Raw genomic sequence first — 50,808 nt, 5'->3', positions numbered from 1 at the left:
AACTGTCTAACATAGGTGATAGGTATAGGAAAATTATTTTAAATAAAATATACGTAGTTCTTAGTATAAAAAACTAACACCACCCCAAGGGCGGTCAGTGTGCCATGGACCAACTGCCAGACAGACCTCAGCGGGTCAGAGAAAAAATGTCATAGATAAGGAAAAATAAACAACCTTGAAAAGCAGAACCAACACATCTCGGCTTCTTCTTTGGTCTCGGGGCTGGGAAAAAGAGACTTTCTAACACCTCGGGGTCACCTCGACCTCAGAGACCCCGACAGGTGTTGTGGTGCTCATGGGTCAAGCTAAGGGCAAGCGAAAGAACCAGAGTCAAGAAGCTTTTTCTGTGCCATTTTACTTTGGAAATGTTTTAGCAGTAAGAATGTAACTGCATTAGATTTCAGTTTTCAGTTCCTAACTGTTTTCCATTGGTACTTGCAGTTATGGACTTCACATTCTGTTGGTAACCCAGTGTCACTGGAAATGAATAAATAAGAGAGAATGTTTTGTAGGTGAGGTGAATATGTGAGGTTTCTCTGAAAATAGGAAGACAGGAGCAACTAGTTTTTTCTACACTGCTGAAGTGTAAACCAGAGAATTTCTTAAACCTGATGAAGTTTTGGCTGGCAGGCTTAGGCTTATACTGTAACCTCATTATCAGAACCGAGATAAGAGAGATTGATAAATTACCTCCTGTTCCTTGCCATATAAATAGCAAATAAATAAAATGTTATGATGTTGTGATGAATAAAATGTTTGCTTTCCCAAAGCAACAGAGTAATAAAAATTAACTTTTATATGTTCAGAAGTTTGGGCAAACATTTCAGACCTAGAATACTTTGAAGGGTTTGTCTGAGAGTTTTGAATCATGTTGTCTGAAGATCAAGGCAACAAATGTGGTTTTCATGGAGCTGCTGAGCTAAACCAAGTGAAATCTGGTACAAAAATGCCTTTTTTCAAGAAAAAGGATTCTCATGTGTAAAAATTTGCTTTCAGATAATCTAACCTAAACCTGGAAATGTGAGGAAACCTTTCACAACCGATGTGTATTTGGAACTGATAAAAGCTTCTTCACAAATGTGTACAAGTACTGAAATTTTTAGAGATGGGAAAAAAGTAATTACAATCAAGGCTGCCATGTGATTTTTCCAGCCCACACAGTGAGCTACAGAATTAACCACTTTCTAGTGATCTAAGGAATACAAATAATCAGAAAAAATATGGCAAAGGATTTTTTTTTGTTTTTATTCTTTGTAGCAAATGGTATCTTTGAAGATTTTATTAAGTTTGAAAGGTCATTTAAATTGGATTTTAAAAATATTTTTCTGCTTTTCTACATAAGAATGATTTTCTTCTGAAAACTCAAAAATTGGTAAGCCCAGCATTGATATTAAATTGTAAAAAAACCCCAAAAAGGCATCCATTCGTTGTTCTTTGCAAACCATAGCTTAGAAAGTTAAAAGTAGCTATTTTCATGTGGAGAACACTCAGAACTTACTGATTAGTTTTGCTTCCCTCCCACAAGTGTATTATATGATTTAAACGTCTGTCACAGTTACAATATGAATTGAATGTATGGGAGTTTGCAAAGTCAGTGCTGAGGTCTGTAACTGTAACTTTGCATATAAGGATTCTCTAAAAGCTCTATTAAATCTAGAAATATTAAGTGATTAAATATTTCTGGTTTGTTCAAGAAACTCTTAGAGAAGGTATCTGTTAAAATATTTCTGTAATTTAAAGTGTTGTGCATATTGTGCTACGCACTAAGGAAAAAGTAGACCCTGAAAACAAGTTAAAGAGTGGATCTCCAAACAAGCAAATTATCTGAAGTTAGATATAATCAGTATTCTACTTTTTTCTTAGGTTTCCAAAATAAATTTCCTAAGTTTCTAAAATTAAGTTTTTCTGTTGCTTTAACTGGAAAAATCATCAAAAGTTTCCTGATCTAAAGTGAAAATTTCAATGGATATTTTGACATCTATGGCATCTTTCTTTCTTCCTAGTTATATTTTGTGATATTTTATTTTTCTATAACTTTTAGGAGTGCTTACAATGCAATCTGTATTTTATGAATCTTGAGTTCCAAAAGGAACTCTTCTTTTACGGCACCTTCAGGTACTTCTCTAATGACTTGTGCCATGGGATTTTACATGCTTTGGAACTTCTCATAAATAAATCATTATTTGGCTTCTATATATTTTCTAGCAAAAAAAAAGTGCCATATGTGACCATATCTGACAATTAAATAAGTAAAATTCTCCCCAAAAGTGGCTCTACTGATGAGGTTCATTGAAAGCATCCCTTCACAAAGAAGGAAGATGCACAGTGGGAGGTGGAAAGTCTGAAGCCATGAAGGTGCTGGGGAGATGGGTCCCTAGCAGCAACCTCTGACTGAAGGAAACAAGGATGCTTCTGAGGGAAGGACAACAGAGGGAAGCACATTTATTGCCATTAGGTTTAAGTTGACTGGTGACAGAACAGCACTCCCAAGCAGAAAACCCCTCAGGGAAATGACTTTGTTGCTTGCTGCAGTGTTGCTCCTCTAGCTTCTGTTCTCTGGTCCTACACTGGGGAGTCAAGGTGGCAGATGTCCTGCGGGAGAGTCCAACAGAGACAAACAGTGGCCAGGATTTTGGAGCAAATCTCACTTGTGAGGGGGCTGTCCTGAGAGATGACATGGCAAGTTTTTAACATTTTCCTGTGCCGGAGATTTTCTTTGTTGCTCAAAATTGCCTGGCTAAAGCTAGGATTCAGTTTCAGTAAACAGAAAGGCTTTAGCTCCAAACCAAATGGATAACTTCACTTCTTTACTGAAGAGCAAGTATTCTCACTGTAAGCAATATTTCCTACATAAGGGTTGGGTTTTTTTTTTTATGAAGGACTATTGTTGGGAAAAAAAAAAAAGTGATTTTTCATATTGTGGTTCAATCTGTTGCCTGGCATTAGCATGGGCATATCAGCTGAGAGATTCAATGCCAGTCTTCCAGCCCAGCTCCCAGGTGGTGTAACACATAGAGCTGTATGGGCAGCCTGTGCTGACATTGCCAGGATGCTCAGGAATGTCCTGGGTTAAGAGAACAGAGGGGAAAAAGAACCTCTAAAATTTTTTTAAAAAGGAAGAAAGAATGAAGGTTAAAAAAGATCATGGGAAGAGAGAAAACTGAAAAAAATGGTGCACAAAAGTAGAAGGAGGACAAGCTTTCCAGGATAAGACTTATGCCATGCAAACTGACACACTTCTACCAACCTAGCAGCTGTGGACATCCTCCTCCCCCAGAACCAGACTCAGGTTTCCATGAGGTTGGCTTTTTCCTTTTGTAATTTTAGTACAACCTTTTATTAATGCCGTGATGACATTACAAGAGGAAGCAGGTCACAGACTTTTGAACACTCCTGTCTGTCACAAGAGAAAACAAGGAGTTGGAGTGTGGATTAGCCACCTCCGCACGTGGGAAGGCTGAGCTGTTATTGCCGAGCACATCTGTATACTCTGCAGAAATACTGCTGTGCAGGGATTTCCTAGTGTGAGTTTTGTGGTAGCAAACAAATGTTTTCTAAAGAGTCTGGGGATTGAATCACTGTTGCTAAATGAGATCTCTTGTCTGGTTGATGGGAACGGTGCTCAAACATTTTTTCATATCTCTTTCTTTCATAATGTCTATTCTCAAATGTAAGACTATGTGCGTGTGACTAGTAAAGCCTATATACAGAAAGGTTTTATATAAAATTAAACTCCTTGTCCAACCAGAAGGTGATTACTAATTTTTAACTACATAACTGGACATTTGAGATGTATCTTGAGTTACTCAGATAGCACTGAGCATTCTTCTGAAGCAGTTGGTCATAAAAACTGCTACTGCTTAGAAAACTTTCTTTTTATTTGTTGTCTATTTCTGTGCAGAAATGCAAAATTTTAGTTCTAGTACCTTGGTGCTTTTAAAATGCATGCTGAGTATACTCTGTAATCTGTCTCTGAAAAGACTGAATGTACTGAACCTTCCAATCAGATTTCTGAAGTAAAACTAGCTTGACAGATAATTGTCAGCCATCTGTCACCAAACTGAAACACTGAAGCAGGCCAGTGGCACAGGGAGATCCACCACTTGAACCAGTCCTGAGAATGACAGAGAACTGACATCATGTTTTATTGCAATTTACATTTGAAGCTTACTCAGAAGTTGTTATACATAAAGTGCAAAGGAGAGCAAATGCAGGAAAAATGTAATTATGTTTGGGGCTGTTTTGTTTTGGGTTGATTTGGTTTAGTTTGTCTTATTCATCTGCGTTTGAGTCTGATTCCTGTATTACTAAATACCTAAATTTTTTTTATGAGGCGTAAGGCATAGAGTGGAAAACTTCTGAGAGAATTGGATTTATGGAGATGGTGGTGAAGTGCCACAGAATAATTAAGGGACTGAAGCATCTTTTGTCTGAGGGGATGCAGAGAGAGTTGGGACTGTTCAGCTTGGGGAAGAGTCAAGGAGATCTCACCAATGTGCACAAATGCCTGAAAAGAGGAAGCAAAGAAGAGAGCCAGGGTCCTCTCAGTGGTGCCCAGTGACAGGACAAGAGGCAATAGGAAAAAATTAAAATCCCTGAAATTCCACCAGAACATAAGACAGTTATGTGACCTAAAATTTGCACAGGTTGACCAGAGAGGTTGCGAAGTCTCATCTTCAGAGATATTCAAAACCTGATTAAAGACAGTCCCAGACAAGCAGCTATAGGTGGCCCTTCTTGAGCAGGAGTGTTGGACAAGATGACTTCCCAAGGTCACTTCTGACTTAAATCTTTGTTGCTCCTTGGCAAAGGCAGTTGAAGGGCATCCAGACAGGCACCATGAAAAGCGGGTGAACAAATGTAGGGATTCTGTGTGTAAGGATGAGAAAAGCACCAGGCTGACATCCAGTCCTGGACATCCAGTGACTTTCATCTTTGCACTGTCCTAATTTCATTAATGCTGTTTTTTTTCCTAACCAGAGCAGTGTGTGTATAATATGTAAGCTGTAGCTGCTGGTACCATCTCTTTGTGCTATTCTGTTGTTCCCCTGATGTTTATGACTACTGAGGCTACTGGTAGTGGATCACTGGGTGCCTATGTGCTGAATTTGTGTGGGTAATGTAGGTACCCTTGTCTGAAAAATTGGCTCATAATAGTTCTGTAAACTTGTACAAAATCTATAGCAGCTCCAAGGCTTCCTATTATACTAATAGAAAGTCGCAAGAAACAGTTTAACTCTGCTGGGTATTCAGGGCTTACCTGTGTGTTCATTACAACCATTTTTAGAAAATTACAGACTCAGTATTGGATGCCAGGAGCTTCTTTTCTCCAAACTACTCTCTCCAAGAGAGGTACTAGGGTATCTCAATTTTTTATGTCCTAACAGTAGTGTTGTCACTCTCAGTTTTTGTAAAATATCTCTAAACTTCTTTGTTGTTTATCGAATCATGTTTCTAGAACAAGTACGGCACCTCTTCATGAAGACCTCTTATTTTTCAGAAGCCCAAAGTGAATCAAACAGGATAAGGAAACAAAAAAAATAGTAGAGAATAGTCCTAAGAGAAAGCATAGCATTAGCAGCAGTTAAGCAAATATGAGTAATGTTCATAGGAAGTATGCGACATTGAATTCTAGTTATACTAACAGGAAATGAAATAAACAGAAATTGTGAAAATAAGAAGATTCCTAAGTAAGAAACTAGACAAGGGTTTTTGTGGATGGAGATCAAAAAGCCATTTAAGCTGCAAAACAGGCAGTGCATATGATTGTTACCTTAAATGGACTAACAGAATTTTGCAGCAGTGCTAGCTGTATGTGTTTGTTCTCCACAGATCAAGAGGATTTAATGTTAATAATATCTAATATGCTCATGTAGATCAAGACAATTCTGTGGCTCACAATAAGGCAGGGAAGAAAGGATCTTCATCAGGCTGTTATTTTCATGCACTCACATGGATCATAGGTCATACACAGCTTGCTTTGAAACTTAGTCCCTACACAGGGTAAATCAGGCAAGATTTTCTCATCTAATAAGCTGACTATTCTGCTGGCTTTTCTTACACTTTTTTCTTAGTTATTTTCTTTCTTGTTCATTCTCATGGTCATAAGCTTTATAAATTCTGTATAGATGTAACACATGAGCTTCACTTGTGTTATCAGAATTGTATTGTTCCTGAAGTATTTGCTGAGAGTGTACATCTTTCCATTAGAGAGAGAGCCCATTCCCTCTAGGGCAGGGTCCTTGACCTTCTCCAATTTCCAGGCTACTCGTGGAAGCCAACATGCTTTGTGGTCTGCTCTGTTGTCCTCAGACTATCTCGGGATACATCAGTTCCATTGCTCATACAAAGCTTTGCAGGTATTTTCTGACTTCATTGCTAAAAGGGCTGGTCCCTGAATTTGTTTTTTGTTCTGCCTCTTATAATTTTAAAATACTGAGTAATACTGGTTCTTTGGTATTATATATTATTTATACCATAGTTATGGTATAAATGAGTGCCGAAGTGGCACTAAAATACAAAGTGCTACTTTGAAAGAAAGAAAAGGCCATCTTTGTTCTCAACAAGTAACACAAAAAAGTTGAAGAATATTGGCTATTTTTTTTACTAGAAATCAAATCATGGTATCAAAAATTGTGGAAATGTAATTGATTTTATAGAACTGGTTATTAAATAGTAGCCCCCATTCTTTTATGAAAGGAGTGATAGGAATGTCTTATTTTTATTTATTTTTAAAGTATGGCTACCTTGCACTTGCATCTACCTTCATCCTTTTGCACCACCCAGGTGAAAAGTTAGTCAATTCAGTAAGACATTTACTGATTCACATCCAGAGGTGTCTAGAGCCCAATGAAAAGGTGTCACTTACAGCCCTGAAAGTACAGTGATAGAAGTTCACAGAAGAGACAAAATGAAACTTGTGGGCTCAAGGGTTTTCCAGCAACATTAGAAGTTTCAGAGATGTTGAAAATTATTGATTTTCTTATGAAAAGCCACTACAGACTGGCTACATGACCCATTTATTCCATTTAGAGGAAAGCTGTTGACCAGGGAGTACCACACCAAGGCAGTTTTGCATTCTGACTGTATTGCTTTCACCCAAGATCCTCTTCTAGGAACAAACTAGCAATAGGAGGCTAATCTGCTGTCCACTCGTCATGTGTGCTGAGGTTCAGTGCACCTCATCTGGCAAGCCTGACCAGCATTTAGAGTGTTTAAACAGAGACCACAGTTCACATGAACACTAAAATGCACATAAAGCCATCATCATCTCCACTTTCCAAAGTCTAAGATCTCCTCCCCTTGTTGGTTGTTTTTGTCCCTGGACCCCATCAGCACTTCAGCGCTGGTTAAGCAACTGTGATGTGTAGATGGTTCTGTGGAAAAATGCATTTCCCAGAGCTGTTCTCCATGGGATGCTTTAAGAACCCTGTTTGTCCTGTAGGCTGCATGCATGCTTGTCTATGCAAATGGTCAGTGGGATTGAGGCTGGAGTGAATTAATTACCCAGCTTGTCTCACCTTTCTTCCTCCCAGAGCTGATACATGTCCTGGGCACAGGCCCACTTGTGGCACCGTAAAGGGACAAACAGCTCTGCCGCTGGATCTATCAGATCATGGTCACTTTGAGTCATTTCAGCTGCAGTTTAAACCATTTTATCTGATCTGCTTAAAGTTTTCTATGTTGCTTTTGAAACATTAAACAAGTCAAATGCCTGTCCTTTTTGAATATTTCAAGGGCTTCCTTTTATATCTAACAAAAATGGTGTCAAGGAAATTTTGTTCTAGACCAAAACCTGCTTTCCTTGGCTTTTTGCAAACACCTCAGCCAGCTTTCTCACCCAGGATCTTGACATTTGACTTAAAACCCTCCTTGGCTTAACAGCCTCACATGGCTGGCATTACTTCACAATTTCCAAGTCTATTCTTGGAGTGATGTTCTTGCCTGTCTGTTGTGGTACCTAAGAAACCCTCCTCACTTGGCTGTGCTGGAAACAGACCAGTGACAGAGATTGCCCAATCTCTGACCACCTTTGTAAAAGAGTGATCAACTGATTCTACTGTTTTACTTTTACCACCTCTGTGAAGGATATGCTGTGGTCTTGCACATTATTTCCCAGGGCCCACGACTCTCAGTGGGCTTTTAAAGTGACTTGATAGCCAAGGATGTCCTGCTCCTTCCACAGAGCCCTCCCTGGAGCCCTCTCTTTCACACTAAGCAGTCTACTGCTCCTACTGGGGCAAAGTCTGCCCTGGAAAAAGACTACAGAATTTAAAATAGACAGCAAACACCTGATAGATGCTATACCCTAGAAAAAATACCCATCTCAAAAACTGAACAGGGAAGTTCTAAATGCCATGCAGTCCAGCTTCCTTATAGATAAGAGATTTTCTAATCCTTTTCAGGGTAAATTAGGAAAGTTTTTTTCCTTTCTGGGCCATTACCTTTCAGAAAATTGCTGCCATAAGGTTTTGTGGAAAAATTAAAAAACCCCAAAACTCATTTGCCATACTTTGTTGTGAAACTAAACTAACGCTCAACTACCTTTTCCTCACTTGACCACCACTTAAGTGAAAGAAGACTTCTCATATGATAGGGAAATTCTTCTTTCTTGGAAATCTTGACCCTGTTGCCAGTAAATATGGAGGTATCGTTTAGAAAAACGTCACAGATGATTGTGGTCAAATTTGTTGAAAGTGGAGCAAGACATATAAAAAAGCACAGCAAAAATACCGATCAGCCACCACATGAGCAATATGTTATCTACGCGAGCATCTCGGGGAAGAAGCTACTTTGAGGGTTAACAAAATTAGGTTAACCTCTGTCATCTAACCAGTCTGGCTACATCACACATGCTGCTGTGACTGTAGAGGCTTGAAGATTTGGGAGCGAAGATGAAAGGATGTTCTATTTTCAGGTCTGGGCATTTTTTATTTCTGCTTTGTCTTTTTGCTGTGGAAGGCAAAAAGTCACCTACAGGAAAACACACCTGCCGAAAAGGACTCCTCTCCCAGGTGACAGAGAACCTGTATGTCAAGGCAACTAGTTTAAAATCATCTGTTCCTGTAAGTTGATCCCACTAATTGAAAAAGTTTATTTTATTTATTGATGCCTCTTGATTAGTTTAATTACTGAGCTTCTGGAAACTTTAATAAGTTGAATGATCTCTACAGTCCTGAGAGACAGGGTAATGCAGCTACTTCTTTTGTAAAGGTGGGAAAAAATGATGCATAGAAGATGCATAGAGAGGCTGGATGAGTTTTCCATGAAAGAAATTTGCTGTTAGGCTAGGATTGGAATACATATTTACTGGGTCCTCACCCTACATCTGAAGAACAAAATGAAGATTAATATTATTGTTACTAAGTTTTGTACAAACCAGACTTGAAACTGTCTCCCTTCCTCTGCTCGGGTTAATTAATGCTATCATATTATAATTTACAGAAAGATCTCATCAAGACCACAAGACTGCTTAAAAAGACTACAAAAATGCTGTTTATGGTAAGATTTATACTACCAGTTTTCCATTTTCTTACTTTGACTTTCCTTCGATCAATAGAAACAGGAATATGTGATCAAAAGAAATGACAACTGATGCAAAAATCACTTGTGTTTAATTGGGAAAAATATGAAAGCCACATGCTTAACAAAGTCCTCTGCTTAGAGGAAGAGTGTTATTTCTGTCACAAGAAAGGGATATTCCCCTGGGACATGAAGGGACAGTTGATCATGGTAGGGGGAGAAAGAGGTGGATTTGGAAAGCCCGGCTGGAGGCACTTCTTTGTAGGCAGCTGAAGTCATGCTCTGCCAGGGAAGTTGGGGTGAGGGTGTTTTTTGGTCAGAGAGGATTGTGGTTGTTGTAGCACTCCTCCTGTGAGCCCTGGCTGTATGCGAGCCTTCCAGAAATGCTTTCAGGCACCAGCCCTTGCAGGAGAGCCAGGGCCACAGCCACTGTTCCACAGCTGAGGCACCTCCTGCTGAGGGTGTACAGTACCATGGATAGCCCGAGGATGCTGCAGAGGGTTGAGACACCCAAGGAGCTGCTTTGAGCTTAGCCCTCTGCAGGTGCACTGGAAGAGGGTCATCAGAGTTCCCAGTGCAATTCAGCATGGGAGTGAGAAACAAACCTTGGGGTGTACAATTGTAAGTGATTAAAAGTGTTTGAGACATTTTGTTTTTCTTCATGCAGAAATCTAGTCAGCAAGACCAACTGAGCTGGTTTATGCATAAGTATAGACCTATTGGCCTTTGATGTCCCTTGGATTTCACCAATTACCTTGGGAGTGAACGCTCCTCGCTTGTCTGTGGGACCTACACACAGATACCATTTCAGTGGTGTCATCTGCAGCTGCATTAGCCTCCTGACAGGAATCTCTCACCTAAAAAAGGGAGGCATTTTCATTCCATTGCCTAAAAATAGGCATGTAGTCATTTAAAATACCTTTATGTGTCCAAGAGAACCCACAGGTCAGGCAGATACAATACAGAGCTGACAGGATGACTGGTCTTTTCTGGAGCAGAAGTTGGGGATGGACCGGATACCCTACAGCATATGAAATGGCATGGGACAGTGATGTGGAGGAGTGGGAAAATGACACACACAATGACTCCTACAATTTGACCTAGATGGTCTGACTTAACTCCCCAATTTGTCTTCCATTTACTCTTTGTGTATTAAGTACATTTGTTGCTGTCACTTCTGTTCTGTAAGACCATGATTGGTCTTACCAATACTCCTGTGCCTGACAACACAGCACTCTCCTGCCTTTCCTTCAGGACCACAGAGGCAGATTGAGCTGTTTAAAACAAAAGGAAGCAGGTCAATTGGATACTAAAATTCATAAAATGGTTTTATTGGTTGCACACTTTCTAAACATGCATGTTTTATGAGGCTGAAATTTTAGCCTCATAAAAGTTGACTTTTGGGGTGTTCGTTTGGCAAATCATCACTTGATTTGTTTTCAGACAAACTGCAGTGTTCGAGATCAGCTCCTCTCCTTCTATGTGAAAAATGTCTTCAGTCGTCTTGAGGAAGGAAGTGCCAAGTTGTACTTTATTAGTGCCTTCCAGGTCCTGCAAGCAAACATGGATGCATGTGTGAGTATATTCTTGACAGCTAAGCTAACTTTGTCCATCGGAAAAGTTAGGGAAGGGCTCCATCTCAGTTTTTCAGCAGATGGAGAGGCAGAGGGTGATTCAGTGTCGTGGTGTGACCCACGCCACAGGGTACCCAACTTCTTGAGGGCTTGTCCACTGGGCCCAGGGAAGTTTAACACCATTCATTCTCTCCCAGAGTGATCTTGTGGGGAGTGTGCAAGGTGGTGGAGATCCCATGGAGCCAAGCCACTTCCCTCCTGATGATGTCACCTTGTGCTGCCCTCTCATCACTAAAGCTGCAAAGAAGCAGGGTGGTCACCGGGAGAAATGTGGCTCCTCAAGTTTCTGTGATGTTCCAGTGGTAATACTTTCCTTCTTCAACAACATGCCCTCTGCTGGTGTGTAATCTTTACTCACATGTCATCTCTGCTCCTCCATACCAAATTTTGAAAGAACTGGTGGTGTCTCATGAGTAAGCAGGGACCACAATTACAAAGCACATGGGAGCAGTTCCTGTGTAATAGCTGTGCTCACAGTCAGAGCTGGCTGTCAGAGAGTGATGCTGCCCTCTGGCAAAACATTTCCAGGTGCCCCAGAGAAGAGGCACTTTTACCAGCTCTGCCCAAGTAATGACAGGACAGCAGTTAGAGCACACTTTTGCCTGTGCAAATATACTTAGTAACATTGCAAGTAGATGCTAAGATGATGCCATCACTTGTTGGTAATTTCTCACATAATTTTTAAGGGCAAACAAACAGTGACTGGGTGTGTCTTAAAACTAAATATCCTATGGATATCCTTTTTCCTCCCCTAAACCTGAAGTCCTCACAAGTAACAGTGTCCCAGAAAGTGGAGCCTGACCTAGGGTGAAATATAGCTATGGATATCCAGGCAAATGTCTGTTGTGATTTTAAAAAGTGAGAGAAGGATGGCAAGTCAATTAATTATTAAATTAAATTAATTGAAACTTTGGCTAATCTGAACTGCATGGTAGCACGAAAGAAAAGGACAGTGGTTCTACATGCACAGAAAACATTTGCAATACAAAACCAAACAGCTTCAGAGATTCTTTGAAGAGTTATAGGTCCGAACTGAACTGGGATATTTACATAATGTAAAAGGATTCAAATCTTAGTGGGAGAAAACTTCACCAGCTTTCAGGTTCTGTATTTCAAACCATGCTAAAATGTTGCGACTTACAGCCATTATTCACAGCAGTCTGCTGTGATCATACTGCTGTGATTATTTGTGACTGCCAAAATTCCAGATAATGTGATAATTCCAGAATGTGACAATATCATTTCAGATGGTATAATATGCTTTATAGAGATTACATTTTTGTCTGGAGAAACAATTACATTCTATACAAATGCCAGTACACCCTGAGGAGTTTAGACTGTCAACTGTAACTGAATTCAGAGTATCCAGTGACTATAGTTTGCTAGATAGCTTAGTAATACATTTGTTTCTGTGCTATATAGAGACAAAATGCTGCAGGTTTCTCAGAGCTCCTTCATTCTTTTTCATAATTAGTGCCAGTGTTTTACCCAATACAAGTCTAAACATGACAACTTACCTTTTTAGGGTCATGAAACATGCTGGTAAGAGAGATATGACTGCCCCTGCTAGTAGAAAAACAACAGCTCTTTGAAAAATGATGGCTCACCATGATTTTCTAGGAGACACCTCATTTCTGGAAACTAATATTTTTTGAAATGTCTGTATTAATTCAAACCCAGCGATAAAAAGCCATGTGAAAGAATAACAAAAATTATGAATAGAGTGAAAGTAATGGATCCTTTGCTAAAATAAACATGGGATTTTTTCATATATTACTCCTCAATAAATTAACATTCATTCATCCATGTACATAGGTCTTTAGTTATTATTACCTAGTTGAGCTAGGTATGTTTATCAAAAGGGAAGATGTTTATAAGAAGGGATTTCCTGCATGACAGCATATTATACAAATAATTTTTTACCTTTCAAGAATAAAGCTCTCTATACACCTAAGGGAAACAGTGACACCTTTACAGACATATTCATCTTATATTCTTTCACAAATTCGGGCTGTAATTCAGCCAGCTGGAGGCATGTGTGCTACCTAGAAATCCTAACAATATTTGCCTCCCAACCACTTCCAAAGACTTTATTCTACAATATTAAAATTCTCATCCTGCCAGTTCTTAGTTTTGTCCAAACAAGGAAGCATTAATATTTTTTCAATTATATAGAGGCCCAAGTTCAATTTTTCAGAAATATGTAAATTTGAAAATCTCCAAACTGATTTTCTGCTGTAAAGTCAGACATTTTCATTTAGACTACGACTGCAAGGTAAAATGTACAGATATTTTTCCTTGGATACTTGGAGCACCCACCTGCAGCACCACTGACCTCATTACTTGCTTGAGTGCCCTGGTCAGCATTGCTGAGAACAGTGTGAAGTTGCTTCTGAGGTTGGACTTATATTCCTACAGCAGTAGCGCATTGCAGAAGTGTTTTCTCATATTTGAATGGAGTGCAGGAGGACAATATATTCCTTGCAGAGCCTTTAATATTTCTCTATCATTTTAGGCAGAGCTTGTAGACCTCAAGCTGAGTTAATGTTTTCAATACTCTTAACTTGTTGCCTAGCTCATTTAGTTACTTGCAGTATATGCAGGAAGATAAGAGTTTGTAATGTGCATCACCACTAAAGCAAACATACTAATTTAAGGCCAGTTCTGCTACCAAATGATATTTTGTGGAAATCTGTATCATACAAATGGAGATCATTAAAAAAAACCAAAAACAAACAAACAAAAAAAAACCAAACCAAAAAACCAAAAAACCCCAAAAACTTCAGCTTAGAAAGAACTGCCCTAGTTGGAAGATTTTTTAAAATTTACTTTTATTTACATCTCTTTTAATGTCTTTTAAAGATTTGCTTTTTTTTCCCACTCTCATAGTGTGAGATGACTTTGGGAAGCACAAAAGGTAACCTGAAAATGTTTGTGCTCCTTTTTAAAGTACTGCATGTGAGGTAGAAAAGGACTAACCATTCATTTCAGAGGAACTATTTCCTTTCACGTGTTGAGATGAGGACCTTTGCCTTTTTTCTTTTCGAACATGTTGTCCTTGTTTGTAGATTTGAAAACATCAAATTTTTCCTTTTTTTTTTCTCTGAAAGAATGTATTTTTTGACAGTCCAGGTAGCTGAGGATCAGCAAGCCGTGTTGCTCAGAAAGCTAAGTCTGGCAACTCTAAAAAAAAAAACATTTGGAACAGCTTTGGGTAGCAAAAAGCAGTGTAGGCACTGCTGAGTGGCCAGAGATAAGTGGTGAGGAGACAACTAAGCCCTCCAGACTGTAATTAATCAGACAGTGGGGAAATGGGCAGGGAAACAGAGAAAAACATAAATTAACTTTATAAACGCATTTGAAGGGTTTGCAGAAATGTGCAAATTTGCTCCCTGTACTTTGCCATGGTCTTTGGCCCTTAGCCTTGCCCTGTCTTGGGTTCAGAGGTTCTGAGGGTTCAGAGCTAAATGACCTTGAATCTTAGAGCTAGGATACGATGTGCAAAAGCTGTAACTGCAACTTATGTAAAGATTCCTGGGATAAATAGAAAGTGTTTAATAAGAAAACTTAGAGGTACTCATAGTACCAATTTTGGGTGTTGTGAACTCAGCTTGGCGGGAAGCACGCAGGTAAAAGAACACATTTGAAGTATTGGGAGATACTGAAATGATGCTGAGTTCACACATTTTACTGGTAGCCCTACAGTGCCACACTGTGGGCTGTTCTCTTCCTCACCACTATGTCTTTATATCAGCATCTTTGGGTTTTTTCATCCTTCAGCTTCCGTGTGCTCCATCCACAAGGTTAACTTCTGCAGTCAAAAAGTTAAAGAGAATGTTTCTTAAGGTAAGAGCAGGAGGTGCTGGCTCCCCACCGCACTGTTCAAGGGCTGTGGCTAGTTCCTTTTCTAATGCCTTTATCTTCTCAACAGCTTGGAGATCAGGGAATCTACAAGGCCATCCATGAACTGGACATTCTCCTTCCCTGGATTCAGGCCTACATACAAACCATCATATGAAGAATGAGGAGGTGACAGACAGTGTGCTGCTTCTGTGAGAAGAACAGATCAATACCCAAAAGGCCTGAAAATGAACTGAGAGCCAGATGATCAATGCGTCTGGCAGTAACCCCCTCCCATGGAAAGAGATCCTCTGTAACACAAGTGGCATGAAAAGGGCTTTTCATCAGCTTTCATGGTTGACCTGGCACAGCAGCTTAGCCTGTTCTGCCTCTGGAGCAGTTGGAGCATGCTGCTGTGCTTCCCATCCTGCCTGCCTGCCCGCTGCCTCGCTGGCAGCTCCCAAACACGCCGCACCTGCAGAACGTGGACTCTGCTACCCTGTGGATCAGACACAATGTTCCACCTGCTGTGGGCATGGTCTTGCTGTGGCTTGTGCCACCCTGTGTGAGTACAGTTCAAAGCAACGAGGATCACTTTGGAGAATCCCACCCCTAAGCTGTATTTCCTTTGGGGCTTGTGGTTGTGGATATAACAGTAGACACAAGCCATTCTACATGTAAATAAGAAAAATAATTGTATATTGCTTATCTTTATTATTAATTTAAGGTAATAATTGTTCCCTAATAAAAAATACATAAATAATGTGAAAGCTTTTTTCCGGACTCAGGCATGAACTTTAGATGTAACGTGATCTACATGAGATCAGACACTCAGAAAACACAATAAATGGATTTCTTTAACTAGGATTGTAAAATGATTTGTGAGAAGTTCGTGGAAGTTGATGGTAGTGGTTTCCAAAATCGCTTTCATATCGTACAGAATGAAGGTGGAATTCTGGTTTTTCTCACATTTTTAAAGATTTACCTAGAGAAAATATCTAGGCAATGAACATATTCCCAATCTGTATGTGTGGCAGTTCCATGGGGCTGAGATTCTGGAAATCTTCAAATCTTATAGTTCTACTATGTCAGGAGCATTTGGAACCATTAGTATGATGACACTGATGAGCCTAAGCTAGTTCCTCTTCTGGCAAATATCTAACACAAGGGAGTTGTTATGAAAAATACATCTTTTTTCAGTTGAAGACAAAATGGTTAATTAGAGGGACAGTGGAAAATTTGATGTCATGGTCTTTTCTGAGCATGTAATTTAACTTTTAATTAACACAATGTCCCTTTTCATGGATTTTTTCACACCCATTAATTTTTGAAATTCCAGTTTGCTTTCAGTTTCAGTGGTTTTTGTCCAAACTCTGGTGTATGGAATAGAAAATTTGCCATGGGCATGGCCTCTCCAGCCTTCATCAGACATAACTGTCTAGTACTTGCTGCTAGTAGGGAGCAGTAGCTGGGATCTGGGGCCCTGTGGGAGTTGGAGGGACGGCTGCTTCTCTGCCCCAGAAGGGAGCCAGTGACACCTGCAAAGAGATAAACTGCCACCTTTAGTTGGGAAGATCCAAGGGCAATGGTTTCAGGTGATTCAGGTTGCCAAAGACTTCTCTTTTGGAAATTTTGCACATCCAGTCAGTGATGACACACAAACATGACCTTTAGAAAGGTCACACATTCCCTGCCGCACTGCATTCCTGGGGTCAGCCCTGCAGTGGGCATGGGCAGCCAGCAGACCTCTCGCAGCAGGGTTTGAGGTCAGGCTGCAGCAAAGCTCAGCCTCCGTTCACCTGACAAGGAAATCAAGATATTTTATGGCATACAAACTTAGGATTTGTATTTCAGCCCTCATTTTCCATATGGCTTGGGACACTTTGGGGATTCTTAGTTGCCTTGTCTATAAAATGAAAGTACCTCTGGGAATGATGCATCCCTTCATACAGTAGTGAAAATCACATTTGCAAAGCAGTTATACACCCTGGATGAAAGCCAAAATACAGCATCTGCAAAATAAAGGACATCACCTAAGGCAAAAGTGTTGTGGTGATACATGCCATATGCAGGCTACCTAACAACAAATATTGCTTTGATTCTTCACAAAAACATAGCAAAATAATTGGTATTAAATATATTCAACTATCCATTCAAAGTAATAAGTATGGGCAAAATCTTGTTGCCTTTTAAAACTGGACAAGTGAAGGATTGCATTTTAATTTTACAGAGGTGACTCTAGGTGTCACTCTTAGAAAACAAGACTCATGTTAGTCTCAGTAAACTTCTGACTTAGTTGATGGAGAAAGTGTTAGAGCATATTTCATAAGTCATTTTCTTGAGTGGAAACTGAGATAGATATGCAGTTGGGCTAGAAAGATTGAATTATTTAAATTCAATTGCCACAAATGTAGAATTGAAATTAAAAATGCAGGGTAAAAACCATGGGCATATAGCAACAAACTGATTGATTATGAATTCAGTCTCTAGTTTTACCATAGAATTCTTATGTGACTATAGACAAGTTCCTTTATAAAGGTACTTTTCTTCTTTGAAAAATGGAAAAACTATAAATTATTTGTTCAAGTTAATTTAGCGTACAGAAATCCTCAGAAGGAAATTATTTCCCGTGTAGTGTTAATTGATGTCACTGTTGCTTAGTGTGGCTTGTCTTATCACAGTGTTTTGGTCTTTTTGAAGCAGTGACTCTTATTACATGGAAAAAAAAAAGTATTTTATGACTGTTACTGCAAAAGCAAGAATGAAAAATATGTAGCTGTGCATTAAAATTGTCACTAGATAAAAACTTCTTGAAAAACACTGATCTAGTGGAAAGTAGCAACTGCACATGCAGTTTTGGTGTTATGTAAATAGTACAGCAACAGTCAGCGAAGACAATTTCCATGACATACAAGATCATGCATAATTTTCTGGTTTCCCTGAAGTGTTTTTTCTCTGAAGTGCAAAATCTTCAGAGCAGAGGTATTCACTTAATAAATAATTTCTGCTGTAGGCCCAACCATCTACAGCAAATTCCTGATCTCAGCTGCAGCCCTGCTGTTACAATACAGTCATAGAATCATGGAATCATAACGTCATAGGTTCAGATTGGAAAAAATCATTCAGATCATCCAGTTCAGCCATTAACCCAGCACTGACAAGTTCACCACAAAACCATGTCCCCAAGTGCCACATCCACAGGTCTTTTACCTACCTCCAGGGATGGTGACTCAACCACTTCCATGGGCAGCCTGTTCCAGTGCTAGACAACCTTTTTGGTTGCAACTTGACAGTGCTTTCAGAAAAGAGTATTTCCTAATCTCCAGTCTAAACAAGTCCTGGCAAATGCTGGGACAGTTTCCCTTGGAGAGCATTAGAGGATTAGAAGATTACATTAGAAGACTGTTTCCTGAAACATGGAACTGAGAATTGCATTTGGACAAGTGCAACTTTTGCTGGATTTGGCTATTTGGTCACAGTTTCTTTGAGCCCACAACATTCACTGATTTCTAGGGACTGTAATAGCAGACTCTTGACTGCAAAGAAGTGTGGCCAAAGGTGAAATGCTCAAACATTTGGCCTAGTGATAAATGAGATGGTCCCCAAACAGCCCCCAGTAGCCAGCAAGCCCAGATACTCAAGTCAAGTCATCCTCCCCTCAGGAGTTGCGGGGCTGCCAAGAGAAGGGGTGACTGGGCAGGCAGTGCTGTACAGGAATGGGAGGGATACAGCAGCCCCTGCACAGATGCAGTGGTCACCTTCTCCTGTCTTTAGCCAACCTTCTTCATGTTGCAAATAATGAGTGCCCTGGGGCTACTCCCTCCTAAATACTGCCAGGAGCTGCTGAGCTGTGGAGAATGGTCTCATCTCAAACCTATTTTTGTTAAAAAAATCAGTGTTTAGATTGACATTCCTGTTCTGTTGGCTTCAGTGGAAGAGTGATTTGGAAACGTAAAGGCAGCCAGTAGGTTTATTGCTCTAAAAGAGCACTGATTACCAGAGGGAAAAGGGAGCCACACGAAGACCATCAATTGAGGGTGGTTATTGTGGAATAAAGTGAAATATGTCAGAAGAAAGTTTGAATTGCAAAATGTTATGGATAATGTTTTTTTCAGTTCTTTGGATGGAGTGGGTTGAAGAAATGCATCAATGATCATAAAGCCACAGGGTCCATAGGATAAATGAGGCTGTTACAGAACTCTGGAGGCTTCTGGCCCAACCTCCTGCTCAAAGCAGGGCATACAGGAGATCAAACCAGGCTGCTCAGGGCTTTATCCAGCTGGATCTTGAAAAATCTCTGATAGGAGTGATGGGAGGCTGACTTTGAAGGGCCATTGCATCATTTCTAGATGGGTAAAGTATTACAGAGCTGAATGGAGCCACAGCTGAAGAAGAAGGTGCTTTGTTTCCTTAGCTGAAAGGAAACCGATGAGATATGCCTGGTCACAAAATATTTGTGTGAGGTGAATGACAAATTGCAGGCAAGTGTTGAGTCCTGTGAGAGGGAAAGGTTGAATGAGTTTTGAAACAGAATTAAGGCTGATGAAAAGTCACAGATATTTCACTTTGCGTAAATTATTTCTGAAGGTTGCAGGCCCCTCTCAATTTATACTGAGTTTTTTGGTCCAAAGCCTTGGGGATGGAAACCAGCCCACTCCTGACCTGGCTCCTGCCTCCTCTCCTTGCATGTGGGCCCTGCCAGAGATGTTTCTAATGAGTGGCCCATAAAAAGTTCATGCAGATCTCCCTGCTCCTTGGCTATTGACTCTGGATATCCCCAGAGTGCCCTACCTTCTCATCCCAGGTTATGATGACCTTTTTAGAGTTTTGTTGGCTTCTGGTAGGTTTTCTGCCTCAGCAAACTGGCAAAGAGCAGAAGAACATGTTATGCTAGGATATTAAAGTAATCTCAGCTATCTGATTACCATTCCCTGGTTTTTGAATTGTCAGAGATAGAAACTAGAGAAAATACAAATTTAATTCTGTTTAGTGGAAGAGGGTGTATAGATGTAGAGGCAACCTGAGGATGAAGGGTGTAGAAGAGGAGTGATGACGGGTGAACAGAGAAACCAGGGCTGTTTGGCTCTTATCCGTATGTTTCAGCATGTTGCTGTATTTTGCACATTAAAAAAAAATCTACTTAAAGAAAGCAGGATGTAAAGTTTCTGGCAGCTGGAGTTGCAGAGAAAAGAATGAAACTTAATCAGAAATTATGAATGAGGTTATATATAGATATTAAGGTGCACATAGATATTGTAGATACTATAGATACTAAGATACCAAGGTGTGAACAGGTTTGGTTTTGCTTTTCAAACAGCCCTTTAATCAATTGTGTTTCTTCATATTTAATAAAATCTTGTTTTTCTTCTATTTAAGACCTCAAAAAGACTTTCACATTCTTGACATAATAATAGATTTGGGGTTTATGATATATATCACTTGTTAATATTAACCAATGGATGCTTTTCCTTCCACTTTCTGCCATCGCCCGCTTATTCAAGTTGTTTTGACGGTGCTTTCAAACGAGCTGATGAGAAGGAAGTAAGTTCTTTGAAGTAGCCATGGTGCAGGGGGGGCTTTTGTTTATTTGTTTCTTCTAAAGATTTAATGAACAGTCCTTAAGAGCAGAATACACCCTGCTGGTTTTGTTGCTGCAGGTGAAGCCTGTAGCCATGTCGATCATTGGTAAAGCATCATCCATTATTTTCTGATTTTTCCCTCCCCGCATGAAAGACAAAGTGGTTTGTGCCAGCCCTGCTGGTTTTCCCTAACCACGCGTGAAGAACCCGCTGACGTCTCCCAGGCAGACTTTGTCATGTCAGTCTAAATGTTTTCTCTGTTCCTGTATAGTGACTAAGGAATAACCAGTAGCAATTTCCAAGTGATGAAGAAAGCTTGCAGAGATAAACCACAGGTGCCCTTAATTAGTCACTTGATAAAGCTATTTACAAGTGAGCCTCTTAGATGTGAGGAAAAACTTTTTTGTGAATGAGAAACCACAGGCTGTCAGTGGAAAAGACAACCTGTTTTTCTACCCGCTCTAGGGGAAAGAGTGCTTCACTTACAGCGATACCCGCGAGGGTCACAGATGTGAATCCCAAGACGGAGCACAACTGCAATGCAGAAGGAGAAATTGAAAGTTTGGAGAAAATTGCAGGGTTGCCGAGGGATACAAAAATGGGTTGCAGCGTCAGATCGCAACTTGACTGCAATTTGAATCAGTGGTTTGGCCTCTTCAAGACCAGCAAACCGAGCTTGCATGACCTGTGCCCCTAAAAAAGCCTGCTGATACCAAAGGGTGATTGTGGCAAATATCTAACTGATACTGACTGCACTAAGCTGATAAAAAGTTCAGCACAATCAAATTTCTTCTGAAGCACAATCCTGGTGCTTATTCCTCTATATAGAGAAAAGACAAGTGACTCATTGGGGAAGTTTTATAGAAGGAAGGGAAGAGGCCATACTAATCTAGTGGCAATCTATTAAAGAGTACTTCCCCAGCCTAAACTCTAGAATGAAGGTTACACTCATGAGTGTAAAAAGATTTAAGAATTGTTACAAAATGCATGTGCTGTAGTATGGCAAAAAGGGTGAATATATGTGCTCAACACGTCTGTGCGTGAGGACTACTGAGAGGAAGCAGAAAGATGTCATTTTTGTATGTGGTTTCACTATTGATTTTCTGAGTCTGCTCCAGCTTTTTATTTCTTTGAAACGTTGGAATATTGCAAAGGATTTAAAGAAAAGTTATATGAAAATTTGCCCTCTGGTACAAGACATTAAAGATATCAGTTCAATCCCATAGAGGAGAGGGAAGATAAAAAAATCAGCCAGTTGCAATCCATCTACAGAAATGACTTCATAAGAAACTCAATGTTTCCTCAGTTAGATGGAAGAAAACACGGCAAAGTTGTACTCTTCAATGCTAAATCCAGGAAATTCAGTTAGGCTGGAACTAGGAGTAAGACTGATACTGACCAGGCCAACTGGTATAAATGATCACTTTTAAGACTGTAAATGGAATCTCTAAGTATCTCATAATTTATGTCCTCCAGATACTGAGCACAGGAGTGAAATGAGTTCCTCTGAAATGTTTAACCTATGAACCAATCTCTCTTTCTTTTTTAGGAAGGCTGTTGCAGAGTTTCACATTCTGATTGCCAGAAGTCTTTCATTTTCTGGCCCAAATTTACTCATGGACAGTTTATAGATATTCTATTGTTTTATAGTTTTTATAGTATTTTACAGTTGATTCTGTTAGCCTAGATGACTAACTGAATTTGCTGTTTTGCTGTAATGTAGTTCAAATAACAGCTGGGTCTTCTCAGCTTTTGTTTTTCTAAAGCTGAACAATACCAACTTTTCTAGTCATCTTTTATAAAACAGGAGCTCTCTGTTTTCTGGATCATTTCTAGTCTGAACGAATCCGTACAGCACAGGGTTAACCCGCAAATGTACATTGGCATTGCTCCCCTCACTCTTCTGGGAACACCTCGCCCAGTCAACCATCACAGTGTCCATTTGCATTGCAATTGTCCATTTCCATTTCCATTCCTTGATGGCTCCTGTGATGAGGAATGGCATCATGGAGTCATTCTCCTCCTCCAACCTTCTTTTGTAAGTGCCACTCTAGGTTAGTTATTTAAGATCCTGTCAAGCCCAGTACTGAATACTTGAAGGTAGATTCCACCACTTCTTTGGGCAACTCACTCTGAAATTTTATGTTTCTCATGCTGAAACAATTTGAACCTATTATTACATCCTTTCACTATGCCCTGTGTGAAAAGAGTACCTCCACCTTCTTTGAAACCACCTTTTGGGTAGTGGAAAACTGCAATTACATACCCCTGAACCTTCTTGTCTTGCAGCTGAACAAATCAAATTCCTTCTGTTTTTCTTCATTAGTAGAGATCTTCAACCCTCTCATTACATTGGAGGCCACTGGCAGAACATTCTCACATTTGTCAGTGTCTCTCTTGAGCGGGTTGCACTGTAGTGGGTGTGGACTGAGAAGAGCCAAGCAGAATGGGAGAGTGAACATCCTGTGACCCGCTGGCTGCAGTTCTGCTGATGCAGCCCAGGACACCATTTGCTTCCACAGCTGCAAAGGTGAAATACACTTCCATTCAGCCATCAAGCAGCACTTCCAGGTCTTCAACAGCAGACTTACAGTCCTGTCTGTCTTATTTTTTTGTTGACTTTTGCGGCTGATTCGAAATAATTTTGCACTTACAACTTGCAGAAATCCCAGTCTTATCCAGAGAATGAGCATCTACTGTAATGACACCTTTTGCAGTAGTACTAACCCTTTGTCAAAAAGACCCACAGACATCCTAAATCTGTGAATATCAGCAAAGCACAACCTCCTAATTTGGATGACTGAAAAAACAAAGTGAATCCATTATTTCAACTAAGCAACACTTCATTATCACTGACTCCTAGACACACATTTCCCACAAACTTCCTTGGAAGCAGAGGAGGAACTGATGCATCCCCCACCACAGGCTCTTTTAATTGCACTTCAAGCTGCAATGCCATAAATTAAAGGGATTTTTAATGTGTTTCCATGTGTACCTATATAGGAGATGACCCATGACTTCTTTCAAATATTTAATTGCTGACACAAATATTTATTGCTATGCACTTCTCTGTCTACTTGTATCTGATTATTCTGGTTCAGGGTCTAGTACAACGAACATTTTAATTTCATGCTTCTCATTGCTTAGACTGTTTCTCTTCAGTGCTTAACCATTTCAGGTAAGATCAGAAATTGTTGCAAGGTAACTTATGTCTGCAGTAGCAAAAGTAGCAGTACTATAGGAGAAGATTAGTAGGTTACAAAAATTGGTGTTGAGGACCCAGATTCCACACTGTGCTTGTTACAAGCTTATTTTGAACTAACTCTAGCCTGTTCCTGTGGCCTGAGCTCCTGTTAACAATTGGATAACATCAAGAGAATTTCTGAAAACACTTTCCAGTTTTATTTTGTCTGAAAGGATCTAAAATTTGCTTGCTGCTGGAGTGTTCCCATATGCAAACCAAAGTGAAGTGAGTGGTGATCCGAAGATTGGTTTTAAGTTTATGTAGAACAACTGACACACAAACATGGAGGATCTCACTGGAATGCCATTTTGCCTTATATGAGCAGAAAAAAAAAAAAGGTCAGTCTAATATGTCTTTGGGCTTTTTCTATTTTTTTGGCTACTATTGAACCAGAATTGATGGTTTTCCAGAAGAAAATTCTCTTATGGAAAGGGCAGAGCAGTTCAAGTGTGCTGATGGAAACTAGAGTTGGTGTGCCTGAATTCTGAGCTCTCTGCAATTAATACTCAACTTGTCTGTGTACTTTTGCAAAGCTGTGACTGTTGTACTTTGCTTGTGCGCACGGAGGCAGAGGTAGAACAGCATCACAGCTCCTCTGCTACTGGTATCTACACTAGCTAGATTCAAATAAACCTACCCTTGCTGTTGTGGCAATATGCTACAATTTCCCCTCCACTTTTGCTGTATAGATATGCACAGAAGAGGCTGGTGTGGCAAAATAGAGGTACTGAAAATGATAAAGGGAGAGCTCAGAGCCCTGTACATATCATTACAAAACAGAACGATCAATTTAAGTGGCAGGAGAAGGTTCCTTTCACTACTATTTTTCATAAGTTTTGAAAGTTTTCATAATTTCCATATAGACTTTCCTAGATATTAATAGGGATATTAATAAAATTAATACTTTCCTAAATTAATAACTCTTGCATAATTGATGAAATTAATATTCTTTCACAACAACTAAATAGCAGCGCTAGGAAAGGTGTTTCCCTCCTTATGGTAACTAACTCATATAGACACTTTAAAATACCAACACGTGGTCCGTCATTAGTAGACCTATCTTCTTGTTGCTTAGCTGTCAAATTCAGTGAAGGTGGCAGGAGTTAAGTTAGGCTGTGAGGCTTTTGAATCTCTCAAAATCAGAAGAAACTGCTGACTGCTCAAAAGCTACTGACAAGGAAGGAACCGACAGCTAAAAAACTGCCTATGTTTCATTTCCTTAGGAAAAGATTAACAAGTCAACCTGCAACATTTTCACTACTTAAAAGTATGCTACTTGAAACTGTATTTTTTTCATCTTGAAAAGAGCATTTTTGTTTGCAGTTTGTGGGGAAACAAAGAGCAATATTTGTTTATTTTATTGTATTTTTAAAATCTTGCTTTACTTCAGTTTGGGGTCAGAAACGTAATAGCCTCTTTAAAAAAAGCAACAGATTTCAGTTTCTTGTGTTTCAGTTTTTTCAAAATGTATTTATTACTAACTAATTCAACCTTTTCATTTCCTAAAGAGGACTAGCATATGTTCATTCAGAGCACTTCATAGTTGTTAGTTCAGGCCTCTGAAAAAGGAAGATGAGCAACTTTAAAGAGAAGTGCATCTACTCTCGACCCACAGCAGCTCTTCTATAGGCAGCCTTACTTCCTGTGGAGATGAAGAGGAAATGTACTTAGGGTGTGAAGCACCTTCTTCATTTTTCAGCTACTAAAAAGCAATGATCTTGAATATTTCTCCTTTCACTTTGAATTCTGAATCTAATAGAAAAATCATTGCAAGTAAACGCCTCACAAGAAGTCCAGTTCTAAGTAAAATGTTATCTGTGGATAAATTTCTTGTAAGCCTGACTTTGTGGCATTCTCATATGTGTCCTGGAGGCTGGACAGATACAGGTAGGATCAAATCTGTGTACTGATTTGCTTTTTCTCTGTAAGTAAAGATGACTGGCTTGCTTAGTCACACAATTATGAATGGCACTAAAGAGATTGTCAGGTGAGGGGAATCCCCACCAAACTGTCTCCTGGATTGTTTTAGAGGAAAAGATTGCACCACGTAGAAGATTTCTTCTAAGAAACATCCTGTGGAGGTTTCCAAATGATTATGACAGAAAATGTCCACTCTCTAGGTTGGTTTGAAACATTTAATGGATATTTTCTTACTGATGTTTGAAACAGATCATTGACTTAGCCTCCAGCATGTGCCCACTCCTACACACTTGTGTTTCCATGTACATACGTGATAATTCACGATTATAAATTGCATAAGCGATAACAAGAAAATGATCAGATTTTTTTCCCCAAATGCTGACATTTCAACTTAGAATATTCGATAAGAAATCAAAGCAGGGTTGCTTTCACTACCGTGTACTTCCAAATTTAAATGTATTAATTACTATCAGTAAATATGTCTGTAAGATAAAATACTTACACAGTGGAAACAGATGCAACTGTACAATGAAAACTCAAATGGACTTGAATTCCTCACTAAAACTTAGATCAAAAAGCTCCAATGCAAATAAAAGTGAGCAGCAGAGAAAATCAGTGTAAGGAGAAGAAAAAAAATACCCAACATGTGGAGAAAATTCTACCTCTATAATGAGAGGTAGACGAGACGAGCAGGACTGGCTCACTGACAGATTGATAGTCTGAAAAGTCCCATTTTGATATAGCATTAAGAATGTATGAAAAGTAATAGGTTGTTATCAATCTGCAATGAATTTTCAGCTGAGTCCGTGCTATTTTGTGAGGTTTCAAGCTGGCCTCTGATGAGATTAATGGAGATCCCTGGATGGGCTGACCTAGCACATACAGAAACCAACAGCTGGTTCAAGACTAGCATCCTTTGGTCTTCTCTCTTTAAAAATGACATAGTCCTTCTGAAAAAGACCCTTGGGCTATTATCACAGACACTTTGATGTACAAGTTCTGGTAGCTTTTTTGCTTCTTTTGAAGGTGGATCTGATCCTATGAAAATGAAACTGAGTAACGGACAGAAAATAGCGAGGTCTCTGTATGGAGAGTTGAAGTATAGAGAAAAACATGAATTCATTTACTGGGAACTGGGGAAAGACACTGTGAGCAAAACATGATATTTTTTCTGTCAGTACCATACAACAACAGTAGATGTATACGTATATATTTACAGGAAATATCAGAAAGTCAGAACGCAGTCAGGCCAAATTACAGTGGAATTGTTTTCTCCATGAATTAGCTCTCTCAAAGTGAATTAAAATATTACCTTGAAACTAATGGAAATATTTGTGGGAAATGTTATCCTAATATTAGCATGTTGGTCTTATGAAGAGCAGGGCTATCAGAGCATCACAGAATCACACATAGAACATCCCGAGCTGGAAGGAGCAGAAGAATTAAAAAACCTTGGAAAATCACTTTGGGGAGAACTATTTTAATAAAATATATCTTCATTTTGTAAAATGCTTCACATCCACCAAGGCACAAAATGCCTTATCTGAAGTCAGTATGTTGCACTGTTAGTATGGGATAGATACCATTCATTGCCTGCCTAACATTAGAAGTCAACAATATGTATGTTGTCAGTTCTAGTGTCTAAAAATCCTGGGCAAAAGTATTTAAAAAATATTAGGAAAAAAACCTTGAAACAATTGTCTTTAAATAATATGTTTTCCCATTTGCTTTATTTTGCTTTTAGAAGTTCATGTTTTCTGTCCTTTCCCTGCAACCATACTGATTAAAAAGTGATTGGGAAAAATACCCCAACTCCAAAACTCTAAAATATATCCCAAGATTCATGAAATCATATGAATCAGGAAGCTGGTGCTTTCAAGTGGAAACAAATACTGTAATATACATGATATAATGCTCATAATGGGAAGTACCTCCAAAGGATATTATGGCGCTGAAAAGAGAAAACTTTCAAATGTTTTATTTCTCTTGGAAGAATGAAGAAGAGAGGGTGAAAACAGAAGATTTTATGTATAAAACCTGTAGACACTCCATGGTTGTAACACAGGAGGTTTCACACAAGACACCATTTAGACTGCTGCATGCCAACAGTTTTGCTCCTTTATCATTGATACGGACTGAAACTAAAATTGAATAAGATTTAGAATTTTATTCTATTTTATAGGCAATAGATTTCAATCAGACTTTGGATATGTGGAAAAATTCCAGACAGTAGGAATACAGAATAAAAATGCACACCACGTTTGTCCAACACTGTTTGCTACATTGCCACAATTTTATCCATATTTTAATACTAGAAAAAGAGTACTTTGGAATTTCATCTGACTTTCTCATGGTTAGCTCTCATGGGTACCTTATAGTTTCTAATCATTCATACATGCACACTGTGGTTTCTTTGAAAGCTGAAATACCAGTTTGTACCAGTTTGAAATATGGCACAAGAAACAAGAGGAAAACTTTGATCTCCATTGCATATTGCAGTCCATGCAGAATTAGTAGTGAGAAAATTGTCTGCTTTAAGTCTATCCTTCCAGGCTCAGAATTCTTCATATACGTCAGCTCAACAGTCTTTCAAGGAAAAGAAAACGAAATTATGCTGATTTTAGAAACAGGGACATGAACAGCTATCAATGAGGACAGATGTTCTCAGGAAAATATTTGTTATCATCTCCAGAAAATTATTTTAAGACGTGTCCTGAACGTTTCTATTATTACTGGAGTGTTTAGACAATACAGAGCTGATAGGGATACAGGTAGGAATTTCCATAAAATCCACATAGTGAGTGAGGAAGGCCAGCCCAGAACAGCTATTCCTGGCTATCCTCTTCTTCTTGGGCAAAGCAAAAGCTTAAACTCTTACTTATAGGATACATGAATACTCACACCATGAGGGGTAATTATTTCCTGTTGCTAATTCAGAAGGGAATCATTAGTGTTTGGTGAGGAATTCCTGCATGGCTTTACCAAATTAAATAACTGAAGGAAAGTATGAAACAGGTGTCTTGAGTGAGTCAACACACCAAGATTTTAATGATTTTGAACTTACACTCTAATCTAAATTGTACCCATCAGCTCGTTATCTATTTGGATGTCTGTCTCTCTAGATGTCTAACACACCGAGTGTTAGTTTCTTCTGCCTTCCCTTTTTCAGAAGACTCAACAGCTAATGTGTGTGAGAAATTTTTGAGAGGAAAGAGAGATCAATAAGATTTTCCTGTCTGCATTTGCATGCAGACAGGAGTCTGTAATGGAGGCAAAAAGGCCTTCCTTGTGTCATGTTTCAGATTGTACAAACTAGTTTTCCAGCTCTCTCTTCCAGCACTCCAAAGTGTCCCTAGAATGGGCTGAAATTTTGTTTAGAAAAATGTAAAACCAGTTAATTTTGAGCATTTCAGAACTTCCCTCTACCCTGAAATTTTGTCTTATTGATGCCTTAAGTTTGAACTTTCATATTTTACAGATTCTGTATTGCATTAATATATGACTCTGAACTTCATATAAAGTGTTAGCAAGTTCTCTTCATAGTTTAGTTAGACATAACAATCCTTTTCCAGCCCAAGATCCGAAGACTTGTTGCAGCTTCAGGCCCAAAAAGTGTAAACAACAATGAATTGAGGAGAGCAATCTGGGAGGATGGGACTTCAAAACCTGAAGCTGTAATTGGACAATTAGCCCCAATATGTAAATGGACCAAAACTTACAAAGTGTAAAAACTCATGACCCATTGTCCATCTTGGGTGTGGCCTTGGACGGAGCTCTTGTACTGCCCAGGGTGTATCCTTTGAAGGTCTTTTTAATAAATACCTACTTTATTCCTTTAACTCTGTCTAGCCTCTGTTATAGGCAGCCTCTCAAGGCATCATATAAAACAAAGTAGATGATATGTGCCAACATTATCCTTACTGATCACTGGGAACATCCTCTAAATCACAGAGATCCAGGGGTCGGAAGGAGTAGCCAGTTATATCCTCCATGATGTATAGGCATATCCTTATCTGTAGGAGTGGTGTGTCAGTTCTTTTTATTTGATTTGATTTTTGGGTTTGATTTTTTTTTTGTTTGATTGTTATTTTGTTTACTGGTTTGGGAATTTTTGTTCTTTCACTCTTATTTATTTGTTTGTTTGTTTGGTTTTGAGTTTTTTTAGCAGGGAAAATGACAGTGTTACAGTATGCTTGTAAGGGTCAGTTGCAAATTCATAGGATCATAGAAAGGTTTGGGTAGGAAAAGACTTTAAAGAACATGTAGTTCCAACTGCATGGGCAGGGAACCTTCCACTAGACCACGTTGCTAAGAGCCCCATCCAACCTGGTCCTGAACACTTCCAGGAATAGGGAACCCACAACTTCTCTGGGTGATGTTCCATTGTCTCACCACCTTCATAGTAAAGAATTTCTTCCTAATGCCTAATAAGTCCCTTCCCTCTGACCGTCTGAAGCCATTCCACCTGTCCTATCACTACATGCCCTTGTAAAAAGTCCCTCTCCCAATTTCTTGTAAGTTCCTTTAAGTGCCCCTTAGTCATGAAGCCTGATTATCAAGACATCTACGTTGCAGATCATAGCAACATGAATAACAGTGCTTAGTAATTGCATAGCACTGGTACAATGTGTAGGCAAAGTTTAATCACTAACACCCTCAAGTGTGACAACCCCCCCTTCACCGCCCCAGCACTGTGAAGGAGGAAACAAAGGAATTATTTCTGCTGCTTTGTAAGAAAGGGAGGCTGAGAGGTGAAGTGTGATAGAAGGTCAGAACGACAGCTCAGAGAGGGTTTTCCAACCATGGGCTGCTTTCCGGGGGCAGTGATAATAGAGAAAGCCACTGTGTTTTAGTGAAATGAAAGTCGGGCAGAGATCTGCTGAACTGGCAAGGGCAGCTGCTCACTAAACCTCTCAGCACTCTGAGGAGTATGCATAAAACAAAAAATGAAAGGGAAAAAGCAGTAATCAGGGGTCATAGTGAAATCTGACATGACTTTGCAAGGGCATCTTCGGGTATTTGGTGTAAGGTGTTGTATGAACAGAAGGGTGTGAAACCTCTGCTTTGCATGAAGAGTCAGATGACTTCCAGGCAGCAAAATGAAAAAATGCCTTGATTTCACTTCCTTCTGTATTTGGACCAGATGATAATCCAGCTGTGAATATGGAGTCTCACAAAAGACCACTTCAATTCTATGCAGCACAAGATTTTTCAATCCTATTCTGACATCTTTTTCAACTAGATTAGACAAGTCTTCAGACAAAGAGCTTGTATTAGTGTTGAGTGTTCAGTCCAGATACCTGCTAAAGAACACAGATAAAAAATTGCATGCTCTTAGGTCTCTTGGAAAGTGCAGTGATTTTCAGGATACTTCCTGAGTTGTTTGTAATGATGTTGGTTCTCAGGGCAGGCAGAGCAAGGGAGCCATCTGAATCTGGGTCTTCCTCACAAACCTGACTGCTCACAGTTCTTGGGCAACAAGACATACACTGCGCAATGGTGATCTGGTTCAACACTTCTGGGCAGAATGGGAAGCAAAACAGGGCTGGAGTAGACACAGGACCCTCGTGTTCTAACCACCTGCTGTAGGCGGTCACCTAATTTCAAAATGATTTGGAGACATGATACTGTGTGTCAACAGAAGAGAGTATTATGAGAATAGTATGTCAATGTTAATGTGGCAACATTTATTAAAATGTAAGGGACTTGGAAAAGGGATGCTCTATTTCTGCATTAAAATGCATTTCAATGCTGCTGATGATTTACCACAGAACATTCAACTCTTTGTGTGATAATTTGAATGTGGAGATTAGTAAAATGTTTGAATCTAGCCTCCCCAGGCAGGAGAGTGTACCTAAAAATCAGGCCTGCACTCGGAAGATAGCATAACAGAGACAGATGTCATGGCTTTTTCTTTGATTTTTGCTTAATTTTTTTGCCTCAGTTTATGATGAAATACTTGTAGCACTGCACTGTGGGCAAAGCACTACAATGGGACTAGGATACCCTGTTTGTGTTCCTAGATTTGCCTTTCTCAGCGGATGAATGAGCACGAATGATCCCATTGCCCTGTGCTTCTTTTTTCTTACCTGCAAAATTGGATGCTTGGCAAGCGGCCTTCTCTAAAGTGTGAGGAGATTTAGTAATCAAATTAGCCAAGTAACTAGCCAAAACTGTAACCAATATCTACAAAATGTGAGTTGGCCAAATCCTTTTTTTCTGATACTTTATTCTCCTGCTATTCTTAGAAGTGTAGTTGTAATGTGAGACCAAAGGCAGATCATCTGAGTGGCACAGCTTGCTGTGGATGAGATATGTGTCTGACAAGTTCAACAGAGCAGCCTAACCCAGCACAGTCCCTCTGGGTGAATAGTTCTCTGTAGAAGGCAGTATTCCTGACTTACTAGTTCACCTCCTGGAATTACCTCTTCTGCTTGGCTGGAAAATTACAGCTGTTAGTTGTGTTCAACAACGTTGTGATTTGTTCTTAATGTGTTAGGAAGACTCAGCTGGTTGAGTAAAGAATATTTCCCAAATTCCCTTCTTTGAGGTCTTCTTTTCACTCTCTCTAGGTAATTCAGCTCAAAATCACTGTTCAAATTAGACTCCATAATGGCAAAAACTGGGCTTCATGACTCAGTCCCTCTTCCAGTTGTATGTTTCTGACTGCATAAAGAGTGCCATAGGTAACACGAATCATTTTCACTCTCCCACTTTACATGTCTTTTCCAGCACTTAGGAATAAGAATTGCTCTGCTGACTCATGGCCATCAATGAACCTCAGCAGGTGTCCCCATCTTGTAAAATATCTTGTAAAAGATCTCGCTTGATCTTCCTGTGTGTATAAGACTACATTTATCTGATCCATACCATATCCTTGTGCTTGCTTGGCATAGCAAACCAGATGTTTCAATAAATGGGTTTGTTCAGTATGCAGGCATTTGTGAATTCACTTTGAATTGAGTCCACTTTGAATTTTGGTAGGACCTCCATTTTGTCATCATTCCTGAAGGTAATTAAAAGACATGTGAATATGGTGGTTGGGAACATGGTTAAATGGTGGACTCCGTAGTGCTAGGTTAGAGGCTGCACTCAATGACCATGAAGGTCTTTTCCAAATGAAATGATTCTATGATTGTAATTTTTGGCACAGAATCACAGAAACAAAGTGGTTTGAGTTGGAAGGGACTTTTGAAGATCAGATAGTCCAACCTCTCTGCCATGGGTGGGCATGTTAACTTTACATTTGTTTACAGTGTTTAGAAGCATCCTTGAATAGCACTATTACCTTGCCTTCACGTCAACACTTCCAGCCATGAAGTTATTGCTTTATCAGTTTTAACATTTTAAACTAAAACAAATATGTGCATTGTATAATGTTGCTACCTCAAGCAGATTACAGTATGAATTGTTGTGCAGCAATATGTTGTCCTGGTTGTGAGATGTGTCTGATCTGTCTGTGCTGCTGTTCCCAGGGAGTTCTTTCATGCAGCTTTTGAGCCTGCCATTGTTGGTGAAATTTGGTTCTTCTCCCTGAAAAATGACCATTTCTCTGGTAGTAGTAGTAGTCTAGGTCTATTCCACAGATTGAGGTCCTCTTTCAGCAGCAAAAGAAAAAGATCTGATGGGATTAGTGGTCATTAGCTGAGATGGAAGGAGCTTCTGGGGAAGGGGAGAGTTTCTTCCAAGGAATATCCAGAGAGTTATGTGGGGCTGAGATGGAGAGTACTAATCTTACCTGTTTGGAACCACTTTAATTTTCGTCTGTTTCTGATGAACTATGGACATCTTGCACTGCAGCCTGTGTGAACTGAGCCCACAAGTTCCCTCTTCCTGATTCTCTCTCTTTTCTTTTCCCTATGGGCCCCTTCTTAATTTCTTTCCCTTGTAGGCTCCTATCTACCCTCCATTCATGTACTGCAGTCTAAAATTATTATTATATTCTTATTCTCAGAATAAGCTCTTTTCTCATTGTATCCATCAAAGCAGAGTTTAGTTCCAATAGAAAAACTAGCTGTTTCCCCAGCTATCCTCAATAGAGTGGTTTCAGGGTTCTGTATGCACTAGGAGACCACCGTGTCTCTCTTCTTCAATGGGGCTTGCTCTCATCCGTGTCCTTCTCTTTTCACATTCTACACACATTAGTGCAAGTAAAATGGCAGGTGGGGAATTTTATTCATTGCCAAGCAGAAATGACTGTCTTAAGTACTAAACACTCTGCTCCCAAAGACAGTAGACAACCATAGAGGAATTTAATATAATACATCACTGCATTCACGCTGGAACCTTGTTTGTCCTATTCTGAATCTGGAGGTGAAGAATGCAAAAGCAGCAGAAGTGCGCTTTAGATCATGGAAAGGAGTGTGTTTCACAAAGGACAGCAGCAGAAGGAATGTTTAAATCTCTACGTGTCTGTATAGAACGCCATGGCAAACTCAGTGGTTACTTTAAAAGAATACCAGAAATGAGTTGACTGCTACACTGACCCTTTAACCACAAGATAAGATTTTTTTTTCAGATGGTGTGTAAGAATAGGTTTGAGCCACAATGCATATTCCTCGACCAGTATTGTAATTTCCCCCTTTTCCCCAACCACGTGTAAATGAAACTTCATAGTCTGCCACGTAAATGTTACCCATTGATGAACCACTGAAAAATTTTCCAGGACCATGCTTTAACAAAGACGCTTTCGAGGGATTCCCTTGATTAGCCAAAAAAACGAAGGGTTCTTATCTAACACTATCTTGTCTAAATATACACAGCCTGTGACGATGAAATAAAAAAAAATTCAAGACCAGGTATAAATACCACTGACAGGATGATGAAGTTCAGTCATCTACTTGCTTCTAATAGAAGATTTAACTATTAGAAGTTGAAGCTGTCTGCTCTTAGACCTGCTCTCCCAGATCTGATCTGAGCAGTTTAACTGAACCATCCTAAAGAAAATGGCTTTCCAAACCTACAGCTTGTTTGTTCTGTCTGTCATCATGATTTCTTTTGGACATGTTGAAAATATATTGAATCTTCTTCAACTTCAAAATGATATAGACAAACTGAAAGCTGATTTTGTAAGTATAGTCTTCTACTACATTTCTCTTCTCTTGCTGCTTGTGCTTTACATATAGTCCAAACCTGAGCACTGCTTGACATACTCAATATGTACCAAGAGAGGGTAATCATGGAAATAATTTTTTGATCATACCTTTTTTAACAACAATATGGATTATTTTTTGTTTTACTAGGTTTTTTCATTTACCTGGTTAAGTTTTTCAATAGTCACAGTTATTGTAGTAATTTGCATTTATTTTAGGGATGTTCTTTCTTTCACAATAGCTTCTTCTAGCTCAATTCAACTTTGATTGCATGGAATGCATTGTAACAAGAACATAATGCAATTGATGGTGAATATATGAATCTTTATTCAGTTCTGACTAGATGCAATTTACTGACTTTTTAGATTTTATGTTAGCAAAGCCCATGGGAAATTTAGTACTAGTTAGCAGTATAAAAAAATTGGAGATTAACTTTTGCTTTCACAAATGCATTTGCTACATATTTTAAGTTGTAGTAGTGTGTCACTCAAAGGTGATTTCTACTTCTTATTCTTTTGCATCCTCCAGTTATTTTACTTCCACATGTGTGACTATTACCTGGCATGGGAATGTAATCTGGCCAGATATTCTTTCTTGTCAAATAGAATTTTGGTAACTTGATAGCTGTAATGTTAATTCACCAATCTTCATCTGGGAGGCATTAATGTAGTACACAGCTGAATTCAGCAGGGATTAGTCACAGAGACAGTAGATCAACAATAGAGTCACTTTTAATTAACAGCTTTTATTTTCAATATATTTTTGTTGGGCTTTCCCCCCCTCTAAATGCAAGGAAACAACTGCAACAGTCTGCTCCTATTTTCAGCTCTGACTTTCCCATGATTTTGTCATAATTTTGTGCAAATGACAATTGAAATTCAGTAGTCAGAGAACCACCTTGAAGTGGTAAACACTGGTGTGATACTTCAGTGTTTGCAGGAAACTGGCTGTAAAAGTGACATTATGTCTTATATTTGTGATTAGCATAGACCAGGGAGAGTCTAACTAGAATATATATAACTCTGTGGAAGAGATCCTGAGCCATGGTGAGCTTTTTGCACTGACATTAAAACTTTGCTCCATAGCAGGTGCTCCTCACCTTTCAGAAGCAGAAAAAATCAGTTTGGTAGTGTGCTCAGCATGGGGAGCCAATCAGCCTAGGAGGCTCCTGTCAGACTGCAAGTTTTCTCTTTGCACTCACTGTGTTTAAATTACTGAGCAGACAAAAGAAGGAAATAGTCAGTGTTGTATACAAAAAGGAAAAAAAAAAAAAAGACACACAGAAGAGGAAATGATGCAGTTTGTCTTTCCTTGGTAGGAGAGTTGTATTGCTCTTTTTTTCCTAGAGCCTGTTGGCAACATCTGATGGTTAAACTCCATCCCTGTGAGCCTCTCAGTAGCCCACTAATCTTGCATACCCCCATATCTGACTGTGGGCTACTGGGATAATCTCCAGTTTTGCAAATTGTCATTTCGTACTAAAAACAGCTCATTCTTGTTCCATATGAGATTTTACCGAGACTGTATGAATTCAGGGTCACAGATTACAAACTGCTGGATTTTGACCTACCAGAACACATACCGAGATCAGACCTAATGATTTTCTAGCCAGTTGCTGTGCTTATGAACTTTTAGTTTCATCTGTCAATAGCAAAACTTACAGGGGGGCATTTAGGAAAATAGATGTGCTAAGCATCTCTATTCAGAAGAGTTGTAGCAGGAGAAGACATTGAAAAGAGGACTAATTACCTTTCTGATACCAGGCAGCCAAGCAATGGGACTTGGTGGTTAGAGAAGTGAAAGCATTGAGAAAGCATTGGGATTGCCAGATGTGCAAAAATCTGAATTTTGATGCTCATTTGAATAAACAACACAAATTTGCCTTGTGATAAATATTGTTTATGTAAAAGCTGTGTTTGTTCTTTTTTTCAGAACTCAAGTCATTCTGATGTAGCTGATGGCGGACCTATTTTTACAGAGAGGCTGTCAAGCTGGACAGAGGTGAGTCAGAACCAGATATGATGAAGCATCTCAGGCACTTTTTTGGCACAAAGCAGCTCCCAGAACCAGCGTAATTAGCTGCAGTAGAATGAACATGAGCAGAGTTCTCCTGGGTAGCTTGGAAATGAGACAAAAATCCCCATAAAAAGCTTTTTACTGCACTGTGAACTGACCCAGAGGTACAGTCAAGCCCAGGAGACGAGTTGCAACGTCTTCTTTATCATCTTGTTTCAAGCAGCAGAGAACCCCTGTATGCTGTGTTTCATCTTCCTTCCTTCCTTTCCCTGCTTGTGGGCACTCACAGACCTTTCTTTTGATCGTATTTTTCAACAGAGAAATGAAAAGAGGATCATCCTGAGTCAGATTATTTCCATGTACTTGAAAATGCTTGAAAGCACTGACAGGTCAAAGGCTCATGTCAGGAACATACATAATGAGCTCAATACTCTGAAAGAAAGCCTTTCTGATGGTTCAAAGAAGATAGAGGATCTCAAGGACCTGACAAAACTTAAGGTAAGGCTTTTCCTTTGCCTCCAAAGCTTGTGGCATTATATTTTCCAGTTGTGATTTGAGTGTGATTTAAGCTAATAACACTTCAGTAACCCATATGGTAATCCCTGTGTAGCTCAGTTCATGCTGAAAAACCAAATATTTCCAGCTGGAGGGGCTGCTGCAGGTCTACAGTGCGGGGTAGTGCTGAGTCTTGCTGCAACCTGGCACAGAGGTGTTGGCAGCAGTGTCACACCAGAGCTGCCACTGACACAGCCCTTTGTGGCATAGAAATTGGCTGGGAAAGTTGTGCCTGGCTATGGAATTCCCTGTGGCTCTGGGAGCACTTGGCTCGTGGTGCTCGTGCCAGCGGCACAAGCCACTGACCTCTTCAGAGGTCTGCAGACTGCCCCAGTGCAGCCAGCTGCTTTTAACTGCAGGGTAGCTCTGTTTCACAGACTGTGGCTGGTCTGTGGCAGGCTGCAAAGTAGCACAGAAAGTGGAAAACAAAAATCTGGACACAGTCACTCTTTGCCATGGGAATTGGGTAGTAGGGAATTGAAAATTGCAGGTGTCTTTCTGTTTTACACTGGTAGCAGGGTAGCCCATGTCTTGCGGTCAGTAAACAATTACAGCTCTTGGCATGACTTTTTGTTCTATTTGTTTCTTGCTTATTACAGATGAGTGACTTGAAAGTTCAGCGCAAGGCTGTAAATGAGCTGTTCAGCGTCTTACAAAAACTGGGGGATACCTCCAGTTCTCACAAAAGAAAAAGAAGCCAGTTTCAGAGGCTGTGCAGATGCTAATGCCATCTTAGGATCTTCCGTACTGAGCTACTGTGCAAATCTTGTTGAGACAAGATTTTTTTAATTTCAATCTTTCTACTGATTTTTTATACATTTATTTATTAATATTTAAGTGTCTTAAGTAATTATTTATGAAGAAAGACTAATAAAAGTATTTATACTCCCTAATATTATATAAGAAATGACTTTGTCTTAAAATCCTGTCTATTTGTTGTATGTTGTTGACCTGAAAACAGAGAATGAGGCAGTGTTTACTCAGTTTCCATATGGAAATCTTGAAATTACATTATAATGGTACCCAGCTTTCCATCTGGTGCTGTCTTGAGAGAGAGATGTTATGAAATTAGTCTCATCTATTTGGCATGGAGATACAAGCCACCAGTATGGGGAAGTTACTCTATTCAGGAAAAACATTTTTATGTCTGCTTACTCCTAAACATATCTAAATCCAAATCAAGCAAGTAGACATGCTTAAAGATAAGCAAATGTTGAAGAAAATTTCTGAACTAGAGGACTGATGGTTGATTGCTGGTTACTATTATTATAATTATTATTAATTATTATAATTATTATTATTACTATTATTATTGTTATTATGCACTGAAGATACCAGGAGGGCAGTCTACTTAATATCTCAGGAGAATGTGACTAACTGTATTGCACTGACTTAACTTAAACTCTCAGATTTTAAAAATATCTATTGGTTTTTTTTTTTGTACTGAACCATTCAAATGTGTCTGTTGTAATTTAATTTATTTGGAGGTAATAATATGGAAGTTTTTATTTCAAGGACTACATTTTTGCACTGGACTATTATTAAAAACTTTGGATTTTTCAACAGAGATTTTTTGAAATTTGAATTTTAAATAAATAAACAAATAGATAAATTTTAAAAGTGTGTTTTCATGTTTATTCGCCATCATCTATGTGAAAAGTAAAACTCTAATTTTGTTCTACATTTTCACAAGGATCGGTCCTGCCCAGACATTTAAAACATATTTCGTTTCCTCCATATTTTTAAAGAAATATGGTAGAAGAGTCTAAAATTCTCAAGTTTTTCTTATATCTGTTTGAGAAAACATAATTTTGCTTGTGGGAAGGCGCTGATCATTTGAACTTTGTTGTTACTCTGATCTAAGATAAAAAACAGTCTCAAATTTCTCTGCATGTCAAAGTTACGGAGCCCAGACTGAGCTCAGGCCGTCTGCCGGGCTCTCTGCAGGTTCTATAAGCTGGAGGCCTGGGGCAGCTTGGGCAGGTCTCACAGATTTCGGAATTCTCAGGTCCTCAGGGCTCTACCATGCAAATTTTCTGGGAGTAGACTGGCTGAACTGACTGGGAATGGGACAGAATTGTTTTCGCAATCCTGCCAGCATAAAGCTTCTGACTACTCCCTGAGCAGTGACTGAATCCATAAAATCCAGAAATAGCAGCACATCTCGCCGGACGTTTAGTTGCAGTAAGTCTTTTGAGTTCAGCTGTAATTGTTGCAGCCATTCCTACTCCCATGGGCTCAGCTGTCTCCCACAGTTCAAGATACCCTCATTCATATCCACATTTGACAGCCATAACAAGTGACTGTGATCCTGGAGACTCCAACTGATTTTGAAGGAAACATCTGTTCTTGTTTGTATTCATCACTGACATGCATATGCATGGGAGATGGAAGTGAAATTTCTCCTGTAGGATTTCTCCAGTTCCAGAACTAAGCATGAGAATCCTCAGTAAGCATTTAACATAGACTATGTGTCCTTCCATGCTCATGCTCTTTCATGAGGTATTAAAGGAACTAACTCTCCTTTGGGGATTCACAGCCAGGTGCAGCAAGTTCTACTGAAAACAAAACCAAACAAAACCAAACAACAAAACAAAAAATCCAAAACCAAAGAAGAAGGAAAATGAAAAAGAAACTAAAGAAAAGGAAGAGGAGAGAAGAGAAGAGAAGAGAAGAGAAGAGAAGAGAAGAGAAGAGAAGAGAAGAGAAGAGAAGAGAAGAGAAGAGAAGAGAAGAGAAGAGAAGAGAAGAGAGAAGGAAAAATGAAAAACCTAAAAGAAGGGTTAAAATTTCATTAGTTATTGGCAGGGAAACAGTGTGTTTCCCCACTACTCCTGAGCAAATTAACACCCGATTTCTTGAATTTAAAGCCAAGACTGGTTAGAAATTACTTTATTAGACTACAAACTGAAAAATCTACAGTCCTTCTACACTCTGCTGTATGGTTCGATGGTAACAAAATTAAGGCAATTGCATCCAGAAGAAATAACTTTCCCAATCCAGCCTGCTTTAGCTGTGTGTACCCAAACCCGTGCTCTGCTGTCCCCTGCATTCCTGAAATTATCACATTAAATTTTGCTCAAAACAGCAGGAGTTTTGTGGGGAGGTTTTGCTCAGTCACACAATTTCCTCTGGTCTTCTCATCCTAGTATGGGGGAGCAGAGAAGTAGTGAAGGAATGAGCAGTGCAGAGATGGAGTAGCAGCTGTCATTGCTGACAAAATGTATGTTCTCATTTCAGTAGTTTGATGATTTGTTTGCTTGTTTGTTTGTTTAATCAATTAGTTGGATTTTTTTTTCCTCCTAAGTATCCTTATTTCCTGGAATATTCCAGGAAACTGGATTTTTTTAAAGCATCTTGAAACCTCTCATGTTAAACCTGACACTAGACATTGTAGAGATTCAGAGGAGCTACCACAGTTATCTAACCATTTAAAGAAATCTAAACAGTAAGTTTCTCATATTGACCTGACTTTTCCCCACCCAGTGTAAGTCAGTGCAATTTCTACAGGGTGCTTAAGATAAACTGCTGAACATTCCTCACTTTGTTTTGTTACTGTGATAATAGTGTTAGTGAAGAATATAACAAAAATCAGCCTCTACAAAGCCATTTTTTCTACCCCATCCCATCCCATCCCATCCCATCCCATCCCATCCCATCCCATCCCACCCCATGCTATTTTTGTGTGGTATATAATTGTATACAATACAAATTAGGTGAATCACTTTAAACATGAAAACAGTCATCTCTTCTCTGACATTCACAGGAGTCGTGGATCTCCTTTTCTATGTCATTCCTCACAACAGCCAAGTGAGGAGGGCACTTCCAGCTAAGCTAAATGTAAGGGTGAAATGAATTTTAATGGCTACCATAGATATTTCTATAGAAATATGTAGCGGAAGCTTTGAACACTTTTGACTGAAGGTCAGTGCAATTTCTTCCACCTACAGGATCTGAGAGTGCTAATACATGTGCATGCTTGGGTGTGAAAAGATATAATCTACTACTTAGTAGTTAAAATTAGAAAGAGAAAAAGTCAAAAGGAAAGACAATTGTCTGAAGAATCTCACTTTGTTTTATGCATCACTTCCGCAGCACATTAATTCTGTCCTTGCTCTCTATTCCTGCATACTATCAACGCTGATTTTAATCTGCTATTTTATCACCTTGTCACTCTGTATTTTGTAGTCCTTCAATAGTTTTCTGGAGCTGGACCTCCACTCTGTGCCCGGCGTAACTTAGTACATCAGCAAACCTAGTTATGAATATTGATAGTTTATTGTGTCACCAAACTTAATTGTGAATATGAGTGACAAAGTTAACATGAATAACCTAGTACATCAGTAAGCTTCATTCACAACTCCTATTTCTCAAACTGCTGATGGCTACATTTTAAATCATGGTATTATTGAGGTTGGAAAAGACCTCTAGGACCATAGAGTCCAACTGTTAATGCAACACTGTTGTGTTCACCCCTTAACCGTATCCCCAAGTATCACATCCACATGCCTTTGGAACACTTTCAGAGGTGGTGATCCCAGCCCTTCCTTATGCAGCCTATTCCAATGCATGACCCATGGCACAGGCCCCAAGCAAGCCCTGTCATGACTGAAGGCACTTAACTGCAAAAACCATTCACTGATTCCTGCTCCTTTTTTCTTACATTCTAACCACTTGCATTTTTATATAAGGAGTTTTGTATAATGTAATAGCTCAACTTCTTTGGTAGTTTTACAGTGGGACTCATCAGGGATTCTTTTTGAGCTCAAAGACATGGTTATATTTTCTCCACTGTGTCTGTATTCCCTGACTCTTCACTAAACTCTACTATAAACAATAAGTGTGGTATATCATGCACAAATGTCACAATATTTACTATTTCCTTTTGCACCACATTTATTCATGGGCCCACTCTGTCTTGGTACTGTGCAGTAAGGATGTAAATTTTACTGGTTTGCAGTTTTCTGCTATTCCCTTGAGGCCTTTTGGAAAATTAATATCCAAGAAGTCCACTTTGTGCATGCCAGGTGTAGGGGCAGACTCAAGAGTGGGTTGGATCCTGCACACCCCAATATCCGTAGTTCAGTTGTTTTACCTGGAATCCTGCAGGATTCCCAGGTGAGGGCTGTTTGCTCAAACCTGTCCTTGCCATTATCTTCCTCCACTATCTAGGAGTGACCATGGGATCATGGGATTTTTTTTTTTTGTGGGAAGTAGAAATAATAAAAAAGTCTAAAAAGGTCTGCATATGTAAAAACTCAAACTTGTCAGACGGGTGTGGGACTTTCAGCCCAAAAATAGCTAATCATACAAAACCTCTCATGTCTTTGTTATCTTGTGTGGGGCAGAGTGATAACAACTTCTGCAATTCATGAGATTTATGTAGGCTGCTGAAGTAGGTGAGGATGTCACCTACTTGAGGAGGCACAATGGCCTTGCAACAGCAAAAATGTTACTTCTGGGTGTCTTATCTAGCTTTTGGTCCTCATGCAAGACGGCAAAATAAGGCCATCTGTCTTCCAGCTTCCTCTTTTATTCTTTTATTTCCACAGTTCCCTCTCACAGTGAGCAGAGACTTCCTGGCAAGCAATAAAGAAAGTGTACGCAAAAAATCTACCTGCAGAAAAGAGTAGAGTAGTTCCTTGATGTATAGCAAAACCTGCTGTGGCCATTATCCAGAGGGAAACAAGAATTGAAGAGGGGTCCATTCCCCATCTCAGGAAGTGGGGAGGAACCTCCTGCACCACTCCATGCTCAGTGCTCTCACAGGCAAATGCCATTTATGAGAGTCCCCCCTATATCACTGATCAAAGATGACCTTCACCTTATAAAACAGCAAACAAACCAGTCAGGTAAATCTGGTCTCTAAATCAACCCTGGGCTGTGAGTTTAACAAGTGACACTCAGTATTTCTTCACAGATTGGATCAATGTTATCAAAAAGCTGCAATAAAATATATCTCAGTGCATAATAAACATTTCTGCAGAAAAGTATTCTTGAAAAATGTGTCATCATGTACAGTGAGCCCAAAGACAATGACACCAAAGGAAAGTCATTTCACTATTGATGATTTTATTTTATACTAAGGCTGTTAATGTCACCAGAGGTAAGGAAATTCCCCACCAGAGTCACCCTTCTGATAGGTTCCTGAAGGACAAACGTATTGCTAACTGGCAGCTGTTCCTCTGGGGCATGCACAACTGTTCTCATTCCACCTTCATGTCTTTCTGCATTATCATCTGGTGTCCTCCTCCACAGATTTCTGGCTGCATCCTTAAAAACTGAAGACATCAATGATTTGTGATCTCATAAGGACAAATTTAGACATGGTACTTTCACTGCGTCTTTATAAGGACTGTTAAACAGAAACACAATGCAAATAATGCTGCTCTAGCAATTAAAATTTATTCTCAGGAATTTGTAAGATATTTTATCCCACTTGAGCTACATGATTACACTATTTCAAGGAACCATGATGATAAATTGAGTTTTAAATACTTACCTACATTGAAAATTTGGCAATCAGGCTAATCAAATGCTAGAGAACTCCCTCTTATTCAATTTATTGCAATAACCATGTACAGTTCTTTACTCTCTGTAGTGAAAAGCCAGTGGTATGCTGCTCACTTGTGGTATATAATTCCTTGTGCAGTTAGTGCTGCTTGAGGTTTCTGTTACAGGCTGATTGATATAAAAATTCATAAAAGTCAATGGAAAGATTGTTTTTGGTTTTAAAGTCATTGGAATAGAGGGAACTGGATTCTGGAGGTGCTTTTTTAAAAAGAAAATATGAGGTGCCAATATGAGGTGCCAACCAATATGAGGTGCTTTTTTAAAAAGAAAAACTCCACATAACTAGAGTGGGATGCCCAAACAAATGACTCCAATAGATGAAAAAGTATAGAAGAGATTGATAGTTTAAAATAGATCCTGCACTTTGATGAATTTGTATCAAAGCAAATCAGCAATATTCACATTATTTGCTGAGAATATTCTGATTTTCCCTAAATGGTCTCAAAGTTCCTCACATTTGAACCTCGAATATATAGTCCTGAGAATTATGAAGAATATGAGTGTCTTCACATCATCAGAAACCCACAGCACAGCATGGGCTCTATTTAATTTGGGTGGTCCAGGCTTACTATCTTTTGGTTCCTGAATCATGCTTCTCTTTTGGCCACTCCAGAGACTCCGGCAACACCTTTTACTCAATGATGGAAAGATTTTATTACTCATTGTCAAGCTAAATTGTTTTGGTTTTGATTACAAATAAATATGCTAAAGTCCTTTCCCTTACCTTAGGAAAGTAGAAAAATGTTTGGAATACAGTGGCAGTGAATTTATGGAAAGGCCATAAATGACAAAATTATCAACCTACATAAAATACCATAAAGTTATTAATTTAAAATGCATACAGTACACTTCAGAGATTCCTAGCAAATATTTAAAATGCTGTCAATTGTCATGCATGTGCTTGTTCTCTTAGTTTGTTCATTAACAGAGTAGTTTAATAACAATTATCTATGAACGAACTAATTGTTGTGGTTCTTCATCTGACACAAGCAATGAGATCAAAAGTCCAGCTGGCGAAATTCATGTTGCCTACCTAGTAGCTTTTTTTTTTCCATAGACATTGCAAAAATCATTTACTTCTTAGATGGTAAAAAATTTGATGTGGTTTTCAGATGGTGTTTATCACAAGTGGCTAGTGACATGGATATAAGTGGAAAAAACTATTCATTTTAAAACCTTGAGCTGGTCTTAGTAAGCTAGCTCTTCATTTCAGAAAGTTCTTATGAATTCTAAAATTATGCATAAACCAACCACACAAAGGCAACATGAACACACTGTAGCGAAAGCATAGCAATTAAAGAAAGAAATTTTCATGCATTTGTGCCTGAAGAGAAAATAAGCTAAACAGAGATGGGCAAAATAAGTACCTTTAAATCTGCACAGAGAAAAACAAAGTCTCAGATGAAAAGCAGTAGTACTACTTCAGCTCAGTAGTTTCTGTTCAGTGACAGAAGTTGTTTCTCAACGAGCCTTTCACCTGACAAACAAAACAAACCCCGAATCTAAATCTGCCCATTTTACAGAAATGGTGTTTGACTGCCTGTGGAAGCCACTTACTGAAAGCTCTGTCTCAAGCCAAAGGTGCTCTTTGAGGCTGTGAAAAGTACTGTCTGGCCTGACTGACTACAGCTAAGGAATAGCTGTGCTGCTTCCACAGTTTTTAATAGCCCTAGGCACCCTTTTAATCCATAGAACACATATTTCACATAGTTTTTACTTTGTTAGATCATGTACAACATCAATTGATAGGTTTGCAATTTTGCTAGGCCATTTTCTACTCCAAAGGGGCTTTTCTGATAAACTTTCTGAAATGGCGAGGGAATGACTGACAATACAGAAGCAAAATTTTCAAGAGGACACATTTAATACTGGATGGACATTTCTGAAAGCACAAAACAGTGATGGGGCAGGGATCTTGGGAAATACTAATTTAGGATCTCAGTCTGAGTCAGCACTTCCCTATGGGTGGGACAAAATAGGAAACACATCTGCCCTGACCCTCTTCCCCCATGCTCCTCATGGTGCCTGTGTTTCCTTGTATCTTCTCTAATCTTAAATTCAGAGTATACAGTCTACAGCTGAGCATTTGCTCAGTGATTCAGATAGGTAAATGAACAAGGCTTTGGACTTAACCTTCTACCTTAGCCCCTGTTTCTGGTTCAAATTTCCACTGCTTTGCTCTGCTTTCTTTCTAAGTGGTCACCTGTGACTCATTTTCCCCACTCCAAGGAACATTCCCTGATTTTCTTTTACCCCTTTTCTTTTATCTTTCTTTAGTAATTTTAAGAATTACTGAGCTGTGTGGGATGAAATTCACCTCTGGGCTGAGTGGCAAAGCAGTTGCCAAGAGCACCTCACGCAGTTCAACTCCAACCCCCGCCCGCCTTCAGCTTGCTCAGCTGGCTAAACCAACAGAAAACCAAAGTGTAGGCCTTGTAAAATGGAGGGTAGTTGCCACACAGCTCACAGCAAGCAGGGCTCAAAGCAACCCTGGATTCCCTGCATGTGTCTAACATATAGCATTACATACCTGCTCTCGCTGGAACCCGTGCAAGTAGAGATGGTCTAGCGAACTGCGTAAGTTTTGTGGTGAACAAACCTTTATTAAGAAGAGGAATGAATCCTGCTGTGATCTTACTCAGCTGTCATCAAAGCTAAGCAGTAAGCACAGTTTGCAGCAAAGGAGCAAAGACTTCAAATGCAACACATTAAAGTATCACTGGAACAATCTTAGGTGCTCTTTGGTGTAGCTGTTGGTAGAAACAAAGACCCTGTATTAGTCACACTGCCATTAATCAAGTCGTCTGGCTGACTCATAACAGCAAAGTGATAATAGAGTAATTCAAAGTACGTACAACAAAACACAGTTTATGGCTACTTTTCCACAATAGTAAATAAAACAGGGAAAAGGAGTGGCTATTGTCAAGTCAAGGGTGGTTATTAGTATTACATGGACATAGAGAGAGTTTTTATCACCTAATAATTGATAATGCTTTACAAGAAAAAAAATCATGGCTCATATCCTTCAAAAATCACATTTTAAAACAATGCATTAAGATATCACCCCTATCAATTAAAAATTGCACAGACATATCTGTATTGCAGATGCAGGAAGGCAGGGCAATCAAACGTCATGGAAATGGTTTTCTCACCTAAAGAATGAGAAGTCAAACGTGGCTGGAGTTAAATGGGTATGGGTTTAGGTTTCAGTGTCTGTGAAACACTGTAAACAGCTCCTCAAGCCTTCCTCTCCTGGTTCCACCAGTTTTCCAAGGAAGATAACATTTTTCCGTATGTGAAAGTCTACACACACTGATTTACCCATCTTTTATATCTTACGCTAATAAAGCATTCAGTGTGTAATTTCATTAATTCTGCTTTTTCTAGGCTTCTTTACTCATTTGCCATTTGGCTTGAACTGTGATGACGTGTGACTCAAGGTGGGAATGACTCACATTGACATTCTTCAGTAATGGTCCCTGCAGTGTTGGGGATCCCATCCCACTGAGCCTTTTGCTGAGCAAACAGGATTCCCAAGAGACAACAACATGGACTGCAGCAGCTGTGGGAATAATTAAATTACCTTTTGCAGAATTTTCAAATTTGTTAATTTACACGGTATAAATTCTAAATTTTATGCCAGAGCTTACCTGGGAAGACTATTTACTTTTGTTTAAGGTGGAATTTGGAGTTTCCTACCTGGAAGCCTGTGTCACAAGTTTCATTGTGATCAATTTTGTGAAGGATGAAAATAAAAAAGGAGCCTTTTTCTTACTTTCCTTCATTCCAAGTTGCTTATACATTAGGGTTCGATATTTATTATTACACTCAAATTCCTCTTCAGACAAACAGTAAGTTCTTAAAGTGAAGGTAACAAGGTTGTGAGACCATATACAAGAGAAGTTCATAGAGTCTTGGGAGGTTTGTATTTCATCTGTCCACTTTCTTGGTAATGCAAAAGTTGCAGAAAACCAGCCCAGGTTCACTAAATTGGTTATTTCTGTTGGCTAAAAAATGTCCACTTCTTTTTTGGATCCCTGAGACAAATGGCCTGGCCTCATGTTGTCTGCTTTTAGACACAGAACTTTCCAGCTAGTATTTTAGTACTTTGCCTCAGCTCTATGCTCTTCAGAAACACGAGCAGGGTGTGCCATATGAACCTAACCAATTTTCCCATTGCAGACTCTACAGCTCCGAGAGGGGCGTTTCTGCTGCAAAAAATGTCTAGTGAAACCACAGGCTGCTCCTGAGTCTTGTGTATATAGTGGGCTGTGGGCTCAAAGCCACTCCCAGGACAGTGCTGACTTCATATTATGAGCACAACTGCCTCAAGTAAGTGCACAACTCTTTATAGTACATATATATACATATATACACACACTGGTAGGTCCAGTAGTCTCACCAACTTGTGTACACAGATTTGTTTCATCAGCTTTTGACAACATGGCACCACAGAGTTCAGAAGACCAATTTGAAGCAGACATGTGGTCCTATAAGACTTTTATCCCAAAACTAAAACCAGTATTTACTAATAATTGATACCAAGCCAGCAGATGTGTAGGTGAGTGAGGAAGCTTCTGTCCACTTTGCCATAGTGCTGGAAACTGAACACCATCAGGTTCTAAAACAGCCTTGATTTTTCACAAAAGTTATGTATGGCTATGATACAGTTCAATGTGTGAAGCAGCAGAAAAATGGCCTTGGGATAGAAGACATCTCAACAGCACTCAGAAGATGAGAGGGAGGGTAAGGAGCCATGCCAAAGCATAGAGGTAGGTTTTGACACAAAGGCGAAAGGAAAATCTGCTGAGTGATGCAGTGGGAATGGGAACCTGCTTTATGTAGCATGCAGAGAATGCTTAGATTGACATATCTTGAGCCAATATAGACAAGAAGACTGCATTGCTGAAAGCCAGAAAAAGGGTGTTGAAACAGAATAAGAATGAAAATGAATAGACAATAAACACCTGACTGTTAATTTTTAAGATTGTAGATTAAAATTGCGTTGTGTTTGATAGCTGTGTATTTGTATATTCTGTAGAATTTACAAGACTTGGTGACAACTGGGGTGTGACAACTCCTAGACAGTTAACAAAAAGAGATACCTGACTTGCAGGCCTGAGGAAAGGTTGGTAGCCTGGATCCAGGAGGAAGCAGGATTCCATTTGACACTACTGAATTGAAGCTGATGTTGGTCATTCAGAGAAATCATAGGGACAAGTCATGGGGGTGAAGAAGATCTTCAGTCTAAACAGACGAAGATACAGACAGGGCAAGGGAAGTGTCAGAAAAGTCAAGATATCGAGACAAAAAATGACAGTTAACTGTTGAATGAGTTTGGGATACTAACTATGAGTCTGATCAGGGGGAAGTCTGGAAACACTGAGAACATTTACTCCAGTGGAGTACAAGAAGCAGAAGACATGTTTATTGTTTGGAAAGATGGACCTTTTCAAGCCTGTGGTTTTATATGTGGATAAGATCATCTCTTTCCACAGTTTTTCACAGCAAGCTGAGGCTGGGCTTATCAACCTTCAATGAATGTAACTGATATGGCATGAAAAAACATGAAAAGTATGACTAAAGACATATCAGATAAAGAGAGTCTAGCAATGGATTGAAAGCATCAGCTGTGGGGAATGAAAACGAAAGCTAAATCAGGAAGGATAGAGTAATTGAATTTCAGAACAGTGAAATCAGATTTCACACTTGTTAATTCCAGATAAGGGTCGGCCTAAAATTGCACATTTAGCCCAAGGCACAAGGACGCTGCTAGATCTTGGATCAAGTTCTCCTGAATTGTAGCTCCACATACAAACTGTAGAGCTGCTCTTTCCAATTTAACACCAAATACTAAACTATATTTAGTGGGAGTTTTTGGTGTGGTGTAAAAGTATTTTGTGTTTCTTTGAGACTTGGTAAAGTGCAATGCAGATCACTCATGCACCCGACTTCACTAAGTTCTTTTTACATTTCTGTACCAAGTGCTAGAGAAGAGACCACTGAATTCTTCCTATCAACTGTTCTGTGGCCTCCAGCAGCTTTGGGGACCAATGGACAGCTATCTCTTCTGCTTACAGACCATCCTGCCTTCACTCCTTTAGTAGTGAAGCACCTTCTACTTCACCTGCTGAGGCCAGACCTCCCTGCTGTGCTGTCATGTACAGTGTGACCTCCTGAAAGTACTCTCACCTAGTTTATGTTCCCCAATGAATTTGCCAGATGCCTCCTCCCTCCTACCAAATCAAAATAAAAGTCTGCTCTTCAAGTTAGTTATATGCTGAGAAGTAACACCTTGTGATGAGGAAAGCAAAGAGCCTGCAGCTGAGGCAGACCTTGGAGGGGGATCTATCATTGCCAGTTTGCAGCCTTGAACAGCTCTTGTCCGGTATTATTACTTGAACAAAGCACAGAAAGGAATTTTGAAACTGCATCCAAGAATCTCCTGCTTGCAGAGTCTGATATGAGTCTGGGCTACCCATACACGCCCATATGTGCATGGATATTCAAATGATGCCTTTGTGGATTTAGTCCAACAGCTATGCTATATAAGACTCCTACCATAAAAATCTCTTTGTTGCATACAGTTTCTGTGACACTGCTGTGAAGAAATCCACTTTCTTGGGAAGTTTTTTCCCCTATGCGTAAGGAGGGCAGATGCTGTGGGAACTGCACTGCCAGATCTGTGTGACTAAATTAAAAATACTATGGCACCAATTAACACCACCCCTTTATGAATCTGGTCCATGTAACATACAACTATAGCAACATGCAGCCATAAATTCCTGACTTATCAGGAGTCAAGCTAGTGAAATAGTTTCTTCTATGGTTTT

The 50,808-nt window shown here is 39.4% G+C and overlaps 2 protein-coding genes and 1 long non-coding RNA gene across 3 annotated transcripts; 2 read left to right on the top strand and 1 right to left on the bottom strand.

The window, feature by feature from the left end:
* Positions 1–5,448: 5,448 nt before the first annotated feature.
* On the top strand, positions 5,449–15,174 carry IL26 (interleukin 26). The gene is made up of 5 exons (XM_038154916.1): positions 5,449–5,509; positions 8,962–9,065; positions 10,966–11,097; positions 11,294–11,458; positions 15,088–15,174. Exons 1-5 carry the CDS (start codon positions 5,449–5,451, stop codon positions 15,172–15,174), a joined length of 549 nt encoding a protein of 182 aa, XP_038010844.1.
* Positions 15,175–34,597: 19,423 nt separating this feature from the next.
* Positions 34,598–38,993, top strand: IFNG (interferon gamma). The gene is made up of 4 exons (XM_038155702.1): positions 34,598–34,807; positions 36,764–36,832; positions 37,166–37,345; positions 38,002–38,993. Exons 1-4 carry the CDS (start codon positions 34,685–34,687, stop codon positions 38,125–38,127), a joined length of 498 nt encoding a protein of 165 aa, XP_038011630.1. The 5' UTR covers positions 34,598–34,684; the 3' UTR covers positions 38,128–38,993.
* Positions 38,994–43,462: 4,469 nt separating this feature from the next.
* On the bottom strand, positions 43,463–46,644 carry LOC119708323. The gene is made up of 3 exons (XR_005259043.1): positions 46,506–46,644; positions 45,343–45,452; positions 43,463–43,683 (listed from the first exon to the last, which is right to left on the bottom strand). It is a non-coding gene; the product is annotated as an uncharacterized LOC119708323 (long non-coding RNA).
* Positions 46,645–50,808: the final 4,164 nt, after the last annotated feature.

This window comes from Motacilla alba, chromosome 1A (assembly GCF_015832195.1).
Source record: "Motacilla alba alba isolate MOTALB_02 chromosome 1A, Motacilla_alba_V1.0_pri, whole genome shotgun sequence".
NCBI lineage: Eukaryota > Metazoa > Chordata > Aves > Passeriformes > Motacillidae > Motacilla > Motacilla alba.
This window is presented reverse-complemented; position numbering and strand designations above follow the sequence as displayed.

Coding starts and splice junctions, on each gene's coding strand:
- IFNG (XM_038155702.1), top strand. CDS start 34,685: ATGGCTTTCCAAACCTACAGCTTGTTTGTTCTGTCTGTCATCATGATT. Junction 34,808..36,763: donor ACAAACTGAAAGCTGATTTT/GTAAGTATAGTC, acceptor TCTTTTTTTCAG/AACTCAAGTCATTCTGATGT. Junction 37,346..38,001: donor AGGACCTGACAAAACTTAAG/GTAAGGCTTTTC, acceptor TGCTTATTACAG/ATGAGTGACTTGAAAGTTCA.
- IL26 (XM_038154916.1), top strand. CDS start 5,449: ATGTTTCTAGAACAAGTACGGCACCTCTTCATGAAGACCTCTTATTTT. Junction 9,066..10,965: donor GTTTAAAATCATCTGTTCCT/GTAAGTTGATCC, acceptor ATTTGTTTTCAG/ACAAACTGCAGTGTTCGAGA. Junction 11,098..11,293: donor AAGCAAACATGGATGCATGT/GTGAGTATATTC, acceptor ATTCTCTCCCAG/AGTGATCTTGTGGGGAGTGT.